At 37.9% G+C, this 72,089-nt stretch overlaps 1 protein-coding gene across 1 annotated transcript; it reads left to right on the top strand.

Annotated features, from left to right (window-relative positions):
- The first annotated feature begins 14,942 nt into the window (after window positions 1-14,942).
- Window positions 14,943-60,268, top strand: LOC122139503 (microcephalin-like). Its single transcript, XM_042737668.1, has 4 exons — window positions 14,943-14,948; window positions 15,077-15,235; window positions 15,365-15,442; window positions 59,858-60,268. The coding sequence occupies exons 1-4, from the start codon at window positions 14,943-14,945 to the stop codon at window positions 60,110-60,112; spliced, it is 498 nt and encodes a 165-aa protein (XP_042593602.1). The 3' UTR covers window positions 60,113-60,268.
- The last annotated feature ends 11,821 nt before the right edge of the window (window positions 60,269-72,089 follow it).

Genomic DNA, 72,089 nt, shown 5'->3' with positions numbered 1-72,089 from the left:
ATATGCCACCCACACCTATAATCCGTCGCAGCACACTTCCCGGTTCATGCAGACTTTGAAAGTAAACTGTTCAGCAAAACTGGCACTCTTTCAAGTAAATGTGCATTTTTAATGCATGCCCAAAGTAATAACATAATCTCTGCAAAGTAAGGATTTCCAAAACCTTCTTTTCCTGTATTTAAGCAAGAACCATCCGCCAGTTAGAAGAAGTTTCTCAGGTCACTCCCATTTGGAGCAAAACAACAAAAACAAACAGACCCCAACAAGCACCCTGAAGTTGAACCTGTAATGAAGAACATATTTGGCAACACTCTTGTGTGCATATAGGTTACATTTGCACACACTCTGGAGGAGCATCGGATGTTTCTGTTTACAATGTTTGCCCCGTTGAGAGGGCCGTGTAGGCTAAATGCCAGACAACGTCCATTGAACGAGTGAACCACCAGACAGATGAGTGACAGTCGTCAGTGCATTATGGAAATTAGAAGGGAAGCACTCTTTGCAAACACTCCTAGGCTAATGCATTCCGAATATGCTTATTTACTGAGTTTGTTTAGTGTTTCATAGATTCTAACCACAATGTTCCCTCACTAAAGTTCAGCTACCAGTTCTGTTTAGTCTAAATTAAATGCTAAAATGAATCTCAGACTTGAACATTATTACTGTTGCTTAATCCATTAATGTAAACAAATTAATTCTAAAGATAAATTTTGTAACATGAAAACAAAGATTGTACAGCCATAAGCCATAATAATGTACAAGTCTGATATTCATCTTTTGGAAGTTATCCTCTACAATATCTTATCTCTTTTATGTAATACATTATGACATTATCTTGTGCAAGGTTATTGAGTTGATAACAAACCCTTCTTTCTTATCCTGAGCTCAGTCTGCAAAAACTCTTTGCCAACGGCACTGGAATGTGTATAACATTGGAATCAGTTAGAGTTTTTCAAATTAAAATGTCAATCATGATTGCTTTATAAAGTATATGTTTCATATGTGCTTCATTTTCACTGGAGGAAACAACTGTTGTGTGATGAGGGGTGAATCGCAGCAAACCCCTGTAAGCCTTTGTTATACTTTTCCCAATGTGAGCAAGTCCAGATGCGTACACGGAACAGCGCGGGCGCGGACTACTCGTATTTATCCTGGTTTTATATCAAGTCTATAGTATTATATAAATATACAAAAGTGTTGACGCGGGTGGTCCGCTCCGTGGACGTGTTCCATACATGGCGCATTATCAGCGGATCGGCATGAACAGTAAACAAACGTGAAACAAACAAATGCCCATAGTTATTGCACATCTGGCTGTTGTTATATTGTTTTGTCGATGGAATTGTACAGGTGTCGAGTGAGCAACGGCGACTTCTTCACACAGCCTGCGCATGTGCAGTAGGCTATGAGAGGCACGCAGATGATCTGCTCAGAGCCTCCGTGCACCTCTCGATGACAATTTTTACGTCACGCATACCATATACGAGACTTGTGGACGCGGAAAGTATAAACAACAGCGCTTGAGGCTACAGTTAGATGGGGAACCGATTGATATTTTGGTAACCTGTATTTATGACAAAGAACAGAACTGCACAGATGCAGATATTATAACAATCTATCGTTATAACACACCGTGTCATCTGTTTCTCGCTCTGTGCCGCCGCCGGCAAGTCTGCGGGTTGAAAAAGAACACCCTGAAAGACGGGGAGGAGAGTCGATCGAAAGTCTGCCACCATTTTCATTATGAAATTATAAAAGGGGACTGAGGCGATCATGAATTTGTTGTACGGTTTATGGAACTAATCGCTATATTTTTAGTCAGATGAGTAGTCATTTTATAGATATAGCCCCCCCTAAAAATGGCCTAATGATGCCCATGGGTAAAATGCTATTTTTAGGAGGTCGGTTAACCAATCACAGTGAAGGAGGGGGCCAGCACTAATACCCACACTGAAAATAAAAAACTACCTTTTCTCAGAGTATTTACATCTTTACCAGATGGAATTGTCAGACTACAATTATATTATGAAAAATAAGTGCCTGGAGAAACACCTTTCATTCGTGATGTGGTGTCTGATTCGTGTTTTGCCTTATTGCTTAAGCAGATATTCCATATCATAGCCAACCACAGTTAAAACTACCTAAAAAGCACTGTTTATTTAATATGTATCTTTGTTCTTTATTTAATATGTATCTCTGTTGTATTTATGTAGGGCCTGCTGAATGTTAAATGGATCCAGTCCCACGTTCATTAGAAATTATTTGATGATGCAGCCTGAAATGAAACTGCTAGCATAACTTTAATGGAGGTGGGTTTTTCAACCCTGATCAAAATACTATTTTGATATGCCAAAATTTAAAATGACCAATAAGCATTTGTTAAAATCGGTATCAGCTCCAAATTAAATCCCATCGGTGCATCATTAGTTTAAATCCCATGCTACAACACAGGTTGTACAATAGGTGTTTTATTACAATGTAATGCTTTTAACTTAAACCTAAAAGGCCCAAGTTCATACACATAGCATGTCCATTTTAGGAATGCTTCATCTTTGTCCAGCGTCTGCCCTGTTTTTCTCCGGAGGTTATGACAAACAAAAAATGTCTTCGTACTATTTTAAAGTAAAGTTGCTGCTAGCTCATAAAAGCCCTCTCACACAAGCACTTGTCAGTGCAGCCGTCTGTTTGTTGTTCCATCCATTTTCTACATCTGTTGAAACAAACGGCCTGGGCCAGTGTTGCCACCTTGTGGAATGATGATTAGTGTAAAATCAAGTCAAATGAGTATTTTTGAAACTGCGTATACAAAGTACACTGGTTAAAAAATCCCAAAATACTTTGGGCTTTAGGTAGCTAATTGCTGCAGTAACGTCAGTCCCTTATGCCCCCCGCTGGCTGAACTATGTAACCTGCCCTGAAGTTGTTGATAAATTTCCATAATTATCATACAGGCCATTTCTCAATACCAAGTAAGCTTAATTTTATAATATGAAATATAATTTATTTAATAGTAATAACCATTATAAACTTGTTTAATATATTGTTAAAGTTGAAAGTTGGAATATTTTGGATACCTTCTGTAATTTGAGAAAAAAATTAAAATAAAAGAAAATCCTTAAAATAATATTTTTAGTGCAAACAAGTCATTAGATTGCAATATAATTACCTTTGTAATTAGTTACAATGATATGCTTTACATTCAGCTTTACAAATGAAAAAAAATGCCCCCAGACCCAATAAAAAGATTAAATTTGTAAATGTCACTTTTTTTTACGTCTTGTGAATTTGCAGGTATGTTGTATATAGTATTGTACATGCAACTACAACTTCTCTCTCTTTTTTTTCAAGCACAGAATTGTCTTCCTTAAACAGTCTGACATCATATTTTACGAGCAATGTCTTTTAACTTCAGTTGCCCGTAATATCTGCTTGCACCTGGCCACATATTTGTGTCATGGTGTCAGAAAGCATCTTGGTAAAACATGTTATGTATGACCCTGTTTTAGCTGCCCCTGTTCACTGATGGATTTAAACCCCAACTTCCTGTAGGGAATAAAGAGGAAGGCAAATTCATGTGTTTGTACTACGGATCTGTTGTACTGAAGCCAGGGTACAGGGGACAGATGAAAAGGTGCCAAGATGTTTTGTTGTCTTAAACGGCTCTCAACTGCTTCCCCTCCCGTATGGCCTGTGGTTTCATTCCCTTCTTCGTTCACCAAATATGCAGATATCCGGCATATGTTTTTGCTTTTATGCTACTCTCCATCAAAACAGGAGCTCAAAAGGACATGTCCTCTGAGATAATAAAAGTTTAGTTCAAATGTCAATTAAAAACATTGAGTGTATTAGTAAAAAGAAATGAACTGCAAAATGAATATCTAATCTTTCTTTTTCTTGCCTTCCTCCTCTCTTTTTTTTTTTTTTTTGTCTCTACAGAAAAATAGATCCTGGTAATGACGAGCATGCCCACTGAGTGAGTATATGTGACTCTATTCTGTGTACTATTAAAAACTGGAAATAATAAGCTAGCTATTGTGCTGCATGGATACAACCACCCGACTCTTGTAAATCGCTCACATCACTCACATTGATTGAGATATATGGCTAAGAATAAGTTTAGCACAGAATATTATCACCCTTATTTACACTCTGGCATATTACACTCTCTCATTTAAGAGTTGAATTCTTAATGTGTTTTTACAACACACTGAGTTAACTAGTCCTATTGTTATTAAAGGATACACACATAATTGTCTTCTTTTTTGGGTTCCTGTCATAATGACTGCATTTGTTTGGAATTATTCAGACATTTAAGTGAGATTTTGATGGCTGCAAGCAGCAATTATGGGGCCAAGCCACTACATAAGCAAGCACCAGATCAACTGCAGCAATTAATAATTAAAACCATTTTAAGATGATTTATTGCTTATCAAGTTTGACCAATAGGTGGCACTGTTCTCAAATACATGTGGTGTGTTCTGTGTGAGATGACAACAGCACATACAAAGTTTGGTGTTCGTATGTCAGAGCTTTGCAGAGATCAGCCTCAATTTCATTTTGGCATCATGCCTCAAATACAAAAACAGTTTTGTCTATCGACACGAAATCCATAACTTTTTGCCAGCATGGTCTGAAGATGAGTCAAATTTGGTGAAAAAGTTGGACAACGGTCTAGGAGGAGTGCGAAAAAGTAGGTTTTCAACATAAGTCAAAATGGCGGCCAGGAAGTATGGGTGACTATGGAATAATTTATATCCATGTTTTCAGCTTTACCCCCAAGGAATATTTTGAGACCAATGCATTCTTAATATGCCAATGCAATCAAAACGATTAGCATTTTTGGAAAATTTCATAATTAAATAGTTAATGAATGGGTTTTGTTGCTCAGTGAATCTGCACTTTTGAACAAATCAGGTTAATCAATGATTCAGTGGACCAATTCATAAAAAACGTAACGTAATTTTGCTCTTTTGTTTGCTTCTGTGGCTTACGGTTTGCTGAAATCTAAACAGAATACCTTATTGGATTGTGAATGTGATAGCTCTAGCTATCTTTAAATATACATGAAACCGTAAGAAATTAGGATGGGGGTAAATACATTTTTCACTGTACTGTAAAGCCTTTATTTTCTGGCGCTAGAAAGCTCTGTATTGATTGCAAAGTGCATAAATAAAAGTGGTAGTTGTATGTCTCTCTTATCTAACACACTAAAGCACTGATGTAGACTATTTTGAACAAGAAGTCAAGTCTGCTTTATTGTCAATTCTTCCACATGTACAGTACATACATACAGAAAATTTAAATTGCGTTACTCTCAGAGCCTTGGTGCATACAGATAACACTAACCGTAGAACATTAAATACAGATACAATATAAAGTTCAACTATACAAATATACAAATAGGTCATGTAAAAAGAAAGATAAGTGAAGCAGTACAAGGCAATGACATATAGAGTGCAAACCAGTGAAGTAAACAACCAGTGCAGATATAACAATTGTCGTGCAAAGAGCTTATTCAGTCTGATTTAAAGTGTCAAAAATTCTCAGAGAGAAGTTCTTTATTTAAACTGACAGAAGAGGTAGTTGAATGAGGTTAGTTAAATGTTGAATGAGGTAGTGAGCAGACCAATGCTGCACAAAGTGTCTGGTGCAGATCCCAGTGTGTAGTGGGAGCTGGGGGGGCTCTGAGGTTCAGAGGTTCAGTGGTGCATGTGGGAAAAAGAGGGGAGGGGGGGGGGGAGCAAGGTCGGGAGGGAGTTCAGCATCCTGACAGCCTGATGAATGAAACTGTCCTTCAGTCTGCTGGTCCTGGCCTGGAGACTCCGCAGTCTCCTCTCTGATGGCATCAGACTGAAGAAGCTGTGTGACGGGTGGGTGGGATCACCTGCGATGGAGAGGGCTTTATGGGTGAGACGGTTTTCTGTAAATGTCCTGGAGGGAGGGGAGGGAGACCCCAACGATCTTCTCTACTGCTCTCACTGTGCGTTGAAGGGTCTTCCGGCAGGATGCATTGCAGGCGTCATACCGCACTGAGATGCAGCTAGTCAGGATGCTCTCGATGGTGCCGTCTGTAGAAGGTGCACATGATGTGGGCCGGGGCTCTGGCTCTTCTCAGGTTGTGGAGAAGTAGAGACTCGCTGCTGTGCTTTCTTGGCCAGTGCTGCAGTGTTGTCGGCCCAGGAGATGTCCCTCTGTGATGTGCACACCCAGAACTTGGTGCTTCTCACCCTCTCCACAGTCGCACCATTGATGGTCAGAGGAGCAGACTGCTGAGTGCGTGCACTCTCCCACCAATCTCCTTCGTCTTCTCCACATTCAGAGAGAGATTGTTGTCACTGCACCACCCGGTCAGGCGGCTCACCTCACTCCTGTAGTTTGTCTCATATCTGTTGCTAATGAGCCCTACCACAGTCGTGTCATCCGCAACTTAATAAAGAGGTTAGAGTTGTTTGACTGTGTGCAGTCGTGGTTCAGCAGAGTGAAGAGGAGGGGGCTCAGCACACATGCTTGGGGGGCCCCAGTGTTTCAGTGTGATGGTGTGCTGTATGTGTTGCTGCCGACCCATACTGCCTGAGGTTCTACCAGTCAGAAAGTCCAACAGCCAGCTGCACAGCGAAGTGTTGAGCCCCAGCTGGACCAGTTTGTGAATGAGCTGTTGAGGGATGATTGTGCTGAATGCTGAACTGAAGTCTATGAACAGCATTCTGAGGCATGAGTCTTTTTTTTGTCAAGTGAGTGTGGGTGTTGAGTGGAGGGTAGTGACGATGGCTTAATCGGATGAGCGGTTGAACGGTTATGCAAATTGGAATGGGTCCAGGGAGTGGGGGAGGGCAGACTTGATGTGGTGCATGACTAGCCGTTCAAAGCACTTCATGAGTGCAACTGGATGGTAGTCATTGAAGCAGAATGGAGACGGCTTCTTCAGGACTGGAATGATGGTGGTAGCTTTTAAGCATGTGGGAACAACAGCCTGACTAAGCGAGACATCAGTGAGTTCCACTGCACAGTCTCTCAGTACACGCCCAGGAATGTTGTCAGGACCCGGAGCTTTGCGTGCATTGATCCTGCTAAAGGATCTCCTCACACTGCCTGGGGTCAGCGTCGTCACCGGGAGGAGGTGGAGTCTTCTGTGCAGTGGTGCTGTTTTGTTCCTCAAAGCAAGCAAAGAAGGCATTCAGCTCGTTCAGCAGGGAGATGGTGCTAAGAAACGGGTTAATCAGAAATGGGTTAAGTTGTATTCTATTGACCCATACCATTTTTTTATTTTATTTTATTTATTTATTTATTTTTTTGTTTGTTTGTTTAGCCTTGTACTGTTGATCAAAATAAAAGAATAATTATTTGTAAAATTATTTTTTAAATTAAGTAAATCACTACCTATTCCGAATATAGCCTACATAATGATCTTGCTCTCTTAAAATGACAGTCAGTGACAGTCAATGAAGGTAGTCTTACATTTAAAAACACTTGTTGATATCACGTTCGAGTTTGAGTTTGCCTACCAATGTATGAGAGGAACACAGCTTTCACTCTCAACCAAATTAACATTACTAGCCAGTCAGAAGTTTTTGCTCTTATAAAAACACGAGGCGCGCATCACGTCATCTCCATAAGAACGATATGATTGGCAGAAAATAATTTACTGGAATTTTTGAAAATGTCATGTTCACACATGATCTCTTAATGGTAATTTACCAGTAAAGACTATTTGTGAAAGGGGCTACACTCATCCTCTGCATATGTGGTGAATTTGGGTTCCTTAACATTCATCTGGGAAAACTCACTTGATTTGTAACGTAAATCATTTAAACCTATGACAACACAGGAGAATACATCAACATGTTTCTAAATATGAGATTTATTGTACATTTCGATTTCAAAATAAAAGTTTCTGACTTTGCATGCAGTCAAATATTAAAATTAAATGCATTTAAACGTTGATGAATCACATGAAAGATCACAAAGCCATTGGGACCCTCTGTTGTGTATTTAACAGTGTTGTTCAGTAAAACCATGTACTTGGTTTTGATACTTTGAGGCCAATTATTATTGCCTCATCGTTACTTTATTATAGTCATATTAAAGCCTGTTTTTCCACTTAGTTGTATTTGTATTACTAAAAAATATCAGATTACTCACTTGTCAAAATCAGAATCAGAATGAGCTTTATTGACAGTTATGTTTATACATACGAGGAATTTATTTTTGTGATAGAAGCTTGTGCAGTGCAGCAGAATGACAACGACAGAACAAAAATATAGATAATAAAAGAATAAAAAAATAGAACAAGTAAGGAAGGAATAACAATATACAAATTGAACAATTGTATGTGCAGGTAGAGCTGTAGTCAAGTCCAGCTTTGTTTGCGTCCAAGTCAAGTCCAAGACCCAGGGACAAGTCGAGACTCAGTCAAGACCGAGTCCAAAGAGGTTTGAGTCCAAGTCAAATCCAAGTCCAAAAGTTTCGAGTCCAAGTCAAGACCGAGTCCAAATGAGAAAAAAAAGGATCCTCTTCAAGACCACATACTTAACTAATGTATGTGACGCGAGAGACAGCATATCTCCTATTCTAAGAAAATAATTTTACATTATTATTTGTAATGATCAAAAAGCATGTTTAAAGTAACAACTCTGTAGGACAGGGGTCTCCAAACTAGATCCTGAAGGGCCAATGTCCTTCAGAGTTTAGCTCCAACTGGCCTTAACACACCTATCTGGAAGTTTCCTAGTGTGTAGTAAGAGCTTGATTAGCTGGTTCAAGTGTGTATAATTAGGGTTAGAGCTAAACTCTTATTTACATTTTATTTACTTTATAATGCTGCTGTTGCACGAGTGTGAAGTTTATGAATGTAAACTTTGAGTGAAAAGAGCGTAAATCAAACACCACATTGCTGTTGCCTCTCCGTGCATCTCTCAGAAATCAGAGCTTTGCAAGAGTAATTTCACCTATAATAATACATCATACATGTTATATTATTTGTATAAATTTAAAAGGCAATGATTTAAATCTTAGGCTACGATATGAAACTAATGAATGGAATAAACACAGCGCGCTCACCGAACAGCTGCGTTGCGCTTCTCAGTCTCTCAAAAAACAAACCAGTTCTCTCTCAAAAGTAGGAATCGGATACATTTTCTACTTGTCCTACATGTTTGCATCTTTATCTTTTTGCTGGTTTGCGCGGCACACGCACATTTGTTTAGTGAAGTTCACTAAGACTCGCTTAAAGAGGTCTGTGTAATGAAAATGTGCGCATTGAATGGATTCAGTCGTGTTCAAATGATCAATAAACGTTTGTCATGACATCTCTCTACTTGCATGATAAATATTATTTTAGAAATGAATAATTATTTTAGTTTAACATGACATACTCGTTCAGTGATAACTATGAAAAAAAGATAAAGCCATAACGGTCTTATCAAGAAACGGTACAACGTTGTATCCGAATGCAGATACGAAAAATGTTGTGATTGTTACAGATACAAATACTGGCTGTTACATGAAAATTTAAATATGTAATGTCATAATTATAAAGTTTAGCAAATTTACATATGTAATTGTTGCATAAGGCTATAAATTAATAAGCCTTTTTTGATTAAAAAAAAAAAAAAAAAACGATTTAATGTGTTTTCATTTACAATAGAATGAACCACAAATAGTCGAGTAACTCAAGTATTTTTTAAATAAAAAATCGACTAATAGAAATCAGTAGTCTTGCAACCCCTATACTGTAAAACATTAATTAGTATTTCATTATTGTAAAGGGTAGTTTAAGACGTAAATAAAACACAATCTAACAGGTAGAAAATTAAATTAGAAACATCTAAACTTTTCAGAACGCAGCAATTGCGCCGCTGGCACTGATCTATAATATCAGCCACATCCTTTCCCTGTAACAAAATTAAAAGCTAAGCCAAGATGGAGAAACAGGTGATCATAGCTGTACAAGGATAGCCATTTTTTAAAATGAATTTATTAGCAGAGCTACTGCAAGGGATTTTTAGTGCTGGAAATCCATTTATTTTTTGCTGAAACCTTCTGCGTCTTCATGGAGAGCAGGTCATGGTTTTGCTTAGCAACAGTAGACGCCACTGGAGAGCAAGCATAGTGCAGGCTACAGAGTGCTTTGGAAAAAAGGAGAAAAAGCAGCGCGGCTAGCGTTTTACACAAGTTTTCAGTGGCGACATGCAAATGTGGTTTTGTTTTGAAGGAGACTGGACTCAAGTACTACAGCCCTATAGTATATTACAATAGACAGTTTTGTATGTACAGGTATATTATGTGCAAATTTGAAGTGTAGACTATGTGTGTTAGATAAATAAGTGTATGAGTGTATAAATAGTGTTGTGTGTTCCACGGTTATTGTCAAGTGTTCATGAGATGGATTGCCTGGGGGAAGAAACTGTTCCTGTGTCTGGCTGTTCTGTGCTCAGAGCTCTGTAGCGTCGACCAGATGGCAACAGTTCAAAAGAGGGAGTGTGTTGGATGTGAGGGGTCCGGAGTGATTTTGCCAGTCCTTTTGCTCACTCTGGATGAGTACAGTTCTTGAATAGAAGGGAGGGTTGTTCCAATGACTCAGCAGTCTGGACTACCCTCTGTAGTCTTCTGAGATCAGATTTGGTAGCTGAGCTGAAACAGACAGTTACTGAAGTGGAGAGGACCGATTCAATGATGGCGGAGTAGAACTGTTTCAGCAGCTCCTGTGGCAGGTTGAACTTCCTCAGCTGGCGAAGGAAATACAACCTCTGCTGGGCCTTTTCACAGTGGAGTCAATGTGAATGTCCCACTTTAGTTCCTGAGAGATTGTGGTGCCCAGGAACCTGAATAACTGCAGTAACTCGTTACCGTCCTGGATGAGGGTGATGAGTGTGTGGTGTCGTCTGCAAACTTCAGGAGCTTGACAGAGGGGGTCTCTAGATGTGCAGTCGTTGGTGTAGAGGGAGAAGAAAAGTGAGGAGAGAACGCAGCCCTGAGGAGCTGCAGTGCTGATCGTTTGGGTGCTGGATGTGTATTTTCCCAGCCTCATTAAGTTGCTGCCTGTCTGTCAGGAAGCTGTTGATCCACTGACAGACGGAGGTGGGCACGGAGAGCTGAGTTAGTTTGGGCAGGAGGAGTTTTGGAATTATATTGTTAAAGGCTGAGCTAAAGTCCACAAACAGGATCCTCACATAAGTCCCTGGTCTATCTAGATGTTGCAGAACATAATGCAGTCCAATGTTGACAACATCGTCAACACACCTGTTTGCTCTGTAGGCAAACTGAAGAGGATCCAGTAATGGTCCGGTAATGTCCTTCAGGTGGGCCAGCACCAGTTTTTCAAATGACTTCATGACCACAGACATTAGAGTCACAGGCCTGTAGTCATTTAGTCCTGTAATTTTGGATTTCTTTGGGATGGGGATGATGGTGGAGCGTTTGAAGCATAAAGGGACTTTGCACAGCTCCAGTGATCTGTTAAAGATCTGTGTGAAGATGGGGGCCAGCTGGTCAACACAGGTTTTCAGACAGGCTGGAGTAACATTGTCTGGGCCTGGCTGCTTTTTTCCTTTTCAGCTTCCAGAAGACCTGGTGCACCTCATCTTTGCTGATCTGAATTGCAGGTGTGGGGGAGAGGGGGGTTGCAGGTAGGGCTGTGTATTGCCAAGAATCTGGCGATACGATATGTATCTCAATACAGGGGTTGCGATACAATGTGTTGAAATACATTGCAATTCTGTAAGCAAGGCGATATATTGGGATATTTCTTATTTTAGGAATAGGATATATTTTTAGGAAAGCTGTCATTAAGAACACACCACCATATGCAAACCTTAGCAATAAATTAATAAAAATTATTTAACCAGAACACAGTGGGATCTGCATTTGCAATGATCAGTCCCTGTAACATTCAACATTATTGAAATGCTTTTTGTGCAGTATGAGTAAAATATGTGTATTTTATTTAAAATGTATTTTATTAAAAAGTCCATATATATTTTTAGACCCTGCTTTAAAGGTTCACAGTTTAAGTTTACAAATGTAACATACAATGTCATAACATTTTTGATCTGAACAAAATAATTACATCTGCTTAATATCAATGAAAAAATAAAGTGCTTACACTATTCCTTAAGAAAACAAAACAATTGTAAAACAATAAAATAAATACAGATGTTGAAGCTTTCCACTTGGATTTCACAGGTTTTTCAATTTGTATTTATGTTCCGCGTTGAATCACCGAGACCGTGACGCGAGCACCGCCCCATCTTCTCAAAACCCCCCCAAAATGAGAGAAAGCTGCAGCCGTGGGCGACCCTACCGCCCGCTGCGTCCCGCGCGAGCCTTTTCACACGGGACGTGGCAATATATATACGTGGCAATATTTTCTTACATCCCTAGTTGCAGGAGGTGTGAATGGTTGTGTGGAGAGGTGTTCAGGGCGGGTGTTGGGTGTTTTTTCAAACCTGCAGTAGAACTCATTCAAACCCCTCCCACAAAGAAACATACCCTTCCACACGAAACCGCTAAATTATTTCCTCGTCTCAAGAAATATCCGCGTCCACACGAAACCGCTAAATGATGTAGTATACATGCCAGACCAGTATGTGGTGCTGTAATTCTGCCACAGAGATACACTAAAAACGGAGAAGAAGACTTTTGGACTATGCTCATAAACCTTGCACGTGGTACACAAACGAACATGGAACAATACATTTATTAATCTGTGTTAATGTTAGTTAATAAAAAGACAATCGTTCAGTGTTTATTCATGTTTTTGTTGCTGTTACGTGACGTAGAGGTGTCTGACTGGGGGGGAGACGTGGGCTAATGACGTCATCGTTTCAGAAAATATACGGATAAGGCGTCAGACGAAAACGCAAAGGTGGCGTTTTCAGATTTATCCACTTTGGGACCCGGTTTCAAAAAATAGCGGTTTCACCTTACGACAACGCCGGATCCGTGTGCAACAAACCCCTGGGATGGTGTCTACGGGGCCTCAGATCGTCTGCCAGCTGTTGATTCTCCACAGTGCTGGGGGATGGTGTCTTGTAGTTGGTGATCTCCTTCAGACTTTCCACACTGATGCTGAGTCGCTGGAAGTGAACTGAGTCCTTATTTTTCCAGAATAATTCTTCTTTGCCACTCTGAACTGACTTTTCCAGTGTGTATTTGGCCTGTTTATACAAGACATTATCCCCCCTACCTGTAAGCATCTTTTTTGGCCTGACAGTCGATTACTTGATTAGTAATAATCATTAGTTAAGCACTAGATTCGTTAAAGGGATACTCCATCCCAAAATGAAAATTTTGTCATTATTTACTTACCACCATGTCGTTCCAAACCCGCAAAAGCTTTGGTCATCTTTGGAACACAATTTAAGATATTTTGGATGAAAGCAGTAGGCTTGAGACTGTCCCATAGACTGCGAAGTAACACTGTCAAAGTCCAGAGAAGTATGAAAAGCATCGTCAGAATAGTCCATTGCCATCAGTGATTCAACTGTAACGTTATGAAGTGACAACAATACTTTTTGTATGTTTTTTACATGTATTTACGCTTTGGTTTGAAAGACAATAGTGCATCGGCGCAGCAGCGTGGCTGACACAGAAGAGCGTACACCGCCTGCGTACTGCTCAGAATTGCCAAAATGGCGCTACGCTGATTTGCAGAGACACACTTCTTATAGTATTTAAAATATTGTCTCGTTCTAGTGAACCCAAGTATCTGCATTTTGTCTCACCTTGTGAGCTAAGTGTATTGTCACACCCCTAGTGTCTATGAGTGTGATAAAGCTCATAATTTTCCAAGTGTAATGTGAAATTGATTGGAGTTATATAATGGTTTGATTGTTTAAGCGACATCCTTTTTGTGAAGTTGAATGTTTCTGAATTGTAAGATTAAACGTGTAATTTAGCCGACATGGCTTCAGCAGTGGATAGCTTAAGAGAATCTCCGTCAGAGGAGATGGTTTCCACTTATACAAAAGAGCAGTTCCTGCAGATAGTGGAATTTTATAATATTAAAATTGCTCCGAGGCATAGAACATTAAAAGAAACTTTGTGTAATGTCTTAAAAGGCAATCTCATTGAGTTGGGCATTTTAAAAAGGGGGATATTTATTAAAGGTTTACTTTGAACCAAAGAGAGAGGAAAGGTTACATCAAAAACCGCCGATTTAGCCCCTGGTCCAGTTTTCCCTTTTGTTTTATTTGAATGGTTTTTGTTGTTGTTATTTGAACTGAACTGTAGTTTTCTGTAGTAAACTATCTTTGTATATTTCCTATTTTATATTCATTTCCTAGAACTTAATTTACCATTATTTATTTTGAACAAAACAATTTCAGAAATTTCATGTTTTAGATTGTAGGTCATCTTGTACCCTGTCAAGAAGAAAGCTAACCAGCAAAACTTGATATCAAAAGCATCCTAAATGTTACACGAGTTTGCACCATATTGTAGTGATTAACCTTTCTTGGTATTGCTGTTTCAAATATCCCGCCATAATATGTAGTCTGAGCCTAAGGGCTAATGGTAATGGCAGATGCCTTACTAATTAGTTTCAAGGAAAATCATTTTCTTTTTTTTAATTGCCAAATAACCCTGTGTATGTGTACACCACTGCAACCCCCAAGCCCTGGAAAAAAAAGTTCAGTCTCAAGATTTTTATTTTTTTGCTTTAACCCCTGTAAATAATAAAAACATTTTGAAAACAGCATTGGCTATTTGACCCACAGTCCACACATAGCCTATTGATTCCTAACCCCCACACACACACTGCAAATGACTGTGCTATTTTCCCCCACTTATTATATCAAATATTAGTGGTTTTACCAATCTTTATCCACCCACATGCAGGACTCTGACCTAAAGTAAGAATATCACCAAAAATATACATCATTTTGTGAGTAATTAAATATCACAGTAATGTTCTTACATCAAAATAGTTTTTTTCTAGAAATACTATGTGGGTATGCAGATTTTTGGGTAAATTTGTGAACAGACTTCAGTGAAAATATTATATGCATGTCTTATGGTTCAAACCTTTTGTTCAAACATGGAGTTTTTTAATATTTGTATGTTTTGCGTTTGTATTTAGGAAGCAGGAGAGTCCCAGCTGGTCAGAAATCTGGGTGGTTTTACAGTGGTGGATAATGTGTGTGAAAGCACCACTCATGTGGTGTCCGGCAGCCCACGACGGACCCTTAATATCTTGTTAGGCATCGCACGGGGCTGCTGGATCCTCTCCTTTGAATGGGTGCGTATAGCTTTGTGTGTATTTCTGCTTTTAACACTTTTCTTTTTTTCTTAAGTGTATTTAATACCGTATTGTAGAAGATTAGATGGTAGCTAATATGCTGTTGTAACTTGCTGCTTGCCTGTGCAGATCCTGTGGTGTTTGGAGCACAGGCAGTGGGTTCCTGAAGAGCCTTATGAGCTGTCTGATCATTTCCCTGCTGCACCTGTAAGTACATGCATTTCTATAATATAGTGAATTCCATGAACCTGTTAAGAATTTTGAGTTTCCCCTCACACAATAACTACAAATAACTTGTCACTAAGGCTGAAAAGTAATTGTAAATATACTGCACAGCTATTAGAATTGTTTTTTTTTTTCAAAAAGATATAAAAGAAACATCTTTTATAGTCAAGTCACCTTTATTTATATAGTGCTTTAAACAAAAAAGATCAAAGCAAAACTGAACAACATTAATTAGGAAAACAGAGTGTCAATAATGCAAAATGACAGTTAAAGGCAGTTCATCATTGAATTCAGTGATGTCATCATGCAGCTCAGTTCAGTTTAAATCGTATCTGTGCAATAATTTGCAATCAAGTCAACGATATTGCTGTAAATGAAGTGTCCCCCAACTAAGCAAGCCAGAGGCGACAGCGGCAAGGAACCCAAAACTCCATCGATGACAGAATAGAGAGAAAAAAAACTTGGGAGAAACCAGGCTCAGTCAGGGGGCCAGTTCTCCTCTGACCAGACGAGAACCAGCAGTTCACTTCCAGGCTGCAGCAAAGTCAGATTGGGCAGAAGAATCATCTGTTTCCTGTGGTCTTTGTACCAGTGGTCGTCTGAGACAAGGTCTTTACAGGGGATCTGTCTCTGGGGCTCTAGTTGTCCTGGTCTCCGCTATCTTTCAGGGCTGTAGAGGTCCTTTCTAGATGCTGATCCACGATCTGGGCTGGAGACATACTGGATCCAGGTGAATGCAGTGACCCTCTGACTTGGAGACAGACTGGATCTGGTGGCTATGGTGACCTTGGAATTAGAGAGTAACACACTAATATTAGCGTAGTTGCCATTCTTCTAATGATGTAGCAAGTACATCGGGTGTTATGGGAAGTCTTATCATCTCTTATCCTATACTTTTTGAATGTTAATGTATCACAGTTTCCTCAATTTAAAGGGACGTTACCTCTTGCAGAAACAGAAGTAATGCCCACTACTATGACTGGCTAACTTCATTGCACCATATCCACACCTCCATTACAGCATGTGTCATATGTTTTGATACTCCAGATGGCAAGTGTGATACAGCCGTACATGTTTGGGGCTGCTGTGGCAAAAGAAATCAAAATAAGTCACATTGATTTCAAGAGTCTGTTTCAGCGCAGTAATTGCTTTTGCTTGCTTAAATGCTTAATTTTCTGAATATTGTTCAAAAAGTACTATTATTCATTGTCTTATTACAAAAGACACTGCATGTACACAGGTATGTACTGATTTTATTAGCAGGACTCAGAATCAGAAAGAGCTTTATTGCCAAGTATGCTTACACATACGAGGAATTTGTTTTAGTGACGTAAGCTTCCAGTACACAGAGACAACAACAAATACACAAAAAAAATAAAAATAAAATAAATTGCAAATAAATAAATTGTATGAACAGTTGTGCTATAGATGATAATGTAATAGAATATAGTAAGATGCAGAGATGTACTTGGATGGAGGGGTAACAAATAAATATAAGAATATTGAACATTTTTTTGCATAAGTGGGGAACATTTAACTGTTCATGAGGTAGATTGCCTGGGGGAAGAAACTGTTCTTGTGCCTGACTGTGCTGGTATTTGCGGCTCTGAAGCGCCGGCCAGATGGCAAAAGTTCAAAAAGGGGGTAACTTGGATGAGAGGGATCCAGAGTAATTTTCTGGGCCCTTTTCCTCACTCTGGATGTATATAGTTCTTGAAGGGTGGGCAGGGGAGCACCAATAATCCTTACAGCAGTCCGAACCATTCTCTGTAGTCTTCTGATGTCTGATTTTGTAGCTGAACCAAACCAGACAGTTATTGAAAGTGCACAGGACAGACTCAATGACGGCTGAGTAGAACTGTTTCAGCAGCTCCTGTGGCAGATTAAACCTTCCTCAGCTGGCGAAGGAAGTACAATCTTTGTTGGGCCTTTTTAACAATGGAGTCAATGTGATTGTCCCACTTCAGGTCCTGAGAGATGGTCAAACCCAAGAGGGTCCAGTAAGCCACTGCAGCCACAGTGTCTGTTCATGATGGTGAGTGCTTCTACAAGTCCACAATCATCTCCACTGTTTTGAGAGTGTTCAGCTCCAGGTTCTTAAGACTGCACCAGACGCCAGCTGGCTCACACCTCTTGTCTGTAAGCAGACTCGTCACCCGTCCGGATGAGACCGATGACTGTAGTGTCCTCTGCAAAACTTCAGGAGCTTGACAGAGGGGTCTTTAGAGGTGCAGTCGTTGGTGTAGAGGGAGAAGAGCAAGTGGGGAGAGAACCACATCCCTGAGGGGCACCAGTGTTGGTGGAGCAGCTGTTGGACATGAATTTCCCTAGTCTCACTAGCTGTTGCCTAATCTGTTGGAAAGCTGGTGATCCACTAAAAGATAGAGCTAGGAACAGAGAGCTGGGTCAGTTTGGTCTGGGAGGCTGTTGGGATGATGTGTGTTGAAAGCCGAACTAAAGTCCACAAACAGGATCCTCACATAAGTCCCCCTGTTTTGTCAGATGTTGGCATGAAGAAGTGCAATCCCAAGTTGATTGCATCATCCACGGACCTGTTTGCTCAGTAAGCAAACTGCAGGGGGTCCAGTAAGGGTCAGTGATGTCCTTCAGATAAGCCAGAACCAGTTTTTCAAACTGACTTCATGACGACAGATGTTAGAGCCACAGGGTCTGTAGTCGTTAAGTCCTGTTATCTTGGGTTTCTTTGGAAAGGGGATGATGGTGGAGCGTTTGAAGCAGGAAGGCACTTCACACAACTCCAGAGATCTGTTGAAGATCTGTGAAAAGATGGGGGCCAATTGGTCAGCACAGGTTCTCAGACAGGCTGGTGTAAACCACCAAGAAATCTGGGCCTGGTGCTTTTCTTCTTTTGTTCTTCCTGAAGACCCTGGCGCACATTACGTTTCACTAATTTGAAGTGCAGGAGGGGGGGAGAGGGGAATTGCAGGAGGTGTTTAACGGTTTGTGGTAGAGAGATGATAAGAATGGGTGTTGGGGTTTTCAAATCTACAATAAAACTCATTCAGGTCGTTAGCAAGTCGTTGATTTGCCCCCCCCTCAGTGTAGGGCGATGGTGTCTAGTTGGTAATGGCTCTCAGTCCTTTCCATACAGAAGTTGAGTCGTTGGAAGTAAAACTGGTCTTCCAACTTTTTAGAGTAGGTCCTTTTAGCCACTCTAATCTCTTTGTCAGTGTGTTTCTGGCCTGATTATACAAGACTCTGTCCCCATTTCTGTAGGCATCCACTTTGGCCTGACGAAGATGTCTGAGTTTTTGCTGTAAACCATGGTTATCGGTGTTGAATGTTAAATAAGTCCTGGTAGGAATACATATATCCTCACAAAAACTCATATAGGATGTTATGGTCTCTGTGAGTTTCGTCCAGATCGGTGGTAGCAGCTTCAAAACACCCTCCAATCAGCGAGGGTCAAAACAAGCTTGTAATCCTGCTCTGTTTTGTGTTGGTCCATCTCTTTACAGTCTTTACTACAGGTTTAGCAGATTTAACTTTCTGCCTGTAGAATGTTGGTATAAGATGAACCAGACAGTGATCAGACCGTCCCCTAAAGCTGCTCGTGGAACTGAGTGATATGCATACTTTATTGTGGTGTAACAGTGATCCAATATATTACTGTCTCTTGTGGGGACATGTAACCATGCTGTCTGTATTTTTTGGCAGTTCACAGGAGAGATTGGCTCGTTATTTAAGTCCCCAAGAATGATTAAAACAGAGTCCGGATGTTGATGTTCTGTCTCCGTGATCTGGTCAGTGAGTTTCTGTAAAGCCAGGCTTACCGTGCGCTTGCGGAGGGATGTAAACACTCACCAGAATGAACGAGTGAAACTACCGCGGCGAATAGAACGGCTTGCAGCTGACAAAAAGCACTTCTAGATCTGAACAGCAAATCTTCTTTAACACAGTTACATCTGTGCACCACCGTTCATTGATATAAAAGCATGCCCTGCCGCCGCGCGATTTCCCCGTTGATTCTGTGTCTCGCGATCCTGCTCTAAACACTGAAAGTCCGGCAGATGGAGAGCGCTGTACCTTTCCGGTTAGCGTCATTGATCCTTACCGTCAGTGTGATACAGTACCTGCATTGCCCCTGGGAACACAAATCTTGGCACTGCTGTATCTTCAGCATTTTAGAATAATTCACAAAAAAAAAAAGCTTTATCTTTGGTCGTTCATTAAAATATACATTAAAATCTAATTTATTCCAGTGTCAAAGCTGAATTTTCAACATCATTACTCCAGTCTTCAATGTCACATGATCCTTCAGGTAATCATTCTAATTTGCTGATTATTATCAGTGCTGTTAACCTGTTGTGCTGCTTTGATTTTTTTTGGAACCTGTGATACTTATTTTTGGCAGGATTCTTTGATAATCGAAAGGTTCAAAAAGAAAGCATTTATTTAAAATGAAAATCTTTTCTAACAATCATACACTACAGTTCAAAAGTTCAGTATATTATATCAATAGAAGAAGGGTCAGTATATTTTTTCTTTGCTTTAAAAGAAATGAAAGCTTTAATTCAGCAAGATGGTGTTATTGTAAAGAAGTGATAGCAAAGATGTATATTGTTAGAAAATATTTATATTTTTTGAATAAAGCTACTGTTCTTATAAATGCTGGAACTGCTATCATCAAAGAATCCTGAAAAACGTCTATTGAAGTTTCCAAAAAAATATTGTCCAGCACAAACTTTTACCAACATTTATCAGTTCTACTAATAAAATCGGCATACTTATAATGAATTTCTTAAGGATCATGTGACACTTATAACTGGAGTAATCGGTTAATGGAAATTCAGCTTTTGCATCACAGAAATAAATTATATTTAAAGGAACTATTACAATAGACACCATTACTTTTTGTGACCCTGGGACCACAAAACGCGTCCTTAAGTGTAACGTTTTCAAAATTTGAGATGTATACATCATCTGAAATTTGAATAAATAACTTTCCATTGATGTAATGGTTTATTAGGTTCGACCAAATTTGGCCGAGATACAACTAGTTGAAATCTGTAATTTATGGTGCAAAAAATCGTCCAAAATTTTTCCACATTAATTGTTAAGCAATGCTATTACTAAGCAAATTCACGTTTTTTTTTATAGATACATTTTAGTAGAAAAGTTACAAAATATCTTCATATGGAACTGATCTTTACTTGATATCCTAAGTGATTTTTGACATTAAAAAGAAAAATCTATAATTAGTTTGACTCCATACAATGTTTTTTTTGGCTATTGCTACAAATATACCCCAGTGACTTAAACCAGGGTCATACTTTATATGGTAATAATATTTTGCAAGATTACTGTTTATATATATATTTATATATATATTTATATATACAAATTATATATATATAGTGCAGTGCATATATATATATATATATATATATATATATATATATATATATATATATATATATATATATATATATTATACACACCACTGGCTCTTGCACCCCCTTTTTATCTAAATTCATTACTTCAGACTTATAAAGCCTCTAGAAGCTTACGCTCTGCAAGGAACGCCGCTTGATTGTGCCATCTAAAGCAGCCACAAAGTCACTTTTAATGGACTTTAAATTAAATGTTCCTCCTGGTGGAAATCGACCTGCCGCTCAACTCAATCCGAGCAGCTGAGTCCTTAGCCATCTTCAAGAATCGGCTTAAAACACATCTCTCTTCCATATTTATTTGACCCTCTTCTAACTTTTGCACTCACTATTCTAATTCTATTTAAAAAAAAAAATCTAACTACCTTTCTAATCTTTTTTGTATTCTATTTATTTTCTTTTCATTCATTATACAATTATAAAAAAAAGCACTTCTAACACTAGCTTGCTCTATTCTTTTTTCTATTCTATCTGTTTTCTTTATTTATTATTTAAAAGCCCTTGCTACGTGTACTGCGTTTGGTTAACTGAGACTTATACACTTTTTTATATATCATTGCTGTTTTGTTTTTTAATTGTTTCCATTGTGCATGGAAGCATGAAGTGCTCCAAAATCTCCTGATAGCTAGCTGCATTGACCCTGCCCTTGATAAAACACAGTGGACCAACACCAGCAGCTGACATGGCACCCCAGACCATCACTGACAGTGGGTACTTGACACTGGACTTCAGGCATTTTTTTGCTTTCATCCCAAAAAGTACTTTGACCACTGAGCAACAGTCCAGTGCTGCTTCTCTGTAGCCCAGGTCAGGCGCTTCTGCCGCTGTTTCTGGTTCAAAAGCACACGCCTGTGCATGATGTTTCTACTCCAGACTCAGTTCACTGCTTCCGCAGGTCCCCCAAGATCTGGAATCGGTCCTTCTCCACAATCTTCCTCAGGGTCCGTCACCTCTTCTCAAGCAGCAGCCGCTTTTGCCACACTTTTTCCTTCCCACAGACTTCCCCACTGAGGTGCCTTTGATACAGCACTCTGGGAACAGCCTATTCGCTCAGAAATTTCTTTTCTGTGTCTTACCCTCTCACTTGAGGGTGTCAATGATGGCCTTCTGACAGCAGTCAGGTCGGCAGTCTTACCCATGATTGCGGGTTTTGAGTAATGAACCAGGCTGGGAGTTTTTAAAAGCCTCAGGAATCTTTTTTAGCAGGTGTTTAGAGTTAATTAGTTGATTCAGATGATTAGGTTAATAGCTCGTTTAGAGAACCCTTTCATGATATGCTAATTTTTTGAGATAGGAATTTTGGGTTTTCATGAGCTGTATGCCAAAAATCATCAGAATTTGATTTATAATTTTTTTTTAAAAAGGAAGAAATGTATTGGCAGTACTTCGCGTCTTAATTTAATTTTTTTTAAACGCGTAAACATCATCTTTTGATCGTTGTCTCTGCAAATAAAAATGTGCTATTTACCATATTTGATTGCATTGCTTGTCCACCCAAATTGTTTGGTTTATACATTTACCCACTTATTAAAGCAAACAAACATTTTCTTAGGACCTAATGTAAATTTCTTTTGACAAAATACAGAATTAAGTATAATCACACTGGGGTAACAGGTCCATTATAGCTACAATTAGCATCAAGCTACATGAGATTAATACTTTTAATCAAAACTCACTTTAAAGCATCACTTTGAGTGTTTGTAATAACTTCCAGTTGTGATCTAATGTATGGATTTTAGTCAAACATGAAGCATAAATATATTATTTGTGGCTTTTTATAATAAGCTAAATGCTACACCTACAGTAAGCAAGCTTTATTCTCAAAAATGCATCTAATTGCATGAAATTTGCATACAAATAATGAATTAGTATTGTTTTGTTTCATCTACGCTTTGCATGAGCCAGAACTCCGGCTAGTTTTGTGGATTTACTTGATTTTAAGTGATTCTAACAAGGCTGCCAGGCATAAACTAGGCATAAACTTTAGATGGGACTATATCTAAATCTAGACTGGATTTAAGGAGCAGATGGTATTTTTAGTTGTTAATACCATGGAAAAATCTTTCTCCATTGCAGTCACAAGATGTCATTATTTAGTATTAAAAAAGCATTAGGAAGGTCAGAAAGCACTTAAGATAATTTATGGTTTTGCTGTCTGTCTAAAAACCAAAGAAATAAAAGCAAACTATCTGTATCAAATTGAATTGCATAGCATTATTTTTTTTTTTTTTTTTTTTTTTTTTTTGCATTTTCGTATTGAATCGCATTGTGTTGAATCAAATCAAAATCGGATTGCTCTGCATTGTAATGGGGTGACTCCGCCTCACATCGTTGCTGTTTCCATATGTATATTTCAACTATGACAACTCTCTGGAAGATTTTAGCATGGTAATGATATGACAATGTTAATTTATTTGTTCTTGGGGGAATAGATCTGCTATGCTGCTGCTGAATTGCTACTGCTGTTAGTTATTGCTGTAGTTGTAGATTATTTTTGCTGCTGCTGCTGCTGCAAGCAAGTCCAGCAGCTTGCTACTGCCAATGCATATGGTGATATGGTGCCGTGAGTATTTAAGACATACTGCTGCTGCACAAATAGCATGTAAACAAAGCTGGGGGCTGAGGTGCAGCGATGAAAGGGCCCTCGTGACCGGACTCACCGCACCCGTGCTTTAGGAAAAAACAGCTACAATGGACAATATTCATTAAAAGTGATAAATATAGGATGAAATATTCCATTAATTATATGTGCCAAACTTCCTACTGCTAGCTATTGGTGCTATAACTGTAACTAATTGTTTGGCATGTAGATGTGTTTAATGTGGTACAATTATAATTGAATATTGCCTTTAGATGTGTTCAGGCCAGGACCCTTATAAAACGTGTGCAGATTTGGTCATTGTATGCATGAGTTACAAGAACTTCCTGTTTCATGGCATTAATAGCATGATGTAGCACTTAGTAAGTGTTGCTATCATGTTTGAGCATATATCAAGCATGTTTAGCACAAAGTCATATTTTACTGTATTGCTAATAGTGCATCGCAGTGTTAAACATGTCACTTCCTTCCTGTAACTTCCTGTGTTGCCAGAAGGTGGCATTATATCAATAAATAAATATGAGCATGTAGATATCTTCAGGCCAGGACTCTCATCAAACATGTTAAGTTTGGGATAGATTGGACACTGCATGCATGTTACATCTACTTCCTGTTTCACTGCATTAATATCATGCTTTAACACTTAGCTAAAATGACACTTTTTAATATGTCCCTAGGAGTCCATGACAGTGTTAACCATGACACTTCCTATTGCCAGCAGGTGGCGCTATGACTATAACTGAATATGTGCATGGGTATGTGTTCATGACAGAATAACTATCAAGTGAAGTTTGGGGCAGATCGGACATTGCTTTGCCTGAGTTACAGCAACTTCCTGTTTCATGGCAAAACACCAAACTTTGTCAGGCCCTTTGCTAAACTCAAGATCTTCGCAATTTAACATCACAAAGGCCTTAAGCTACCCTCACTAAATTTGAAGATGATCCAATTAAAACTGTAGGGGGAGTTCATCAAAGTGCTGAGAGGCCTGGAAATGGCAAAAACTGGACAAAAATCGTAGGAAAAATAATTGACTTCCTGTTGGGTTTTGGATTTTGTACCAAGAGACTTTTTATAGGTAATAGTGTTACATGTGTGTGTACCGATTTTCGTGCATGTCTACGTAAAAAACAGGCTCGAGGCACACTCCTCCGTTTGGTTTATACAGGTGGCTCTATCACGACATTTTTGCCACCCCCATCTGAAACTCATATCAGATTAAATATTCGCCAGTTTTGAATGCATGTGTCAAGTTTGATCACAGAGTTTTGGAGCATGTTTAGGCCCTCAAAGAAGAAGAAACTGAGCAATTCCCAAAGGGTCCCACACCATCGGTGCCTCGGCCAAAATAACCTTTCGCAATCTATACATGTGGAGCTGGTGAAGGTGGAGGTTTCAGAGAAACTCTGAATCCCGCGCTGCAGGGATCTTGACCTGAATGCTAGCCATCCATATAAATGCAGACAGTAAGCTCTTGCTGCATATGCAGCATGAACCAATCAGGACTGTGGCAAGTGTTTAACCATCACCTGCCCCATATAGAGTTTCATGACTGAACTATATATTTCAATCACTCTCTGAAGATTTTAGCGTGGTGGATGGATCTGACCATGTAAAGGGATAGTTCCCCAAAATTACAATTTGTTTATCTGCTTACCCCAGTGCCTCCAAGATGTAGGTGACTTTTATTTCTTCAGTAGAACACAAACAAAGATTTCTTAACGCAAAACCGGTGTAGTGTGTCATTCATATGATGGAAAGTGAATGGGAATCAAGGTGTTGAGAGTCAGAAAAAGCATACACAAACAAAAATCCAAATTAAACACTGCTGCTCCTGATGATGCATTACTGTTGTAAAGGCCACAAAACGGTCAGTATGTGCAAGGAAACTGAACAGTATTTAGATTTTTTTTTACCTCTTATTCAGCGCAATGATCTTGAACTGTCCCTGAGCGTGTTCTCAACAGCCGGAACATGACGCGTTTTCTTCTTCTTTGCTTTACGGCAGATCACAGACTTTATAAGTGCCATTACTGCCACCTATCTCTCAAATGGACAATTGACACTTTATCTACTCCCAGCACAAGCAGATCTATTGCCAAGCTGTGAGGCAGTGTGTTTGCTATGTGTTGAGTCTGGGCTGGCTTTGCCCAAATGGCTTAACCCTAGTGAACCATTGGCTGTGTGTACCTGATCGTTTGACCAGATAGCTTTAAGTAGTGACTTGAGTTAAATGTGTTTTCTCTGTGCCCTAATGGAGCCCAGATAAATTAACTAGAATGTGAACCTGGGGTGCTGTACCCTTAGGTTTATTTAACTAATGACCTAAGTAACTGTGTGTCTGAGCACATAGCTTGAGCAAGACACTACAGTGACTTTATTTAATGCAGTTCTCTGCATTTTTATATTAATTGTAGTCCAAATTTAAATTAGCCAACATAGAAATGCTGTGCATGCTGCCACTGAGAAAAAATCTCAATGACTGAATGCCTCATGCAAGCTGCGGCTGACTGTCACAAGAGACTGTGAACTCGCCTGAGAGCTCATCATTAATTCAGGCATATACATAGCTTAAGAGCGACATGTCACTTGATTTTACTCTAATATGGTGTCTACGCCACGACGCGAGGCATGCACAACATGAACAAAGTCAATGACGGCCGTTACGATATGGCCAATGCAACGAACTGCTGAGTGCTACATTGGTATATTCACTCATACATTTTCAATGCTGAGTTGAGATATACATTACGCTGTTACTGTTACTGAGGATATTCACAACAAAATGTTGTAAGTACAATTTTTACTGTGTGAGTTAGTTGCGTTTTGTAATATTAATCAGAAATTGTGCAAAGCATAATCATACACTGTCTATTGCGTCATGCATTGAAACCTGCTTGTAAGCCCCTGTTTAATAAGCCAAAGTAATAAATGCCTATTGGCACTTTAAAGAGTCCTTTATTTACCCTCCATAGAATTTTATCACTTAAATTCAAGCAACTTAAATTATTTCTGCTGCTGCTACTAAATTAGTTTCTTATCTTGCATCTGGGGGGGAAAATTTTTGCTATGCATGCATATAAATTTGCCTTAACATTGCGATCTGAATAGCTATGCCATACTGCTGCACAAAGTACTGTAGAATTGCTGCTGCCCCTTTATTAATACCAACACAACCAATACAATTGCTTATTTCACTTTGAACAGTTCTATAAACCCTGTTGAATTGGAATAGTAAATTAATGAAATCTCCCATATGTTCACCTAAAAAGTTCACTCGCCCAAGCCAAGCGTTATCTTATCACTGAAATTTCATGCCAACTCAATGTGACTCTAGTCCTGGTGCCACTGCTATATTAGCAACAATTGGATTGCCATGCAGACTGCTGCTAATATTTTTAACATTACATCTGAATTTTGCCATGCTTGCTGCTGCTATTAAAATTCACTAAACAAGCGTCTGAATTGCTATGCATATTTCTGCTACAGCTGCAGAAATGGGTACTTAGAATTGCTATAATCGTCTTTATTAAAAGCAACCCGCAATCAAATAATTTAAACTTTGAAGAGTTCACAAAACCTAATTGTAAAAGCCCTATTAAATAGCAAATAAATAAATGCCTATTTCACTTTAAAGAGTTACTTTACCCATGCGATTATCACTGAAAGTTTTCAAGCTACTGAAGTACTTCAAGCTGCATGCTGCTATAATTAGCACCAATAATTTGGCTTCCTTTTCTGCTATATATTTCTAACATTGCATTTGAATTTGCTATGCATGCTGCATGCTGCTCTATAAATTCACTACATGTGATCTGAATAACTATGCATACTGCTGCTACAGCTGCTCAAAGGTACTTAGAATTGTTATAAGCCCCTTTTAAAGAAACAAAACACAAATGATGCCTATTCGAGCATGAAGAGTACACTACCTACCAGTTGCTGCGCAACTAAATACATAATTTGATTTGCGTATGTAATACTGCCTATTAATAATTTGCCTAATAACACACATCTGAAATTCCTATGGATACTGCTGCCTACACTCCATGAAATTATTAGAATTGCTGGTAGCCCATCCATGCATTATCATTGAAATTTTCTGTGGCAACTAAAAGTACTTTCTGCTGCCTGTACTATATTAGCAATAATAATGGTTGCTATGCAGACTGCTGCTAATATTATTTCTAAACGTTGCAATCTGAAATTGCTATCCCATTCTGCTGCTTTTTAAATTAGCTAAAAAATGTGGATCTGATAGTTAGACATACTGCTGCTACAGGTGCATGAAAGTACTCTTAGAATTACTATAAGCGTCTTTTATTAAACAATGAAACGCAAACGCAAACAAATAATGCCCTATTTTGTTTTGAAGAGTTCACAAGATCTTTGTACGCCCTGTTAATAAGTAATAAAAGCATATTTCAGCTTTAAAGAGGTTCTTACCCCATGTTATCATAAAAAAACCAGTATAATTTGACTTGATTTGCTATACATACTGCTATTAACAATTCGCTAATAATACAATCTGAATTCTGATACTGCGCTATGCTCAATGAAAGTACTATAATTGCTTGTAAGCCCAACTGACAAACAATAGTAAATTCCAGTTTAAGAGTGTCCTACTATTACTACATTGTACATGGGCTACTGATTGGAATTGCTTTTGTTATTAGCAGCCATCTTTATATTTTAAAAAAACGATTCATGATTAATTAAATATCACTAAAACATCTTTCATAATAACTCTTCACTATCGCTGAACCATGGTAACGAGTGAAATGGCCCCCTTTAAGAATGAACGCTCCCCTTGCTGAAGTGCACATTGGCGACATGGCCAGAGTACACGTATGAGCGGGTACGTTATTTTCTGTTTGCTCATTAAATTGTTATTGCTAAATGGGTAAGGCTGTTGACAGATAGGATGCTTATGAAATGATGCACGATTATAACGTTCACCTTTGACTTAAAACTGTGAGACAACTGTGAAATGGCAACTGCAGACAGACCCCCTATTGAGGTTGCATCACATGAAAGTGATTTGTTTGTGGTTTATGTAGAAATTAATGCCCACAGAAGGTATTAAAAGAATTGGAGACTTCAGGCAAATAAGGTAATCCCCAATTCACTTTACTGTTCTAAAATCCACGATGATTGACGTTGTATTCTCACATACATGAACTAGGAAAACTGTTTGCTGCTGCTGCTAATGCTACTGCTGTTATATGAACAAGACATGCTTAGTAATTACTCCTCATGCGAATAACCTGGACATGGTTCTATTTTAAAGAACCACTCTAATCTGACACATGCATAGTGCACTGAAATCAGAGTGAACACCGTTTTACTTATCTAGACTGTTGAGTTTCAGAGAAACTCTGAAAGCACTCTGCAGGAATCTCAAGCGAATGCTAGCCAGCCCGCCCATAGTGATGTGCAAGGCAGTAATGCTCATTGGCTGCATATTGCACCATGAAACAATCAGCTTGTTCCAGATCGTTTAACTCCTGCGCCATCCAAGAGTTTCATGACTGAACAATATATTTAATGTATTGTATCATTGGCTATATGTCAAGATATCATATCATTAAGGTGGGGTAAGTGATTCTGGTAGTCAATGCTGATATTTCAAATCACCAAAGCAAACACACCCCTACGCCCAAAAGGTCTCACCCCTATTTTGAAAGCTCCGCCCCATACTTATGTACGCAACCCAAGCAACGATTATGGCAGAATCTGCTGTATTATTATCTGCTGTATTAAACACATTATCTTACTTTTCGGACATACTTTGAGAGCTGACGCTTGAAACAGACAGTGGAGGAGGTTTAGATGCTCCAGGCTTATAGGGTGTGGAAATTAATTTATCTTTATCATAGCTGAATGGAACGCGGATTTAGTTTCTTTTAATAAATTTGTTTTAATTAATCAAGTTTCATTTAATCTTGTGAATTAGGCAACTATATATTTAGAAGTACTCTTGTTCACTAAATACATTAATCATTAGAACTTAAAAACACATTATAGTATTTACATAATTTAAGACATGTGCAGCATTTGCAATGTGAAAACAATTATAAGTGCAATAGAAGAATAAATCCATGTTCAACATAATATTGAATTTTTTACAAAAAAAGGAGCTAACATGGAATGAGCATTAAATCATATTTTTTACATTTAAAAGAGTTTAAATGATAAAAACAAATGATTTATTTTCAGTCAAGTGTATATTTTGATGCTACCTCTTTTTGCTTAAAGGGGTTAATAAAATCCTGGTTGGAGATGCAAGTCAGCCCTGACTCATAGTGCAAACAAAAAATGTATGTATACACAGTTTGCAATCAAAATTATTCAACCCCCTTGACCTGGACATTTTGCTTCCCAGAACAAAATTTTATAAAAACATTAAAATCAACAAATGCTCAGTAAACTATTATAGAAAGTTTAATACACAGATTTGAGTTATTCTGAAGAAGGCTCCCATGTGCGTCTTGTAGCCATAGTAAATTTAATTAAACAATTTATTATAGCTTTTGTGTGAGAGCTCTTTTGACTTTTCCTATTTGCCACTTAACTTTTTGCTGTTATATATAATAATACTTTGATTAAAATCAGGCCGTCTACCGTAGCATAGGCGACATGGGTAGTTGTTTCTAGGTCACAAAATGACTGGTGGGCGCCACAGGAAAGTTTTTTATTTTTTTTTTATTTTATTTTTTTGTCAGAAGTGCACCCTCTTGTGACCATCATGCACTCCTACAATACCCATATATAAGGGATAGTTCACCCAAAAATGAAAATTTTATGTGCAACTGCTTACCCCCAGGGCATCCAAGATGTAGGTGACTGTTTCTTCAGTTTCTTTCAGTTGAACACAAACCAAGATTTTTAGCTCAAGCCGTTGCAGTCTATCAGTCTTATAATGTAAGTGGATATCACAATCACGGCTAAAACCAATACACATAAAACTAAACACAAACATAAACAAACAAAACCAAATTAAACCCTGCGGCTCGTGACGATATATATTGATGTCTAAAGATAAAAAACTATCAACCCAATCAACAAACTGAAAGAACTCTCCTGATCGTGTCCTCTTGTGCGTGTTATCAGCAGCAAGCGTCCAGGCACTTGAGGCGTCTTCTTCTGTGCTTCTTGTACCTCCTGTGCGCTTTCTTCTCAGCAGCAGCACGGCCAGGCTCGTGAGGCGTCGTCATCTTGCTTTATGGCAGATCGCAGACTTATAAGTGCATTACCACCACCTATCTCTCAAATGGACCATTGACACTCTATTTTACATCCCAATTAGAGGTGTCAGTGGTTCACTTGAGAGATATGTGGCGGTAATGCACTTATAAGTCTGTGATCTGCCATAAAGCAAGAAGACACCTCACGCCCCCAGAAAAGCTTACACCTTGAAGTTATTGCAGTCTCTCAGGGGTTAAATTATTTTGATTGCAGTTGTGTGTGTGTGTGTGTGTATTTTGAGATAAAGTTTGATAGAAAATAGAAAAACAGTGATTAGTAGCTTCAGATTTCATTTCAGAATATTAACAGGTTGGTTGAATGTTCCCTCTGACATACTTTTCACCACTCTTAACCGTTTGAGTCTAAACTTTAAAGTGCTCTCTGATTTTAGGTGAAGGTTATTATAAATAGTGCAGGCACGGACAATACAAACAACATTCTTGTGCTTAAGACATACACTTAAGCTATACATGACTGGGTTTAAACGAAGTAAATAAAAATACAGTAGCATAATATTAATTTTGTCATTTTTCTCAGGCATTGAGCTCAAATTAACTTTTGTATGAATTGGAGTTTAAAATGTGGCACTTGAGCACTATTTAATCACATACACGAGATGTGCACAGTTAAAATATATCACTTTGCAGATGCACCACAATTACACATGGTGATCTCACATAAAAGGTTGTTTCCTGGTTTTTTTTTTTTTCTTCTTCTTCTTCTGGCTTGGACAGTTGATTTATAAGATAGATGGTTTCAGAGTCCATAGGAAGCATTGAAATAAATAAAGAGTAAGGGCTATATGGCATTTTTCTAAATTTTCTTCAGAATGAAATGTCTGTCAAAAAGTAAATAAACAAGTATAATATAATATGTATAATGTCAAAGAAAACAAACAAGTACATAAGCTCTCCTTATTTTGAGCCTTTTTGCCAGTAGGTATTTAAAATTGAGTAAAGAATCCCACCCTATCAGAAAGTCTGTAAAAAATAAGGCCTAATGTTTTTTTGTAAATATGAAGGATTTTCTGTATTTGTTTTACTGTTATCTTAAATTACACAATGCAGCTGAGTTGTTTTAGGGTTAAGGGAAATGTCTGTAAACTTAACCAATGAAGTCCTGGCAGAAAATTACAGATGAGTGCTGCCATGATGGATTCTAAATTCCAATTCACACTTCGCAGACAGAAGGCAACAGACATCATGTTATGTCTGATCAGCATGTTACCCTGTCTGTGTCTATTGGTGTTGGTCGGTGCTAGTTTTCAGGAATTGAACGTTGAATTGCCATTTTGGGGTTTTTGAAACGTCTATGAAGTGACATACTATACTTGGTCGACTGTCTCCAATGGTCTGCGCTTATGTTAAAATACTCCCTAAAAAAAGTATGCATTTTGTGGAAAAAACCCTCCCGAACTTCACCCGATCGGGTGCTGTATGTAGAATGAGCACCCATCTGTTTTCAATGTATATGAGTTGGACAAGACTTCAGCATTCAGGAAAAGGTGGTATGAACCTGTAAATAGTGAAAAAATCTTTGCTACTTTTTTGTTGGTCTTTAAATATACAGAGCTATTGTTTCAGCTAACACACAAAAATATCTTCATTTGTTTTCCAATGATGAACGAAAGTCTTATGGATTTGGAATGACAAGGGGGGGGTGAGTAATTATGAAAATTTTTAATTTGGAACAACATGACGGTTTTCCATTGTGGGTAAAATAAACCTTTAAGGAATGCTGTGGAGTCTGGTCATCTGTCAACAAAAATGCCCACAGTTAAGAAATTCAAAAGCACTAACCATGTGTAAACAACAGTTTGTGTAGAGCAACAATTTGTAAGACAAATGTAAAGAATGTCCTCAGCATTATGCATTTAAATCACTCTTGTACCATGGTTACATTGAAAATATATCAATTTCTGTAAATAATTTGTGGTATTTACAATATATTAATTACAAATAAAATAATCACAATAAGAAAATAGTTTAATTCCTGCTTATCTATAGATTTTAGAAAATTCTGTGAAGCATCAAGGTAATTCCGTTTACAGCTGTGTCCCATTTACAGCTGTTATTCTTCAATTATTGTCTTCAATTAACAGCAAGTATTCATACGTCCATTTCAACAAAACTTGTCCATTGATGAAGCTTTCTATTTTAATATGTTTGTAAAATCATGGTTTTTGTGTTCAGTTGATTAGCTATATAACACAGAAAAAAGCCTTCTTTGCTTTTTTCAAGTGCTTGATCTTAATAATAATCATTTATCAGAGGTGCATGAAGGTCAAGCCACCAAAATTTTCCTTACAGGATAAGAAAAGCAGTGACATCGGTAATTATTTATTGTGCGTTATAAGTATATGCTCAGAAGTTGGATGGTCTTATCATCATAGTGGTGGCCTTTAGTGAATATGCCAAACCTTTCCAATAGTACCATTTGATACCATTGAACCGATTGGTGTTCTGCCCCTGCTGGTAGTATACGCCATTGAGATTAGATGGTCCCACAAGGCATCAAACCACCAACCTAAATGATACAACAAAAATATATTCTTAGGTTAGGACATGAAAACTACCTGTCAACTGTGTATTGTCTGTTGTGTCAACACAAAACGTTGGTCGTAAACATACCCCAGGCTCACAAACAAGGGCTTTTGGACAGTTTACAGAACCTCTGCACATTGTATAAACTGTGTTTTTAGCATTTAAGGGGAAAAATATCACATGGTGATGGAAAACATGAATTTAAGTCAAGACCATTTAATTCTTACCTTTATAGTCTGTAACTTCTATTCTCGAGAACTTGATTGTATAGTTGGCAATATATAGTATGTGGATACGAAATAGGTCCATTTATAATGTCAATAATTTTACAAAAAGAAAAAAAAAAAACAATTTAGAAGCTATAGGCCATTTTCTGTCCTGTTTTTTTCCCCCACCTCATCAGAACAATCCCTTTGGATAGGTGTAACGGATTGCAGACTCACAGTAAACGCCCACTGCTATGATTGGCTAACAGTTTTGTGTATGTTTGTCTGACAGCCTTCATCCTACCTAGATGGTCACTGCGTGTGTTTTAGGGTAAAAACGCATCAAATCAGTACATATCAAACGGTCTGTAATAACCGGACAAAGCAGTAGTGATCACGTAATGAAACATTCACTCACACATGTAGGGTGCGACCTTGTATCCAATAATAGTTGGCACAGCATCGTTTTTTAGTTTTAATCTTTCTGAAAATTCTTTCTCAGATTGTGCCTTGTATGTAAATGAATTCACAGAAAAATCAAGCGAACAAAGAACCAAGTTCTTGCCAACACGGTCTGGCACTTCATTAAAAATAAAGTTCATCAAATGTAGTTTATCGTTTGGTTTCTGCACAGACCTGTATTTTCCACTCTTGTCATTTACCTACTACGTGTGCGAATCAGTGGACGGGACTAAACAGTGTTTAGGCAGTGTTTAGCCACACTATTACATCATAAAGTGGCACATTCCAAAACCAGTCATTTTGGCAGATTGACTTCAATATAAGCTGTTTTTAGACTAGCAAGTAAGTTTTGAGTTCTGAAACTAAAAAAAAAAACACAAACACACAAAAACACATAGCACAATGAGCCCTTATATATAAAAAGATCAAGGGAATTTCTCCGTTCATGACCCCTTTAATGTCAGCATTCATGAGGACTAAATTCCCAAATGAGCTGATTAATTCCTGGCTAATTTTGCTGGTAAACCATGACCCATAAAATATATTCTATACAGATTTCTGGGGTAGTGCAAAGAAAAAAAAAATTTGGACAGATGAGTGCTCCAAATCCATTAGAATAAGACAACGTATAAAGCATACAATACAACAGTTATATATTAAGTTCAATCATGACAACTCTTGGAAGTTTTTAGCATGGTGATGGATATAACAATGTTAATGTATTTGGTCTTTATGTTAATGTATTTAGATCTGCTATGCTGCTGCTGCAAGCAAGTACCGGAACTTGCTACTGCCAATGCATGTGCAGGGTTCGTTCAAAGTGCTTGAAGTACTTGAATTTGACTTTTTGAAATTTAAGTCCTGGAAAACCCTTGAAAACAGCCATATTTATGAAAAGGTTTTTGAAAAGTACTTGAATGTTTAAAAGGGGGTATATATGAAATTGGTGTTAATTTTTGTTTTCAACAAAAACAATCTTTTCTCACTAAATTAAAGATGCAGCATGTCTAAATACAGAGCCACCTCACCCTGCTGCCCAGAGCGCACATGATCTCGTGATATTACTCCTTGAGGTGTAAAGCAATGTCACAATATCAATATAAAGTTGAGTTTGTGGTAAAACCTTTGATAGTGCTTGCATTATATTGTTTGGTCTTTTATTGCATGTGCTGTTTGTTTGGGTTTCATTTGGGAATGCGTATAATGTCTGGCTTTGTGTTGCACTGTTATCATTTACAAGCGTGGAGCACATCTCCATCTTGGCCGCTCGGTCCACAAATTCTTCCTCTGCAATGCTGTGAGTTTGGGCTGCTTAACATTTGTCTGGGAAAACCTATGTGAACGCGTATAAAGTCTGGCTTTGTGTTGCACTGTTATCATTTACAAGTGTGGAGCACATCTCCATCTTGGCAGCTCGGTCCACAAACTCTTCCTCTGCATATGCTGTGAGTTTGGGCTGCTTAACATTCGTCTGGGAAAACAGTGTGCGTTATCTCACTAGATTTAATAATGTAAATCTTTTAGAAACCCATGCCAGCACAGGATAATACATCAATATTTCTATGCGATTTGTTGTACATCGCAAATTTCAAAATAAAAGTTTAAGCCCTAGCTCTGAGTTTGTGAGACCAAATATTAAAAATTATATGGATTTAAAACTCATAGAATCATGCTGTAAAGTGAAATATCACCAGGCTGCTAGTGCCCTGTGGAGGCATTTGTTATAATACTTAATGTACTTAAGTTGGTTATGTTCATATAATGTAGTACAGGCCTATTACTTTATGTATTTTAACAATGTTGTTCAATAAAACCATGTGATGGTTTTGATACTTTATTCAAACCAATTATGTTGTCCTCATCGTTAGTTTAATATATATAAATGTAGTCATATTTAATCCAGTTTTTCACTTAGGTCTATTTTTATTACCAAAAAAAAAAATCTCAGATTCCTCCATGGTCAAAATTATCAGTAGATTACGTAATTACCAAAATAATTGTTCGTTATAGCTCTAGATTAGTTAAAATATTTCAAAATACATCTACATTGTTTTGCGGAGCTCAGCGGTTTTGCTTTTTGTGATTAAAAGACACATTTTGTCCCTGAAAATTTCTTAAAAATAGTATTAAAATATTGTCTCTTCTAGTAAACTGAGTATATTTATTTTGTTTCATCTTGTGAGCTAAATGTATTGTCACACCCCAAGTGTCCATGAACATGATATACAGGTCCTTCTCAAAAAATTAGCATATTGTGAAAAAGTTCATTATTTTCCATAATGTAATGATAAAAATTAAACTTTCATATATTTTAGATTCATTGCACACCAACTGAAATATTTCAGGTCCTTTTAATTGTTTTAATACTGATGATTTTGGCATACAGCTCATGAAAACCCAAAAATTCCTATCTCAAAAAATTAGCATATTTCATATGACCAATAAAAGAAAAGTGTTTTTTAATACAAAAAAGTCAACCTTCAAATAATTATGTTCAGTTATGCACTCAATACTTGGTCGGGAATCCTTTTGCAGAAATGACGGCTTCAATGCGGCGTGGCATGGAGGCAATCAGCCTGTGGCACTGCTGAGGTGTTATGGAGGCCCAGGATGCTTCGATAGCAGCCTTAAGCTCATCCAGAGTGTTGGGTCTTGCGTCTCTCAACTTTCTCCACTTTCAATATCCCACAGATTCTCTATGGGGTTTTTCAGGTCAGGAGAAGTTGCAGGCCAATTGACACAGTAATACCATGGTCAGTAAACCATTTACCAGGGGTTTTGGCACTGTGAAGCAGGTGCCATGTCGTGCTGAAAAACGAAATCTTCTTCATCTCCATAAAGCTTTTCAGCAGAGGGAAGCATGAGTGCTCTCAAAATCTCCTGATAGCTAGCTGCATTGACCCTGCCCTGTGATAAAAACACAGTGGCGAACCAACACCAGAGCAGCTGACATGCACCCCCAGACCATCACTGACCTGTGGGTACTTGACACTGGACTTCAGGCATTTTGGCATTTCCTTCTCCCCATTCTTCCTCCAGACTCTGGCACCTTGATTTCCGAATGACATGCAAAATTTGCTTTTCATCCGAAAAAAGTACTTTGGACCACTGAGCAACAGTCCAGTGCTGCTTCTCTGTAGCCCAGGTCAGGCGCTTCTGTCTTGCCGCTGTTTTTTTCTGGTTCAAAAGCACACGCCTGTGCACGGTGGCTCTGGATGTTTTCTACTCCAGACTCAGTCCCACTGCTTCCGCAGGTCCCCCAAGGTATGGGAATCGGTCCTTCTCCACAATCTTCCTCAGGGTCCGTGTCACCTCTTCTCGTTGTGCTGCGTTTTTTGCCACACTTTTTCCTTCCCACATACTTCCCACTGAAGTGCCTTGATACAGCACTCTGGGAACAGCCTATTCGTTCAGAAATTTCTTTCTGTGTCTTACCCTCTCGCTTGAGGGTGTCAATGATGGCCTTCTGGACAGCAGGCAGGTCGGCATTCTTACCCATGATTGCGGTTTTTTTGAGTAATGAACCAGGCTGGGAGTTTTTAAAAGGCCTCAGGAATCTTAGTTTTATTCAGATGATTAGGTTAATAGCTCGTTTAGAGAACCTTTTCATGATATGCTAATTTTTTTGAGATAGGAATTTTTGGGTTTTCATGAGCTGTATGCCAAAATCATCAGTATTAAAACAATAAAAGAACTTGAAATATTTCAGTTGGTGGTGCAATGATCCCGAAAATATATGAAGGTTTAATTTTTATCATTACATTATGGAAAAAAATAACTTTTTCACAATGATGCTAATTTTTTGAGAAGGACCTGTACGCTCATAATTTTTCCAAGTGTATGATGAAGCTTTTACTATACTCTTCAGGTCAATCATATATTCATTAAAAAAAACAAAAAAAAACACTTTGAATAAGGAAAGCGAGTAGTAACCCATAGTAATCCTTTTTCAAATGTAAAGTTGCCACAGTGTCCATTGCATGTTTTGAATGTGCTACATGTTATTTTGTACCATTTTGTTTTTATTAATTTATTTATTAGAATTTGAAAGATGACTCCAACAGATATTGTGATCTCGGATTTGAGTCCCAAAAAAGTGTGCTTGAAAAGTCCCGTGAAAGTCCTGGAAGTTTCATTTTGCAGTTTGTGTACGAACCCTGCTATATGGTGATACGGTGCCGTGAGTATTTAAGACATGCAGCTGCTGCACAAATAGCATACAAAATAAAATCCCTTGCAGATCTATACAGGTGGAGCTGGGGTAAGGTGGAGGTTTTCAGAGTAAACTCTGAAAGTGCGCTGCAGGACATCCCAAATGAATGGCTAACCAGCCATATAAAATGCAAGTGCGCAGTAAGCGCTCATTGGCTGCCATGTGCAGCACATGAACCATTCAAGCTTGTGCCAAGTTGTTTAACTCTCTGAATATTAATCAGTATGTGTTAACACCCCATTGCCTGCAACAATTTTAGAATTTCATGACGGATACTTATAGTATTTATTGTAAATTACTCTGCTCGTCACCTCCTGAAAGCCTTTGTGAACATGTGCAAACACATTTGGTCCGTGGTCTATGTCCTTTTGTGCGGGAATCAACTCCTTGCTGTCCCATGGCTACTGGTTCTCCCTGCTGTTCCACTGTAGCCGTTGAGGTGTATCCTATAAGAAGTGGAAATGCAGACATATTCATATGTTATAAATACTCAGTTTATTAATATTTTCTTTCTAACCAGTTATGAATAAGACAAGGCAAAACACATCAACCGCTAAAATGCATAAAACTCTAAATTTCTCAGTCTTTGTAAGTGTATTGCATTTTCCTTTATCATGGTACATATAAATGTATCATTTGTATAACCAGATTATGTCTGGTCTGTCAAATTAAAAGCTTTGAAATCAAACATTAAAAAGCCAATCCTTGAACTGTAACATAACAGGCACATCATTTTAAGACACCTAGACTTGCCCCGACAGGAAGGAATGTTACTTGGTAAGGTATATGCAACAAAAATTTCACACAGAAAGATTAAATAATCTGTCATTAGCCACTGGCTATCAATTTTTTAGGATTGTCACTCACCCGTGATTTGATTTAGAGGCTAAGAATAAGTAAAAATAGGCATCGATATAGCTTTCACACACTGCATGTGTGGTTGTCCCTGTGACCGCTTTAGGACACCTAAAAACCTGATGGAGCATTTGAAGGACTTAATGTGTTATGAAGGGATGGCAAAGAGAGTTGCTAGGCCGCAATGTTTATTGGGCATTTTATTTTATTTTTTGGTGTTACGTGTGGTAAACCCTGATGAATGTTTATCCTAACCAAACAAGGGACAGGAGAGGAGGATTTACCAATGGACTAAAATCTTGTCCAGGACATTTAGGCAGTGAAACAAGTTTGTTACAATTTATTTTTTTTTGTAATGCTTATGGCCAAATACCTACACTCCTATGTAAAGAATGTCCTGAAAAGCAGAGATTATAATGGTTTTCCTTGGGCCATATTGATGGGGCATTAATTCCACGTCTTAAAACTAAATAGTTAAATTATTAGCCTTAGTATTTGATCAAACTTCCAACACAGCAGATCCAGCACCAAGTTAATGGAGTATTTGAGTTGTCATGGTCAGAGTCAAAATAATAAAAGGTAATCTTGTGTAAAGACTAGTTTTGTGCTTCACCCACCACTTTAATATGTTCAGCCATCGCACTGGACCTGAGGGCAACTGCTAGAGCCTCTTATTATTATTATTATTATTATTATCACAAAATTTATCGCGGATCACGTTGCCAGTTTTTTGATCATCCATGAAAATGTATTCTTTGCATGCATTTAAGAGTCTTGTTCAGTTTACATTTCTGAATATATGGTTTTCTTTAACACATACAATCATACAACAGAAAGTAGACTCTTTCAAAACAAACCCAACGTCGACATGTCAAATGCACGCAAAGTTCACCTGAACACGAGTAGGTAAATGTCTTATAAAACGCTGGAAAAGAAATGTGTATTGGTATTAGACCTGTGAAACAGCATCTCTTTGGACATAGCGAACAACACACATACTACAATCCAGGCCAGCAAACATATCACTCTCATGCAGCTAAGACAGGGGCTGAGCCATGGGGTCCAGTTGTCCTGGGAAGGCGAGACCTCCTGGGAAAACTTAGGGGTTGAGTGACGGGCCAAGAAAGGGAGTGCAGCTGCATTAGACTGTTGTCCTGAGCTGTAGGGGCGTCCTAGCGCACTGTGTATTAGTGATGGGGACACGCTTGTATTGTTAAAGGGGGGGCTATGCTTGTAGGCCGGGACTTTCAATTTTTCCTTTCTTGTAAGGAGGGATTACAAAGCTCTTGGTGGCATGATAGAGAGGATTTGTAAAGTTGCAAAGACTAAAGTCTCAAATCCAGAGGAGAGATCTCTCATGAAAGTTACAGACCTATGCCAATTCCCGTCGCTACAAGACGCCTGCGTTTAAAACATGCCCCCACCATCCCATACGGTCCCAATGTGGGTACGATCTTGCCTAAACGAGCGCACCAAACATGTATCAGGCAAGAAAGACGGAGTAACTTTTATTCTCGTGGTGTTGCCCGCCACAGGAACATGTTGTGGATGAATCGCGTATTTCCTTGTGAAAATGAAAGAACCTAATTTGGTTGGTCTTCTAAAAAAAGGCGCCGACAACTAGAACCATCAGTGGTTAAAAGTTGTATTTACAACACTGTTCCAGAATTAGTTTCAACCAGCCCAAATTCCTGTTCAGATGTGTGCAGGTGCATTTTATGGAGGACTGTTTCGTCTGATCCTGGGAGAGTTCTAGAATTTTACAATGACCAGCTGTTCTGACCTCACAGTCTTGTATAGTAGCCTATGTTTACATATTTAAGGATGTATTGGCCACTGACAATTCAAACGCGAGTTTTGAGGCACTCGTACAGTAGCGCTGTTTGACGTTTCTCTGATTCACAAATGCAGACATGGTTTTATGTTACACATGGCGCAAGCTAGCAAAACGCGTAAAAATTTAATATATTTGTAAAAGGGGCACAGTACAAGTCAGGGGTTCCCCGATTTCCCAGTCCTCCCATCCCCCTGCTCTGCACATTTTTTTTATGTTTTCTTATTGCTTTTCAGACGTTTGATCTATTCGAACGTAAGTGCCCTGCGAAGAGAGTGGTGGGACATCACAGGATAATCCGCCATGTTACATGCACTACTAATAATTGAATTTAATAATTCCCGTACATTTATAGTGCTTTCTAGGCACTTCAAAGCACTTTACATTGTCAGGGTGTATCTCCTCATCCACCACCCAGTATGCAGCAACCACCATGGATGATGCAACAGCAGCCATAGTGCGCCAGAACAGATACGCCCACCACAACACACCAGCTTACTGGTAGTGAGGGAGAGAGTTGGAGACAGAATAGTGTGAGACAGAGTGATTGCCAATCAGCAGATATGGGGATTGTTAAGGAGGTCCATTGATGATCAGAGGCCATATGGTGGGCGAATTTAGCCAGGAATTTAGCCAAGGGCACCCTCTGACTCTTTTCGAAAGACATTTCTGGGGATTTTATGATGACCACAGAGAGTCCAGGACCTTGGTTCTCCAACCGCTCATCCGAAGGGACGGGGTGCTTGGTGTTGAAACAGTATAGTGTCCCCATCACTACACTGGGCGACAAGACACGAATCGAAACGTATGTGTTGCATTCAAGTCAAGTGGACTGAACTCAGTGTGGGAGACGTGAATGTACGATTGTATGTATTTACCAGAGAGTATAAGATTTCACACTTGTCCATGTTTGTGAGGACATTGCGCAGGTGCAATAAATCGGTGATGTGGAATGTTCATGAGGAGAGTGAGGTAAAACTTCAACAGATTTCCCCTGCTGTGGTGAATGCAGATTAACACTGTGTAGGGAACACACAACACAGATGAAACCGGGCTCACTTTTAACAAGCTGATTATCTGAATTCAGTGTGCTAACAAAGACATGCAAAAATATGCGAGAGCTGGTGGCCACAAGGACTGGAATGAGAAGCAAACTGGTATTGTCATTATAATACGTAATTTATGTCCCCCAACTGGTGCCAATGTCAAATGCCTATGTTTCATAATAGGTTTTAATGTTTTTGTCCTCGGCGCTACCCCGGGGACACACATATCGCAGTGCTTGATAAGGGGCCGTAACATTTCCGTCACTCGCTTGAGGCATTTCAGGGCCAAATCACAGAGTGCACTGAATAGCTGGCCAATCAGAGCACCACCTTACTTTTCAAGACCCGATGAGCTTTGTAAAAAAATCGACGAGTTTCAGAAAGGCATGGCATAGAGGAGAAACAATAATGTATTAGTATGTGTGAAAATAATGTAATGGTTTTTAAACTAAAACTGCATAATAAACCCATTTTTTCATTCACCAACATAATGTTCTTTTTAAAGCAACATCATATGACCCCTTTTGTAAAGTCATCATCCTTCGGATGAGACAATCAGGACACAGTCAAGGTGTTTGGGTGATGTTCAGGAAACAGTGCTTTGCTTGATATAGAAGAGATCTGACTCGATATAAATAATAAAATAAATAAAAAAAGATAATAGGGCCCCTTTAAAATATACATGTCAGCAAAATGTGCCATCAAGATACCTGATTACACTGTCACGAGTACTTTTTATGGAAATGTACTGGGTCAATCACAGGTGGTGTTTTTAAAACGTCGTTTAAAAAGTTTTATATGTTTTAGTTTTGTTTCTCGGGTATACCTTCTTTTAGGTAAATGCTAAAACAGCGATAATTCTGGCAGGAGATGTGTAGGATATTGCCCAAAAATGCATTTTGATGATCTCAAGAGTAAGAGAAAAAAAAAATGGAATACTGCCCTTAAGATGACGACCAGAAAAAAAAGCTGAGTTCTAGGTATTAATTCATCCCCAGTACTAAGAATGTTATTGGATAATTAATCTGAATCGGATTAAAGATGGACAAGTTTTAATCCGATAGTATTTAATGCTAGGACCATTCACATCGATTATTTTAGCCCTATACTAAAGGGACACGTTGAATGCTTGAATCTGATTTGGCTGGCAAACATTCTGAGGTGTGCAATTAGTTGTTGTGGGAAAAAACGCACAAGAGTGACGTATGTTTCGCAGGCAGCTCTGGCTTGGAGCTTGCAGGATTACGCATGAAAGTCCCATATGCAGAGTTTGCATAGTAAAACTATAATAAAGGAAATTAACTTAGGGACTAACAAAAACAACAATATGGCTGTGATAACAACAAATGAGCAGACGATTTTCCAAGTAGAATTCATTTCTCACTAGCGAGGTTATAGGAGACAGCACCTACTGCTGTGTTAGCGAGCGTCGACATGCAGCCTACCAAAGCACACTGTTAGGGAGGCCCCCATATTCAGCCTAATTCACACACAGCTCTCTCTCTTTCGTTTGCTCTTTCTCTGTGTGGTCTCTGTTCTCTCTCGGCTCTGCTTTCTGAGAATTAAACTTCATTAATAAGTGACATGAGAGTGCTATCAACGGCTCAAGCCTCCATTACCAGCTTTAAAATTAAACGTTTTGGAACCAGCAAAAGAGGCGCTGGATGAGGATGCTGAAAGAAATAATTCCGTCTCACAATTAGCGATTAAGTAGCTCAAAAAACAGTACGAAGGCCCTTTAAATATATATCAGTCTGATCGAGTGTTCTTGCCAAGGTGTGGTAACGGTAGTAATAAGCGGCGCCGTTGAAATTGAAATACTTAGAAAAATAGATGCAAACCCAAGATGTAACATCAACCACCACGGGTGTGCATTATTTTTCTAATTAAGTTCACTGAACCGTCGTCATTATTTCCTTACATTTGCTAATGAAATCAAACCTCCCAGCAAACTAAAAATGGTAGGTATACATTAGCTTGTTTAAGGGTCAGATGGTAAACGTTGTTCAGGGGAACTGTGTTGGATCCTGTTTTTGCATGGTTACAAACGCAGGCCATAAAATTTTATGCCAGATGGCAAAATTATTGTCTTTGGAGTTGTGTGACAAACTTGTGGCGCCCAGCCCTCCAGGAGATTATCAGAACCAGACATGAGTGGCAGCGGTTAACGCGATGGGTGTGACTACTGAATCAAACAGCTTATTCCTCAGTTTCCTACTGGGTTTGTGTTTCTAAATAGGAGGAACAAAATGACTGAATCAGACTTTAGAGGGACCAAACCAAAAAGAAAGAAAAATAAAAAATCACTTTTGAGTAAATGAAAATATGTATGAATAGATAGCGTAGTATAGAAACACACCTATGCCCACCCAATCAATTCGGTGAAGTATGAATACTTGAAGAGAAGAAAGTTCTGTATGCTGGATGACCATAAAGGAACTACTCTAGCAAATCTGAATTACGGGTCTTCTTTCGTCTTTTTTCGTTGCCACTCTTACATAGCAAAAGATCATTCCTGCCTACTGAGAGCCATGTAGATATTTACTGTGGTGTTAAACGGTATATAGCATCATCTAACTACCTTCCATAGCAGCATATAGTCTAAAACCACACCACAAACCTCAATACACATCACAAAACTCCCCGGTATAAAAAAAACCACAGGTTAATTCTTCACCTGTTAATTCGGCGTCTCTCCATCTAGTGATAACTGCCATATTTGAAAAGGCTTGGTATTCCCCTCGCAGGTCCATCATATCTATCCTGCGCACGTATTGTGTTTGCTTTTGGTCCAATTTAGAGATGATTTCATTCCCCCAAACCAGTGGTTTACCTTGCGATATCTACAACACCCCTGAAATGGAAAAAACAGGAAAAGTCCATGTTTCATTAAAGTGTACGGTAACCTTTAGTCATTTTATCAGACACATTTTGCAATGGTTGAAATTATCCAGGGAATTACAAGTAAGGACGATAGAAGCAAAAATCCAAAACCAATCAAACGAGCAATAATATGTAAAGTGCTGGGACAAGTCCTTGGTTAGTCGACCACAGTACACAAAGTAAGTTTTTGTGTGGTTGTGTGGTGTGTGTGTTGTGTGTATAATACTCTCTATAGAGATATTTTTCTGTGTCTTCTTAAGGCACGATGGAGGGGGGGATTACGACAGTTTTGCGCACTCAAGTTCACAGAGACAGCAGGAACTTGCATCCTTTTTGCTTTCATTATTTTACAAAAAAGCACAATGATTTGGTTGTTATTGTGGAGTACACACACAATAAATTGTAGAATCTTTACAGCTTCGAAAGATGTATTACTTTTACCTGTGTGGAGCAAAAATTAAAGAGTATTTTAAGAGCCAGTACAGGAAAAGTGCACCAGAGCCTCCGAGCTGTCCTGCATTTGTCCTCTACTGTTCAACTTCCACACTCCACACAGACACTTGAAAACAGACGGCGCATTTCTCTAGGTTATAATTCGAGATTGAGCAGCCATGTAAAGTGTTTAAATACTTTGCCACATATTTCATATGAATAAGCCATATTTGAGGTTTGATTGATGATCATTTGCGAGCATTTGGATTGGCCTGTCCCGATGTACTGTTTACCACAAAGACCAACCGCTAATGATCTAGTCTGTCACTGACGTCTGCGTGACTTCCCTAGTGTGAATAATTGTTTGTGTTTCCTGAGTCTAAGCGATCTGGGAAAAATTTGGGTCGACCAAGCCTCTTCTTGTTGACTGAACAAATTAGTTTGCCTATTAGTGGGGAAGCCCCTAATGTGAACCCTTTCCAACCACTTACTATGATTTTGAGATCTGTCTGTTCACACGGGAGGAAAGCTGAGGACTCCTATGCAACTATTACAGAAGGTTCAAACAGGGAAGGCAGGCGCACTGTGGCGTATTCGAAGGGGGGAAAACGATACCATTAAGAGGCCGGGGTCAAAACGTTGAGATGTGTGTATATTTCTTATTTTGCCTAAATATCATATTTTTTTTTCATTTATTACTGTCCTTACAGAGGATCTAACAGAAGATAGTTAACAGGTTTTCCACAGAAGACAACAAAAAATATTTAAATTACCCTGATCTAGGATTCTGAGGAGTAGATAGACTAGAAAATGTGGAATTAGAGAATGCAAGTGTTAGAGGGTCAAGTGTAGAGGGAAAGAGATGCGTTTTTTAGCCATTTTTTTGAATGATGGCTAAGTACTTAGCTGCTGGGATAGTAATGGGTCAGATAGTCCAACAGCGAGTTAATGTAAAGTTCTGTTAAAGTGTTTTTGGTGCCTTTTTGGGATGGCACTATATATGCACCATCCCTTGCAGGATGCAAATCTTCTGTACAACACATAAGTCTAAAGTAGGAATTTAGGTAAACAACCATTAAATCCCTACCGATTTTGTAATTTTTTTTCCAACTTTGATGAAAATCAACAAGGCCCTTAAGCGCTTTGTATTACTGTCCATCCACCTCGCATCGGTCTGCATGTCCACAGTAGCCGGAAAATAAGTTGTACATTTCTGTAAATTACTCTTCATGTTCTACTGCATAACACTCATGTCTGCATTTTTTTGTTTCCAGATAAAACCTTTTTGGTCACTTTCTCAATTGTAGAGAAGTCTAAAAAGGAGGCAACATGACCGGACTTCAAGTAATTCCTAAATAATGGTTTTCGTTAGAAATGGCTGGCGGGTGGGGAACGGTTAGTAGACGGAAAGCAGGAGAAACACTCTTAAAAGCAATAGTACAACCTAAATTAAAACGGGCCATTTAGGTCAACCGTATGTCCCTTGTGAAAACCACATTATGGTAATCCTTCCGGAAAACACAAAAGAGATTAGGCAAGAGGTGTTATACGTATTTCAATACAAATACAAAAGATCAAATAGCATATGGTGGAAGAACAAGTTGCTTAATGTTCTTTTCAGGGTGATTGTGTGGCTTTGTGGTGCCTTTGAAAATATAGGGGAGAACCGTAATGGGGGGGGTGGAAAGGGGAGGAAGGGCATAAAGAAAGGCGCGGTTGGACGGCAATCTAGAGACGACGCGACAGCCAACAGCTGAGTACAAGTTGCAAAGACTAATCCACTTTGGTTGTGTATGGGAAATAGTGGAGTGTGGGATGGGCGCCGTTGGTGGTTTCACTGATTAAAAAAAAAAAAAAAAAAAAAAAAAAAAAAAAAAAAAAAAAAAAAACAAAAAAAAAAAAAAAGTCGTACAGGGTCAGAGTAATCGATCATGATCTCTGGGTGAATAAGGAGAGAAAATTAGCATAGGTAAATATTAGGTTTGAATTGTACTGCATTATGCACTTGAGTTAAGGTGATATAGGGTACCTTGAACTGCTGTTTTGTATCGGGTAGGGTCAATGAGAAGAAACCCCGCTTTCCTTGTTCCCCTACACTGAAAGACAGCAGCACAGTCATTGTCACGGACTGGTTTGTCCTGCATCATTGAATTGCTACCTGATGAAAGAAGATGTCTTGTTGAGGGTGGAGCATACTGGATGGTAGGCTAGGTCAGAATTTGGATTTAATTACATGGCTATATAATGTTTACCGTTTGTGGTACAAAAGACTGGTATATATAGGACTCAATACCATTTTGGATTTTTTGTCACAGTGCCCACATTTTCTTACTGTTTGTGGCACCGTATGGACCGTAAGATTACTGGTCAAGTTTTAATAAGGATACTTTCATGATCACTAGTGCCTTAGTAGTTTTTTTTACTAAAACTATTCTAATGAATGACTATATTTGAGGTTATTGTACCATAGTGAGGATTATTGTTTTTATGTGTCGTGTTGTCTGATTTACTGTTGCACTTTTTCCCCAAACATGTTGACACAGCTGCTGGTGAGCTGGCATAATATTGTTTTGGGTGTGTTTATGTTGCCCCAGGTCCCATGTGCGAATTCAGTTGAATGCGATGCAAGCGGATGGTCCACTTACCCACAGAGATTTTGTGTGGATTAGGTTGTTGACTGTATTTGTCAGTTCTTGCTGCTGCTGCTTCATTGCAGAGTTATCAGAGGAGGTTTGGAGCAGTTGCTGCTCCATCTCTTTCATTATGTTAGTCTGGCCCCCCCTTTTACACCAGTTTTTTGGAGCTGTTCCTTTTCCTCTTTGAGGTTTTCTAGCTCAAGTATTTCTCTTTCCTGTTTTTTTATTTCATTGTTTTTTATACCACTGTTTCGCTTCTCCAGGACACTAACAGGAACCAGAGAACACGCTTTTAAAGCAATTTGAAGTATGTAGAAAAGTGCCTGTGATTTGAACGGTCTTTACATACTTAAAGCTTAAACCAAATTAAAGAGTTTTTGAGAGGCAATGTGTTGTGTGATGTTTTTTTTAAGTAGTCCAATTAATAATGTTTACCTGTTTTTTCATTCAGTTTGCTGATTTCATTTATATCTGCTGTAGAATTTCCTTTTTCCAGTTTGCGGGTTGAAATGGAGTTCTCAAGAAGCTAGGCGTTCAAGTCGAGTTTGTTGGTTAATAACCTAAAGAGATAAATGGACATGTGTTTCCCACAGAATGTATCTTGAGATAGACTCTTGCAATCATGAGTATTTGCCATATTAAATTAGCAGACATTGAATCACTCTCTTCTCTGAAGGTATTTGTAGTTTCAGGCTGCTGTGGTCTTTCACTGAACTTTTTAACTGTAAACCCCATCCTTCAGAGCAATTGGCATTTCTCCACAACATTTGTAGAGTATAACATTGTCTTTCCTCCTATTAGGTCTTTAAGAAGTGCACTTACACGTCTTTGAGACTTTGAGCAACCTGTACTTAAAGCCTGGCGGTCATTCAACTTTCATATTTTCTCTTCCAAAAATTTTCCATTTTGCACTCATGGGGCCTCATTTTAAAAATTGTTGGTGCAGAAAAACCATCCTAAATTATATTTTTGATTATCTCTCAATATGCGTATTTGTGATTCATAGAATGAAACAATTGTACTGCAATACGCACGTATCACACCCTCTTTCAGATTTGAAAAATTATTGTGATCGCAAATGACCTTGACTTGGGTTGAGCAGACTGAATGGTTATTCAGCTCTCTGCCTTGTAAATGACTCCTAATCAATGTCATTAAACATATAAAAGTTCACCATCCATCGTCCGAAACAATCCTTTCAATTTTCGACAGCGAGCTGCAAGAACAACTTACATTTTCTAAAAACCTGCAGTTTTCTGATTAAAAAAACGTGTGTATGTCTGCTCAGATCCTGATATACAGACTTATATATATGAGACCATGGTATTCAGGCATTTCACAGTTTGATTGTGTAAAAAAAACAATTGGAGAGAAGAGGGCCATAAACCTGTATGACTTAGTTTTAGAAAAAGTTTTTTGACCAGTGTACCTGTAAACCATACTTCAGTAAAAGTACATTTACATTTAGTCATTTTGCAGATGCTTTTATCCAAAGTGAGCTTACACCCTGGGGAGGAATGTAAAGAATACAGACAGTACAGATAGCTTATAGCATAAACAGTGTGGAGAGCCAATCATGTGTTTTTCTAAAATCAAAATAAATCTGAATACTCAAAAACAAAAAATTGCAATAAATCAGTCGACACAACAAGCCTTGAGCTGTCTACAAACACTGAAGTCTCAGCTAAAGCTGAAGTACTGAAAAGGGGCGTGAATCAGTCACTCAATATCCGTCAATCAAGGTTCTCAGCCATGCCCTCGCTCTCATAATATAAAACCCTGAGGATTCACAACTACCCTACTAATGCATTCATGTTAAGTAGACTTGTTGGTAAATTTGGGTGACTAAGGGGCAAAACACACAAGATGTAGTACTGTCAAATTGTGTCAGTGTCCTGTATATGGCGATATTACTCCTAGTTGTAGCAGAAAAGATGTAGATGCCATGCAAAATGTGACATCATGAATCGGAGTAAAAAGAGTACATATTAAAAATTGTAGTCAAGTACAGAGTAAAAGTTAATATTGTTGATATTCAGAAAAACTACAAAGTAGACAAAAAGGTAATTATGTAAAGAAACCACTGGTTTTGACCATATATACCCAGCCACAGCCAACTATCCAAGATTTTTGTCAGATTTATTGATTTAGTTTTTCTATAAAATCAGAAATCTTTATATTTCTATTGATACAAATTTTATTACTGGCTGTTCACTTGTCTTTAATTATGTCTGAACTTATATTAGTTTGGCTAATAGTAGTTTTGCTACTGTATTGAAATTGGAATCGAAGAATTAGTGTAACTTTCCAAGTTATCTACATTTTTGGTGTCATACACTGTTTCTACAAAAAGAACCCATGTGATGTAGCCAGCAAACATTTTAGCAGGGCAAGTAAAATTCCAAATAACTGGCCAAACCAGGCCAATAGAAAAAATCAATCGAGTCCTGTTAGTTATTTTATACTGACTCCATGCCTGCTGAATTGGGACAGTGAAGTAACAACCCTCACCTGTGCCTCAACAGTAGTGATTTTCCGGTTTGCTCTGCTGTCTGAACTCAGTAAGCTGGTCCCAATCTTTCATCATGGTCACTGTGTGGTTTTGCCCCGCATTATTTTGAATTTGGGCCATGTCTTGTTTGAGGGTGGTCCTGGATGTAGTTCTCCAGCTCGTGGATGAAATCAGATTATTTGATTTATTTTAAAACTGTTGCATGTATATGATGTCTTAAGAGAAGGAGCTCTGCTGCTGTTTTTAGATGCTCGAATGCATCTTTTGCAGATGTACCTGCGATTTTTAGATAAGACTACAGAAAAATACAGCCTCACCTGTGAATTACAGAAAATGCACACCCTCAAAAATTCAACTGTCGCAAGGCATTAATAATCACGGAAAGTTGTTTGTAGAAATAACTTTTGAAATTAGCTTTCTTGAGCTTGTATTGATAAAGTGGATAGCCCAATATGACAATTCTACCGTCTGTAAGCAGAGGTGGAGCAAGCTGTTGTTTGTTAAGCTATGCAACATAGGCTAAATGTCACTGTAGACACAGGTGATAAAATGGCTGTTGTTTGAATTAATACAGTATGAGACTATCAAGAACTTTGTTGGTAAAAATGTTCAGTTTCTTGAACCTTTGTGCTGAAATGGACATTTTGTTAGGGGGGCATCTACACTTGAGTTGACGCTCCATAAAGAAATTTCTCAGCAGTGTTGAGTGCAAAGACCTTGTATGATGTCTTTCCTGTATTGAGTTCCTGAAATGAGCCAACACTCAAACAAACAGGATGGAAAATGAGTTACAAGTTTTCATCCTCCAATGCAAACCATTTCTAGAATGCTGAGAGGGAAAAAAAATTGCAGTGGCCTTGCCATACTGTTTTTGTTTGCAAAAGTATAAAGACCAATTACTACTGCAAACTTTAGCATGAATATTTTAATTAGTGACTACTGTATCTGGTTAATTTGGTTTGCCTTCTTCTTTTGATTCCACCAAACCCTTTTTCTTGATCCACTTCATGTGAAGGTGTCATGACGAATAATTCAAGAAAAATGTAAGCTGATCTTATTCAATTGTTTACTCCTGCTCCAAAATGATTCATCTGGCAGCTTGTTTCCTTCTGCCTGTTACTTGAAAGTGTGACCACATACTTACACATTTTGTTGGGCACATATGAATAGCGCCTTGGCCATTAATTATCAGGTATCCAAATAATGTGAGATGCTTATAGTACAGTTTCTTCAGAGCCAAAAAAGGGGGGAGTGATTGCCTCTGACCTTAGATTGAAGGTCTTTAGAATGGACTGCTAAGAGGAAGAGCCCTTCTTCTGCCATAACCAAATATTGTTTCTTTTGCTTCACTTTTTTTGCCCCTGCATACAGTGTTACTAAAATAGAAATCTAAATTTTTTTTTAGTAGTTTAATCTGCATTAAAAAACATTTTCAGATGACAATTTTACACTGTACACATCATCTCAACATTTCATACTTTTATTTTAATAGGTGGTTAGCACTGATTTTTTTCTAGGGTTATGAAACCCTGGTCTAGAGCATCAACGTTGTCAGATGTGAAATAGACGTGTTAGAATTTTACAGCTAGATGCTGAAAAAAAAAAAAAATCAGAAATTAAACAGGGTGTCCTCATGTCATGAGCTTTTTACAGTCACAGAAAGCCCATATTGTAAATTAGTGTATTATATTTTAAAAACACTCATTAGTGTGAGAATTAACATTTTTGTTCAAAAGTCACAATATATATATATTATATGATATTAGATGTAATTCTATGTATAGCTATGTTTAAATGGTTGGCTACTACTATTAAATACAAATTTCACCGCCAAGCCCATTTAGCTAACATGTCTCATTTTTTTTAAAACATTTTCAGACCGTAAATTGTTGACGTATATATATACATATATATGTGTGTGTGGTGTGTTTTGCACTGTAAAATTAGCAAATTTGTTTCTAAACAGTTTTTTTTTTTCAGTAGAATGCAGTTAGAATGCCCCCACCATCTTTTACTTCTATATGGTATAGTTAAGCAATAAATATTCACACCATGCAAGCATGCTTTTTTTTCTTTTTTTTTACCAAATATCAGCACTATTGAAAATGTGAATGTTGACAAGTGTCCACTTTTTTTTAAATAATGATTTCATAATTCAATATTCAAAAAAAAAAAGTAAAACATTATAAAAGATAATGCATACATTTAATAAGGTATAATGAAAAAGTCACCACTGTGAACTAATCACCACACAGAATGTTACTGTCCAAGACAGGCCTAACCAAATAAAAGCTTTGGTCAGATCATATAATCAGCAAATGATGTTTATTCAGTTTAAATCAAAGCATTTAATGTTGTTTTCCTGTTTTTTTTTTTTTTTTAGCTGCTTGATTAAAGTGATTAAAAAATGCTCCATTGTGAGAAGAACACAAATGAAGTTATAAGTGGTTTTGGCTTTAAGTCTTGGTTTGGTTGGTTGGTGTGAATTTGATTCTAACATCCTCTCCGCTCTTTTCAGAGGTCTCTCTTTTCACATTACATTTGGGTCTGAAACTGAGTTCCACAACAAGTAACAAGAAACTTTAAACTCACAAATCAGTGCTTGCATTTATCTACCGTTGCAAGAGATGAAAGAGAGATACAAGAAATTAATTGTTTTTAGTAAGTGGTAGCATGCCAAGATAGAAATGATACGTCATCAGTAATGGTTTGCAAGTTAGGACAGTTGCATTCATACCAACTCAAACTGTGTTGCAGTACAGTTGAACTGTTCTTCTGACCAATCCTTTTTTAAGCAGACTCGGGTGCAGCATTACACATATATATTTAGAAAAACTGCTTTTCAAAGCAATAAAAAAACCAATAAAACAATAATAATAATAATATAATATAATAATAATAATAATAATAATAATAATAATAATAATTAATAATAAACTATCTCTGACATGAAACTCTGCACCAAATCAAGTCTGAAGGTGTCCTAAAATATAATTAATCTACTTTTGAAAAGTACATCTACTTTCTTTACAGTGATATACAAGAGAAACGTTTTACCTTATGCAGCCATTGCGTGTTGTTCTTCCATGATGGTTTCTAGTTGTTCCAGTCTTTGGATTGAGCTGTCCAATAGTCAACCAGGTCATCTCGTTGCACTTGGTTGGTGTAGGTGCTCGAAGGGCCTCCGCAGTCCCTGTGGTTCGTCAGCAGAAAGTATAGTTCATGGCCCCATTCTGGACCGGTACTGTTTCTTTCCTGTTGTAGTCTGAATTGGCAGTAAATGCTTCCCCAACACTAGGCAATAACTTAGTATTAATATTATCCCAAGCGTTGGCAGCATCCTTTTTGTTCTGAAACTTTAATACTACACCTGTGCAAGTAAAAAATATCTTCCTTTTTCCCTTATTTTTAGAGGTCTGGATGTTTTAGGAAATAAAGCCACTGAGTCTCATGGTCTACAGCCGGTCGTTCTCCTCCTTCCCCTGAGTGTGTCTCCCACTGTGTTGTGAGCTTTCGCTTATATGCCATCACGAGTATTGGGAGGAGACAGTGTCCACAGAAGAGACTAATATAGTAATCACTTGCTCCCAGGCTGCTTGTACTCATCTTGTTCACAATCATCTAACAGCCTGTTTTTCTTAACAGAGTCCTCTTTTGAAACTACTGATCTCTCCTCCCATGATCCGTGGCCTCTGGTTGTAAAATTGCCTGCTTGGATAGAGGCGCATAATGAACGCTCCAGCCAGACACGGACTCTCTAATTAAACTCTTTCTGCTGGATCTCCTTGTTGCCTGTATCTGCTCCATGAAAGCCAAGACAGAGTGTCCCAGCAAGTGGGAGAGGACGAAGACGCAATGGTTTGTATTTTGTTTTTCCTTCTTAAGGGCTGCTACAGAAAAAAGGCAACTCAGGATGCAGCGTGAATAATTCAAGCAAGGCAACTTGCAGCAGGGTCCAAGGCACACCAGAGGAACCACAGGTCCAATTGTGTTTTGCTTTGCTTGTGTTCCGTCTTCATTCTCTATTCTTCAGAAGCTCTGGTCCCCCTGAATGTTTAACGAAGAGATCAAGAACGTTGGTCTTCGCAGTTGTCACTCACACTATTATTTCTAGACCATAATTTCCTGCCCTAGATCTTGAGTACAGTGGGGGTCCAAAAGTCTGAGAATTGTCGTCATTGAAAACTGGAAATTAGGTTTTAGGTTTTTGAAAATAAAAAACGAAGACAGGTAAAACAGCCTCACCAATTCTGTTGAAATTTTTTAAATTGTAACTTGTCATTTTTTCAGGTTAAATTTTGTTACTCAGATTATGTTGTTAATATATGACTTGTAATTAAAACATTTTGTATTAATTGTTTTTCATTGCTTTTGTAAAAGGTGTTAAACTAATGACTTATGGTTAAATTAAAAGATTTGTAAGGTTTTTAAAATTACATTCAGGCTATATTAAATTTAAAATTGAAAGTCTGATTCTGCATTAGTATTGGAAATGTAAAAATAGAATAATATTAGGCCAGTGTTGTCATAGCATTTCCCCATTTCAGATGATCACAGTATACTGGCCTGAAAACGCTGACATGGAGGAAGGGGAAGGCAGGTTGTTGAGGGAGGAAATAATTCCGCTCAGAGGATGTTTTGTCTTTTAACCCCTTGGGTGTCTCCTGCTTGGATATCAAGTTCTTGTCGTCACTTCCATTAACACCTGAGAGAACATTGGTTTATGATGATGATCAAAGCTTCTTTTCGGTCTATAGTGCGTCACAGTTTTCACTGGAAATGTACCCGAACAATTTTTTATTTATTTGTTTTACTCCACTTTTTACAATCAGTGTAACCAAATGTTAAACTTGTGTATTATTTAAAGTAGTCATATCGTAATGATTTAATGTTATTCACTGTTTATTATTTTAGGTTTAAAAGCTTACGTATTGGTACTCTTGGAGGTGCACCAGCAGTACACATTAAACACAGTAAACATTATCAAACACATCTCCAGGAACAGGGTTGGGAAACACATTTCCAAAACGTAAAACGTTCTCCTCGGTCCAAAAAGAGAATATACTTAAAAAAAAAATTGCACCTATTTAGTGTTTAGAAATGTCCTGGTGCTGTTTGTTTTTGTATTGTTCTTTTTGTTTTTGTTTGTTTTTTTTTCTTCATAGATCAGTATGATAATGCTTTCATCTATCAGTAAAACACACTGCCACATTTAAATTAAATGTTTCTCCCCCAAAATCAGAACAGAAATTGCAAAGGAAGGCCTGTCGTCGCTCAGGTGCAGGGGCTGAATCATATCTCCGCATTACATTGCGTGGGAGTGCTCCTGTTTTGTGTTGTTCATTTAATGTCTAAGGAAGTTGCTGGAGAAGGAAATTACACAATGTCCTTATTTTTCTTTTACAGAGTTTACAGCATGCAAAAGCTCTGTCCCTTTTATTCTGATGAAATGGTTTGTCATTTACAGTTTTGGGACATTTTTGTCTTCTTTGTATTAATTAAAACATAAATACGGAAACTGTTTAACCCTTCAAAGCATGAATTATTACATTTAAAAAAAGTTTCTTTCGCTTTTTTTTTTTTTTTTTTTTCATTTTTAGATGAGTTAAACATCTGTCCAATGCAGTGGTAGATATTCCAGAAGGTAATTTATCGCCCATTTGTTTATTTTTAAAGTGCAACTTTGTAAGTTGTTATTAAATAAAACAGCACAGTGGTCCCGTCACAGTTGCTGTATAGTTTTACATCAGCGTAAGCTCGTAAAAGGGCACATAATGCTCACAAAAGTGCCGACTGTGTGCATCCTTCTGAATTATAAAATGGCAAAAGGAACATAAGTTAGTGACACTGTTTTTTTTTTTTTTTTTTTTTTTTAAATCATTATTTTTTTAATAGCTTCAGGAGAAAGTAGAAATTAATGATAGATGATTGATGATTAGCATTATGAACCATTGATGAAATGGGCACTATATCAACACAGATATCTCTATCAATATTTTTAGATACTAACCAATAATCAATTTGTGAAAGTCTAGATAAATCTTCATTGCTCCATGTTGTACACTCTATCATTTATATTTGTATTCCTCCATATATCTATGAGTTTATCGACATGTCAAAATTACAGAGGCAGCATGGATGTGACTGACAGAAGACTATACCTTCTAATTAACAGACAATCATCTGATGCACAACATACATCTAAGTTAGTAAATATTAACATAGTGACCCAAAAAACAATCTAAGGCTGATGATACACGGGGCAACTTTTTTTGAGCAATGTTACTTGGGCACTTTGCTAATGAGAAATTTCTATTTTGGATAATTTAGATTGGTTGTAGGCCCTGGGTCTTACCTGGTTTGCCCGTTGATGGCAACATTTGCCCGAAGTTGCCTGGCAACATTGCTCAAAAAGCCCCATGAATCATCAGCTTGACTATAATCAGTATAGGTCAGTACAATCAGTCCCTAAAAAGTGGAAAAAAAATCAGTTTGGTCTGTTTTTGATTTGCAGAACACAAAATTTGATCTGATTGTTTTACCAGTTTAATTTTTAGTTAAATTAATTTCAAAGCTTGAAATCAAATGCCTTTTTACTGTGTGTAGACCGTTGACCTCATAGCACCATCTAGCTTTCAAGCTGCTTGTAGGTTAAATTAAGTAGATAAACAGACTGAGAACTTCATCTTATTAGATAAAAATTAAATAAAATCAATACATCACAGTAATATTGTGACTTTTACGAATGACTAATTATATTGTTCCAGGTCTTCAGTTACAAAAATGTACAAGGCACAAATTACAAACAAGGACAAAAAAACGAACCCAGACACAAAACAATCATTTAATAAATCATATTTACAACTTCTAAGAACAAATTATTAAGATTTAAATTACAATTTGCTAGAAATGCATAGCCTACTTTTTTTTATTCAGCTCTACATAAATACATTTTGAAATTCTTACTTAGCCCAATCTATTAAAACAAAAAAAAAAAACAATTCACAAATACCCTGATCATTTACAAAAACGGAGATAAATAACAACAAAAAAAAAAAAAACATACCAAAAGCTTCTATAAGAAATGGACATGGAGATTATAGTCACAAACTGAGCTATAACTTTGTTAATAGCGCATATCTGGGTAAGCGCCTATGGGTAAAAGTATGTATTATAAAAAATAAAATAAATTATAAAAGGCACGTTCTATATTTGAGTATGACTGAAACGACATGATAGGAGCAGTTTTTGTTTTTTACTAGTTACTGCTCACGCTTGCAGTGTGAAACAGGCGTTAGGCTGAACTTTTTTTAGCAATATTGCTGGCAACTTTGGTTAATGTTTAGTGTCAACGGGTAACCAGGTTAGACACAGGGCAAATTTGCAGAGCAACTTTTTTTAAACAATGAGCTTGGGCGCTTTCCTACTGAGAATGAGTAACAAACTTCTATCTTGATACTTTAGATTGGTCATGGGCCCTGTTTCTCACCTGGTTGCCCGTTGACGGGAATATTGCCCAAACTTTGCTCAAAAAGTTGCTCTGTGTATCATCAGCCATATCACAAAATATTTTAAATCAAAATATCGTATCGTGGCTAAAGTATTGTGATAAAACTACTGTGGGGCCTCTGGTGATTCCCACCCCTAATATTGATGTTACATTATTCTTAAGATCCTGCATTCTTTCAGTTCTGAACTTTTTACCTCTGCTCCTGTTAATGAACCTTCAACTTAGAGGTCTTCCGTTATTCAACACTAACCAAAAAGTGTAACCTTTACAGTTTCTTGATGTAACTGATCAAAGGCTTATATAAATGCTGCAAAAAAGACCTACAAAACGTATTAAAGATACACAGTACATTCTTCCATGCAAATTGCATTAATTTTGTGGATTAATTTTTTGCAGGATGTGTGTATTTATGTAAACTATGTGAGCTGGAAAAACTTGTTCATATTGTTCCATTTATAGTGAATTACAGCATGTATTCTGAGGGAAGCTTTGATGATATTAACTCAATGAAAGCAAAATAAAACTGTCTGAATCTGATGACATTGTTGTGTTGTCTGTCTTCCCCACTCTTCCCCCTCCACCCCACAGAGCACCATGCCCAGTCATGCAGCATTTTCAAAACTGTGGTGAGAACTAACCAGGTCTGAAACGGGGTTTCATGACCCTTTAAAGGGATGTTAATTTACTCACCCTCGGGCCATCCAGGATGTGGGTGACTTTTTTTCCAAAGTAGAAGAGTCAAGAAGATTTTTAGCTGGTCCAACAGCTACTGTCTCTTTGAGGAGCCCTGACACGCCAAGCCAATGCCAGAAACCTTGCAGCGACAAAAGCCACATGTGGCATCACCTGCAACTGCTGCATCTGGTCTAAAAAGTTGTGTTAAAACACAATGCAAAGACTAAGGTCAATGGCCTATTAGGGACCATCTATGTGAAAGAAAATAACGATCTATATAAATGGGTATCAATAGTCTATATTCATCATTCAAAAAGGGGTAACCAAACTATGATTGCTTACCATTTACATCATTAATGATGTTGATCATTTTCTTCATTCCAGAGGCTCATGTTGTTAAAATATATTCACGTATTGAAATGCTTAGGTGAAATGACATAAAATTTGAACAACCTTCTGTCTGTGCCATCTTGAATTCTTTGCTCAGTTTGACCACTTTCAATTTTTTATCATGCACAATCTGCCAAAAAGCCCTTAACAGGGTTCAACTAGTACCAAAAACAAAAACTAAGCAGATGAATGGTCAACTGTGGCCGACCTGATGTGGTGTGTCAGACCTTTGAGAGTCAATAAAAAAAAAAAAGAAAAGAAAAATCAGGCAACAGCATTTATACCTGTGGCTGATATATTGAGATCATATGAAGTAAAACAATCGTTCTGTGCAAGAAACATTTGCAACATTTTTTACCTGGAATAGCCTCAGGCACATGGGGAAGTGTGATACTTTTCTTTCCCACAAACTTTTGAGTCAGAGTGACTGCAGGACATGTCCGAAAGTTAGATTAGATTAGTAACTTGTAGATAAAAGCTGGTTTGAGCCGTAAACGTAACTGTTACAGATGGTTTAGTCTAATTTGGTAAACTGGTTCATCCAGTTCACTAAGAACCGGTTCACAAGAATGATTCATTTATGAACCAGACTCACTCCAGACCGTTTATCCGAGGCTATGGATTACAGGTAATAAGGTTGTAAATAATATTCAGCTTCTTGCACATTTAGCTTCATAAGATCTCAATATCTTGTCAGGAGCCATGGAAATTAATTTTGTCTTGCCTGATATGCTGAGGGTAAGTAAATTAACAGTAAATTTTCATTTTTTTGGGTGAGCTAACCCTTTAAGTTTGAAATGGCCCTACTATTAGTGAATATCAGAAGCGGCCCCATACCATTTTTTTTGATTGAGACCCCTGATGTATAGACTTATGCGCAGGTTACCCATAATATTGAGTAAAAGAACAAGAGCTATTATGAGATTTTCTCTTTTCTTACAGATATGCCGTCTGCAGCAGCATCTCTCTGCTGGGGAACATCAGCAGGATCTGTTCCAGCAACAGCGGCCCATGTTTGTGTCCCCAAACTCCCAGCCCCCCTGCAACAGCCTGACAGAACTCATTCAGCTTTGTGGAGGAACTGTATGCCGGAGTGTCCGACAGGCTGGAATCTTTATTGGACAGTATAATGGCAAAAAAACAGAGGGGAGCTGCAGTCTTTCTGAACAGTGGATTTTAGGTAAGATGGCAAATTGATGATGATAATGAGCAAGAAGTGTTGTAGTATATTCATAACGTACCATAAACAAAATCTGTGTGTGCAACAGCACATTGTGAAGAGCTATTATAAAATGATAGGCTTTGTTCAGAATTTATTATTAGCACACTGCTGTCGTACTGCATTGTATATACTAATATACCGCCTATGTTTTTTGTTTTTTTTATTGGTATGTAACACAATATTAACTACATATGGAAGCCAGGGGGCAAAAAATGCTCCTGCACAATTAAACTAAAACTATTTATGTCTGTCACAATGAATATCTGAACATGATTCAAGTCAAGTCACCTTTATTTATATATAGCGCTTTTAACAATACAGATTGTATCAAAAAGCTATACAGTGTCAAATAGGAAAATAGTGTGTCAGTGCAAAAGGACAATAGTAAATACTCAATTTTCAGTTAAAGGCAGTTCATCCTTGAATTCTGTGATGTCATCGTCCAGCTCAGTTCAGTTTAAAATAGTATCTGTGCAATCAAGTCAACGATAACTGCTGACGGTTACCGTGCTGCGTTGTCACGGGAACATGCCAGCTGAAGAGAATGAGGAAATTACCCTCGCTCCCTTTGCCAAGTGAATTCCAAAAGACTGCATAATGTCACGCACTTGCCCTGCTCACTTCACAGTAACCACTCCAAGGGCATAGGGATGATCACTTCCATTTGGAGTTTGCCCCTTGAAACCGTTCGGTACCGATACTCATTCCGGCCACTCCTACTCCATACTGCACTTGTGATCGATATGATACCTCTTTATTCACTGCTACAAACTGATGGCGGTTAGATAAGTACGATTTGAACCATGCTAATGCACTTCCACTAATGCCAACAAAGTTCTGTAGTCTATTCAAAAGAATGTTGTGGTCGAAAGTGTCGAACACAGCACTAAGATCCAGTAGAACTAATAGAGAGATACAACCATGATCAGATTATAAGAGCAGGTCATTTGTAACTCTGAGAGCAGTCTCAGTACAATGATACAGTCTAAATCCTGACTGGAAATCCTCACAGATACCGTTTTTCTCTAAAAAACAAAAGGAATATAATTGTGAGGATATTACCTTTTCTAGTATCTTTGACAGAAAAGGGAGATTCGAGATCGGTCTGTAATTAACTAGATCTTTGGGGTCAAGTTGTGTTTTTTTTAATGAAAGGCTTAATAACGGCCAGTTTGAAGGTTTTGAGGACATATGCTAGTGACAATGATGAATTAATAATAGTCAGAAGAGGATCTGTGACTTCTGGTATCACCTCTTTTAGGAGCTTAGATGGAATAGGGTCTTACATACATGTTGTTGGATTAGATTTAACAAGTTTATAAAATTATTCTTCTCCTTTAGTAGAGAATGAGTGGAATTGTTCCTCGGGATCTATATCTGTGATACTGTAGCCGACGGCTGCATGGTTACAATTTTATCTCTAATAATATCGATCTTGGAATTAAAGTAGTTCATAAAGTCATTACTGCTGTGCTGTTGGTAAATGTCAACACCTGTTTATGCTTTATTTTTCACTAATTTAGCCATTGTTTTTTAATAAATACCTGGGGTTATGTTTGTTTTCTTTTAAAAGAGATGACAAGTAATCAGATCTAGCAGTTTTTAATGTTTTTCTGTAGGATAGGGTACTTTCCCGCCATGCAACACGAAATACCTCTAGATGGCTAAAATGTCTTGTGTCTGCACAGCATTCCACTTCAGGAAGCACATCTGAGGCCATAAATGGCAATGGCTGGGGAGAGGCTGTTGCTAAAGTCTTGGACTTTCATGTGGTATTCTGCCATGCTGCTAAAGCGTATTAGGATTCTTAGTAACCTGTTTAGATCGGTGCCCGTTAGAAGCACATTGTTCAAAGACTCTCCAAGGAACTGGGCACTGGAGTCAAACACTACACAAATTTGATCAAGCTTGGATGATACACATCGAAGGAGGGTAAGCACCAGCATTCTTTCCCTGAGCTCACAGGAGAAGCTGGCTTGCCATGACAGTTATCAAAGTTCCTCAGCATAAACTCTGCGAATGACTCTCTCATCAAGTCAAGTCACCTTTCTTTATATAGCACTTTTAAAAATACAGATCGTTAAAGCAACTGAACAACATTAATTAGGAAAATAATGTGTCAGTAATGCAAAATGACGATAGAAAACACAAATTTTTCAGTTAAAGGCAGTTCATCATTGAATTCCGGTGTCATCATCCAGCCTCAGTTCAGTTTAAACGAATTCTGAATACACGAATTCTGAGTCACCAGTCCACCATACTTGGTTGTAAGTCACTTCACTTTCACTGTCACTTAAATAGTATCTTTGCAATCAAGTCAGCGATATCGCTGGAAATGAAGTGTCCCCAACTAAGCAAGCCAGAGGTCGACAGCGGCAAGGAACCAAAACTCCATCGGTGACAGAATGGAGAAAAAACATTTGGAGAAACCAGGCTCAGTCAGGGGGCCAATTCTCCTCTGGCCAGACGAACAATGTTAGGTAGGTTATTCCAGAGTTTAGGTGCTAAATAGGAAAAGTATCTGCTGCACGCAGTTGATTTTGATATTCTAGGTATTATCAAATTGCCAGAGTTTCAAGAACGCAGCGGATGTGGAGGACTATAATGTAACAAGAGCTCGTTCTAATACTGAGGTGCTAAACCATTCAGGGCTTTATAAGTAATAAGCAAGATTTTAAAATCTATACGATGTTTAATAGGTAGCCAGTGCAGTATTGACAGAACCAGGCTAATATGATCATACTTCATGGTTCTAGTAAGAACTCTAGCTGCTGCATTTTGGCCCAGCTGGAGTTTGTTTATTAAGCATGCAGAACAACCACCAAATAAAGCATTACAATAATCTAACCTTGAGGTCATAAACACATGGATTAACATTTCTGCATTTGACATTGAGAGCATAGGTCATAATTTAGATATATTTTTGAGATGGAAAAATGCATTTTTACAAATGCTAGAAACGTGGCTTTCTAAGAAAAGACTGCTATCAAATAGCACACCTAGGTTCCTAATTGATGACGAAGAATTGACAGAGCAGCCATCAAGTCTTAGTGTTCTAGGTTATTACATGCAGAGGTTTTAGGTCCTATTAATAACACCTCTGTTTTTTTCAGAATTTAGCAATAAGAAATTACTCGTCGTCCAGTTTTTTATATCGACTATGCATTCTGCTAGTTTTTCAAATTGGTATGATTCGCCGGGCTGCGAAGAAATAAAAAGCTGAGTAACATCAGCATAACAGTGAAAGCATAACATGTAAAGTGTGAAGAGTAACAGCCCTATTACTGAGCGTTGAGGTACTCCATACTGCACTTGTGATCGATATGATACCTCTTCATTCACTGCTACGAACTGATGGCAGTCGTATAAGTACGATTTGAACCATGCTAATGAACTTCTATTAATACCAGTAAAGTTTTCTAGTCTATGCAAAAGAATGTTGTGGTCAATAGTGTCGAATGCAGCGCTAAGATCCAGTAGCACTAATAGAGAGATACAACCACAATCAGTACTCATTTTGCTGGACCTGTCTGCTGTTTTGACAACCGTTTAAACACCAGATTCTCCTGTCCACCCTCAGAAAGATGGGCATCTCTGGAACCCGCACTCCAGTGGCTTAAACTCCTCCTACCTTTCTGATAGATCCTTCATGGTGTCTTGGAGGGGTGAAGTTTCTAAGTCAACAACAACTTGCTACTGGGGTTCCTCTTCTCCATCTACATGACGTCATTAGGATCTGTCATTCAGAAGCATGGCTTTTTCCTATCACTGCTACGCTGATGACACTCAACTCTACTTCTCATTCCAATCAGATGACCCGACAGTAGTTGCTCGCATTTCAGCCTGTCTGAGTGACATTTCTAGCTGGATGAATGACCATCACCTACAGCTCAACCTTACTAAGACTGAACTGCTGGTGGTTCCAGCTATCCCATCATTTCATCACAACTTCTCTATACAGCTGGGTTCGTCAACCATAACTCCTTCCAGGACAGCCAGAAACCTAGGAGTTGTGATGGATCATCAGTTAAGCTTCACAGACCATATTATTACAATGACCCAGTCCTACAGATTTGCCTTATACAACATTAGGGAGATTAGACCCTTCCTGTCAGAGAAAGCCACCCAACTTCTTGTCCAAGCTCTTGTTCTCTCCAGACTGGACTATTGTAATGCTCTCCTGGCGGGCCTTCCTGCATGTACTATCAAGCCTCTGCAACTGATCCAGAATGCAGCAGCGAGGGTTGTCTTCAATGAGCCAAAAACAGCTCATGTTACTCCTCTCCTCATCAGGTTACACTGGCTACCAGTAGCCGCTCGCAACAAATTCAAGGTACTGATGCTTGCCTACAAGACGACCACTGGCACGGCGCCAACATACCTAAGCTCATTAGTTCAATCTTATGCACCCTCCAGAAGTTTGCGCTCTGCAAGTGAACAACATCTTGTGGTGCCATCCCAAAGAGGTTCAAAATCACTCTCACAGACTTTTTCCTGGACTGCGCCCAGCTAGTGGAATGACCTCCCGATCTCAATTCGAACAGCTGAGTCTTTACTCATTTTCAAAAAACATCTAAAGACTCATTTTTTTTCACCTGCACTTAACCAACTATACTAGTACTTTACCTTTTCTTTTTCTTGTCTATCATATTCTTATAAAAAAAAAAAAAATAAAAAAAAACCCTGGCTACGTGTTCTGTACTAACTAACTGACACTTGTCATAGCACTTGTATACCGTTGTTGTTCTCTGTTGTTGATCTGATTGTTTCTACTGTTCTCATTTGTAAGTCGCTTTGGATAAAAGCGTCTGCTATATGATTAAATGTAAATGTAAAAATGATGAGTGTCATTTGTAACTCTAATTAGAGCAGTCTCAGTACTATGATACGGTGTAAATCCTGACTGAAAATCCTCAAAGATACCATTTTTCTCTTAGAAGGAATATAATTGGGAGGATAATACCTTTTCTAGTATCGGACAGAAAAGGGAGATTCGAGATCGGTCTGTAATTAACTAGTTCTTTGGGGTAAAGTTGAGTTTTTTTGATGAGAGGCTTAATAACAGCCAGTTTTTGGGGACATATCCTAATGACAATGATCAATTAATAATAGTCAGAAGCAGATCTATGACTTTTATTTATTTATTTTTATTTAACCTTTATTTTTCCCCAGGAAGGTCCCATTGAGATTAAAAGAAATCTCTTCTTCCAGGGAGTCCTGGCCAAGATGGCCGTATTAAAATTTCACATAATTACAAAACAACAAAAAAAACTAATTCTAAACAGACAAGGTAAATACAATAACATCAATCATATGTCAACAAATTAATTAAAACAGTCACACACTTCATTCATTTTACATCGCAATATATTTTTAAACACATTCAAAGAAGAAATTATTTCTAGTTTTAAGGGGGTTAATTTGAAATTCATTCCACAACAGCCAAGGAGCAGAAGTAGGAGAAGGCTGATTTTCCATGTTCTGAGTGTATCCTAGGTACTTCTAATTTAATGCCAATCGATGATCTAGTGCTATAGTTCTTTTTATACAGGCATAAAAGCCTAGTAATGTAATTTGGCAGCATACCAAACAATGCCTTTACTGTAAATACTAATATATGTGATTTCCTTCTTTGATGTAAGGAGGTCCAGCCTACACGGTTTATATAACAAACAATGATGTGTACGTGAACAAGCATTTGTTATAAAACGCAAAGCAGCATGATAAATGCAATCTAATCTTTTTAATAAATAAATAGAAGCATGCATATAAATAATATCACCATAATCTAAAATGGGTAAAAAAGTACTGTGAATAATTTTCTATCTAGCTCCAAAGGAAAAACTTTTTTTTTGCCGAAAGAGAAAGCCCAATCTTGGTTTTAATCTTTTTACTAAGTAATCAATATGAACATCAAATGCCAACTTCTCGTCTATCCATATTCCCAGATATTTGTAGGTTATTACTCTCTCTTTATGCACGTCATCAACAGTAAGAATAGACAGAGCAGTGATCATGGAACGACTACATGAAAAAACAATGTACTTAGTTTTATTCACATTTAAAATTAATTTTGAGTAAATTATGCTGAAAAGTATTAAAAGAATCCTGTAAAATTTCAATAGCTTGTGAAAGAGAGGCTGCTGCTGAATAAATTATTGTATCGTCAGCATAAAAATGTAACTTTGCGGATTTTATTCCCTGCCCTAATTCATTTATAAAAATAGAAAAAAGAAGTGGTGCCAGTAAAGAACCTTCCGGGACACCCTTCTCAACTGTTAGCACGGGTGAAACATAATTATCTATAGCAACAGATTGCGTTCGATCAAATAAATAATTTTGAAACCAACTCAAGGCTAATTTAGAAATAGGGCGATAATTATTCAAATCAGAGGGATCTCCTCCTTTTAATAATGGCATAACCATAGCTGATTTCCAAGATGTTGGAATTACATTAGTGGATAGACTCAAATTAAAAATTGATGCAATAGGTTCAGCAATAATATCTGCAGACACTTTTAAAAAAACTGGTTAAATTTTATCAAATCCACCTGATTTCTTAAAGTCTAAATTTGAAAGTAACTTATAAACTTCGGTGGGCAATATAGGGGTAAAAGAAAATAAATCTGATTCATTATAATTTGTTGTCTCATCAATTTCCTGTTCATCAGTGATCAACGAATTATTGGTACCTGTTATCAAACTAGCTGAAACAAAATGATTATTTAAGAATATTAACAATATCAGCCTTGTCTGTAATTAATCTCCGGTCCACTTTTAAAACTTTTGGAAAGTCAGTAGATTTATTTGTCCCTACAAGAGATTTTGTTAATTTCCAAAATTTAGAAGGATCGTTCATGTTATTATTAATTAGATTAAGATAATATTGACTTTTAGAACTTTTTATCAATTTTGTGCACTTATTTTTCGTAGAAATCTATAATTGGACCAGTCCTCATCACTATTTGTTTTTTTTTTTTTTTGCTTTGGACCAGGCTAAATTTCTTTGTTTAATAAGATTAGAAACAGATTCACTGAACCAAGGATTATTTTTTCCACTCACCCGATATCTACGTAAAGGAGCATGTTTATCACAAATTTTAAGAAAGGTAGATTTAAAATAATCCCAAGCATCAACCACATCAGGTATAGACGAAACTAACTGTAAGTCACTATTATACACATCATGCAAAAAAGCTTGTTCATTAAAATGTTTGAACTGTCGTTTAAATATAAATCTGGGTGAACTCTTAGGCAACTTAAAATTTCTCACACAAGATATTGCACAATGATCGCTAAGGTCATTACAAAAAACTCCTATCGCAGAAAAAACATGAGGTATATTAGTTAAAATAATATCAATCAAAGATGATTTGCTCATACTCTTTCCATTTAGATGAGTTGGTGAACTTATCAATTGTTCCAAACACAAGGAGTTACATATGTCCTTAAATGAGTCCGATGACTGAGACAACCAGTCCCAGTTTAAATCTCCCATTAAAACTAAATCAAAGTTAGACCAAATGTGAAACATATCTGTAAGCAATAAAATTGCCTCACTTGAAGCTGAAGGTGGGTGGTAACAACCGACAACCATCATGTCAGACCCATTTAGTAAAGAAACTTTAATAGCTAAAAGTTCAAAACATTTTAAAAATACTAACTGACTCGGTACAAATACAATTCATATTTACTTTAGTATAAATTGCAACCCCTCCTCCTTTTTTGCTACGATCAGCTCTAAAAATATTATAACCATTAATATGCACCATATCATCTGTAATTGATTTTTTCATCCAAGGCTCTGTGAGAATTATGATATCAGCATCGGTCAAATCTGCCCAGATTCGAACTGCGTCCAACTTATTTACCAAACTTCTCACATTAAGATGGAAAAATCGTATACCATTACTTGATTTCAGTTCCTCTGGTGTTTGAAGCTGAGCCAACTCTGGACCTGGGTTGGGATGAATATTACCTGAAAGCAGTAGCAAAAGCACAAACCACTTTCTCTTCGCCGCCACCCCACAGTTTGGACTGTTGCCGCCGCAAATAGATGTAGCTTAATGGGTCAGTTTTCCCTTTCCTCTGACCAAAAGGCAAAACAATCTTTGTGGTGGATCACCAATCCAAACGGGCCATAAAGTGGAAAATTCAAAGCCTCTCAGTGACACAGCCAAAACTCTGGTTCGTTCTCCAGCGGTCTCAGCACTTGATACCCACAAACACAGCCCAGGTGTGTGACCCTCGTGACCAACAGATGACATTTCATCCACACCAACCATGAACGGCTCCCCGATCCGCTCCATAGTGGCTTCATTACGCGAAACCCATAGACATGGCGCAGGTGCAGAAGCAGGTGCAAGAGGTCCCTCCCGTTCAACAGCGAAAGGCCCGCCGCCAACCAATTTCATTCTCCATATCATGGAGCAAAGTAGGCATATCGGTATAAAAGTCCACATTTTTCAAACATGGGATGTTTCCAGTCTCCAATTAGTTTATAGAAATAAAATTAAGTGGCATAAACACAACACTTATAATTCTAGTAATCTTCAAAACGACTTCAAAAACGATTTAAAAGACTAACAAACTAACACAAACTAACACAAAACCCACACGTGCGGCCATCTTGGTAAGTACCTCTTTTAGGAGCTTAGATGGATAGGGTCTAACATACATGTTGGTTTAGATGATTTAACAAGTTTATACAATTCTTCCTCTCCTATAGTAGAGAATGAGTGGAATTGTTCCTCAGGCGATCTATAGCACGCTATCTGATGCGATACTATAGCTGATGGCTGCATGGTTACAATTTTATTAGGGCTGTCAAATGATTAATCACGATTAATCACATCCAAAATAAAAGTTTTGTTTACATAATATATGTATGTGTACAGGGTATATTTATTATGTATATATAAATACACACACATAAATTATATATTTAGAAAATATTTACATGTATATACATTTATATATTTATATTCTTATATTTTATATTATATATAAATATATTTAATATATAAACATAACATATTCTTCTTAAATATATACATGCATGTGTGTGTATTTATATATACATAATAAATATACACAGTATGCACACATATATTATGTAAACAAAACTTTTATTTTGGATGTGATTAATCATGATTAATCATTTGACAGCCCTATATTTTATCTCTAATAGTATCGATTTTAGAAGTAAAGTAGTTCATAAAGTCATTACTGCTGTGCTGCTGGGAAATGTCAACACTTGTTGATGCTTTATTTTTCGCTAATTTAGCCACTGTATTGAAAAAAATACCTGGGGTTATGTTTGCCCCTTATTATGCCGCTTTTTACAATATGTAATATAAGTCTATGGTATCCCCAGAATGTGTCTGTGATGTCTCAGCTCAAAATACTCCACAGATCATGTATTATATCATTTTGAAATGCCTATTTTGAGTGGAAGCAGATACACACTGTTTTTTCGGCCCTGTGTCTTTTTAAATGCAAATGAGCTGCTGCTCTCCGTCCCCTTTTCCAGAATAGAGCTGTGCTATTACAGCTTGGAACTGCTAAAAACATCTGTTTTGGTTCTGATTATCATGTTTATCGCACTGAAATCATGCGTTTTAAACCATATGAGTTTAAACTTCTGATATACGGTTTTCTGAGAGCACACATCCGAAGCACACAGAAAACGGCTGTCACAGCATGAGAGTACTAAACCAAAGTTCTCTTTCACACAGAAGTTAATGTTAAAAACACACGAGTTACAAAAACAGTCGGTTATGTCTGTGAAGGTAAACTGCTGGGAAATAAATTGTTTGTTTATTTTAGATCTGTGTGGCAGCAGCAATATACAGTGAATAAATCAATAAATCCACTGCTCTGTTTTCCCATCTGAGGCTGGGACTCTAAATAGTGTTCTGTTCTCGTCTGTGCAGCCAAAGGCAGAACAGTTAGTATGTTTCGCTCAAACTTTCACCATGGCATTAGAGCTGGTACACCGTGGGTATAAACTTACAGATTAAGGGGTGGTAATATTATAATGAGATCCCTTTGCCACGTCACCAAGAGAGCGAATTCGTGCGCGCTCCTTTTCTCAGACGCTTGCAGAAAAAGCTTACCAAAACAAAGTTGCTGGTTTAAATGTTTTTCACGTTTCCTTGGTTGGTAGATACACCGGGGACCTTAATAACACTTAAAACAAGAAAAAAACAGATTTTAAAAATATATCAAGTTTTTGGAGTGAAAGATTATTTGAAGGGATATTTTATTTATTTATTTATTTATTTATTTATTTAGGTGATTAGGGCATTGTCTGTTGATATTAAGCTTACTGTTGAGCAAATCAGTAGAGCTGGTTATTTGCGCAAACTCCATTTCAACACAGTCTCACTCCCCAACTCGCTATATATTGACGCTTGTTCAGGACCCCTTGGCCTAATTTTTTGACACTCAAGATACCCATAAACAATAATTAAAAGAATCACAAACACCTCCAATTTCATCCCAAGTCTTCATAAAACAAATGATACATATGCGTTTGTATTAAATATAAATAATTCTATATCAATTTATACTTTTTATATAAATTTAACCCCACCCCTACCCTAAACCTACCCACTTCTGAACAATATAAAACACGTAAAGGGCAAATAAAAGTACAGTCACAGGTATTTATTGCAAAAACCAACCATAAACAAGCATTATAAAAGCATTACAAACATGTTGTTGCATTCCAAGTCTTCTGAAGCCATACGATATCGTTATGCAAAGAAGAAAGTAAAACATAAGGTTTTAATCGCTTAAAATGATCCCGCTTCATTAACACGCTCACATCACATGTCATTTAAAAAGATACTCCCATAACATGATGCAATCAGTTACGAGACAAACAAGAGCCAATGGCTGAAATAAGGCTTCTTCTGGCGGCATTTTTTTGAATTTTGCGCACAGAGACATCACACAGGAAGAGCTTTACGGTGGACGGAGATGGCGATTCGCGTCTATTCCTCACACAAATCAATCCTTTTGCCTCGAAAAACTTGGAATATTATTATTTTTTTTTTTAATAAATAAATTATGACTGTAGTTGTATCTACCTGTTATATTTTGTGTTTTATTGACAAATGGTAGGTTTAGGGGCAGGAGTTGGGTTTACCTGCTCTTAAATGTGTAAATAGTGTAATATACTAAAACTGTTGTGACTGTTTACACTGAAAAATCACACCCCAACATATATGTAATAATGGCAGTATTATTGCCCAACATATAATTTAATCATGACGATAAGCCTTTTGCTTCGGCATATTGGTGCTAAGGGTTTCTTATTTAAAGCAATGGAGGACGCTGCATGTGGAAAAATGACGTAAAAGGGGGAGGGGGTACCCTGTATGTCAAAAAGCAACGCCAAAGTGTCCTGACCAAGCGTCAATATGTGACAAGGTGGGAGTGAGACTGTGTTGTCCATTTTTGTGTGTGACATGAGACATTCAGCCAATGGTTTGAGTCTGAGACTAGTGCAATGCAAAACATAGGTCATAGCACATGTAGGCTTTCCTACATACAAAGCCAGTGAGAAGTGTTAATGGAGGAAATGGTACCTGGAACTGAAAGCTGCATGGGACATCCACTTCTCTTAAAGGTTATAAAGACGTTTGTTTGATAAATTGGTGTTTATGCCCCATGCTGTGTCCAGGAAAGAAAGCCTGGGTAAGTAGCTTCCAAGCTTTGCTGACGTCCACCTCCTTAACAGATCCTCGAGTTCTCTTAACTTTTGGGGTTCTTTATTGCTGATTCTTTCTTTATGAATGGGAGACGTTTCAGACGCGCGTTCCTCTTCACTTCTGCGCCAGGTGTGAGTTAAGCGAGTGCGGATATGGTCCTGTGCTCGCAGCGTGTTCTCTTCAATGGAGTGGGGGCGAACTATGACGTCCACTTTGTAGACGGATTGGCTGT

The sequence above is a fragment of the Cyprinus carpio genome, chromosome B13 (genome assembly GCF_018340385.1).
Source record: "Cyprinus carpio isolate SPL01 chromosome B13, ASM1834038v1, whole genome shotgun sequence".
Classification (NCBI taxonomy): Eukaryota; Metazoa; Chordata; class Actinopteri; order Cypriniformes; family Cyprinidae; genus Cyprinus; species Cyprinus carpio.
The sequence above is the reverse complement of the archived record's forward strand: the minus strand, read 5'-3'. Positions and strand labels throughout refer to the sequence as shown.

Coding starts and splice junctions, on each gene's coding strand:
- LOC122139503 (XM_042737668.1), top strand. Junction 15,236..15,364: donor GGATCCTCTCCTTTGAATGG/GTGCGTATAGCT, acceptor TTGCCTGTGCAG/ATCCTGTGGTGTTTGGAGCA. Junction 15,443..59,857: donor ATCATTTCCCTGCTGCACCT/GTAAGTACATGC, acceptor CTTTTCTTACAG/ATATGCCGTCTGCAGCAGCA.